Source organism: Triticum urartu, chromosome 5A (genome assembly GCF_056163025.1).
Source record: "Triticum urartu cultivar PI428250 chromosome 5A, HENAU_Tu73, whole genome shotgun sequence".
NCBI classification, from domain to species: domain Eukaryota; kingdom Viridiplantae; phylum Streptophyta; class Magnoliopsida; order Poales; family Poaceae; genus Triticum; species Triticum urartu.
In genome coordinates, this window is record NC_141877.1 from 223,806,828 (window position 1) to 223,878,916 (window position 72,089).

Below are 72,089 nucleotides of genomic sequence, written 5' to 3' on the forward strand. Positions count from 1 at the left end.
ATAGGAACAGCACAAGGACTAAGGGATTCGCGTATATAACCTTTGTCGAGCAGTTCTTGTACTTGACGCATAATCTCCTTCGTTTCCTCTGGATTGGTACGGTATGGTGCACGGTTGGGTAGCGAAGCACCGGGAATTAAGTCAATTTGATGCTCAATCCCTCGAATAGGTGGTAATCCCGGTGGCACGTCTTGTGGAAAGACGTCAGCGAACTCCTGCAAAATGTTAGTGACAGCAGGGGGCAAAGAGGAAGACACGTCCTCGAATGAAAATAATGCCTCTTTGCACACAAAAGCATAGCAAACAGATTTGCTAAAATCTAGCTCATCAATATCAGATTTGGTGGCAAGTAAACATGCACTTTTCAATTTAATTTCAGAAACAACAGTAGATGGTTTATTATTAGGCTTCATTTGGTGCTCAAATTCTTTTGCCACAATCTGATTTTCACTCTTATTTGTCTCCTGTTTTGCTTTATTAGCTCTATTAATATCATCTTTCAAAATGGAATCAGGAGTCATAGGAAGCAAAGTAATATTTTTATCATTATGAACAAGAGTATACTGATTGTTTCTACCATGGTGTACAGATTTTTTATCAAATTGCCATGGTCTACCAAGTAATAAGGAACATGCTTGCATAGGTACCACATCACAATCAACATAATCAGCATATGTAGAGATACTAAAATGCACACGAACAATACATGTTACCTTAACCTTGCCGCTGTTGTTGAACCATTGGATGTAGTAAGGATGTGGATGTGGTCTTGTGGTGAGAGATAGCTTCTCCACCATCTCCATGCTAGCCAAGTTATTGCAGCTCCCTCCATCTATGATCACGTGAACAGAACGTTCCTTCACAACTCCCTTTGCATGGAACAAATTATGCCTCTGATTTTGCTCAGCTTGTGTAACCTGCACACTCAAAACACGTTGAGCAACTAAACATTCATACCTTTCAGCATCTTCAGGAGCCATGTATTGCGTCTCATGATCAGAATTGTCTCCACTGTGTTCTTCACGTGTAATAAGAGCCAAAGTCTCCTCATCATAGTCACTAGCGGACTCATACCCACCATCCTCAGTAACAATCATCACACGCTTAGATAGGCATTCTCTCGCATAATGACCTCCACCCTTGCAACGTCGACAAATAATATCATGTGTTTGCCCTGTTGATGCCATGGATGAAGAAGAGCTCTTTGCAGGCCCAGAAGGTGTGCTCTTGGCAGATAGTGGTGATTGTGCCTACTTTATTGTATCACGGTTGGAGGTGGCAGCCGACGGAGGCGCCGGTGTAGCAGAACGTGTGGAAGTAGATGATGCACGTGGTGTCCATGATGAAGGTCGACCTGCAGAAAAGTTAGTCCGCGCCAATGCCTGTCGATTCTGCACTTCACGTTCAGCTTTACAAGCAAGATGGAATAAATGAGTGATATTAGTATACTCCTTATACTCTAGAATCGTCTGAATCTCTCTATTTAATCCACCCATAAAACGTGCAAGCATAGCTTCATTCTCCTCAACAATACCACATCTAATCATGCCAGTTTGTAATTCCTGGTAATATTCTTCTACAGAATTTTTTCCCTGTCTTAAGCGCTGCAATTTTTGAAGTAATTCACGTTGATAATATGGTGGAACCCAACGAATACGCATAGCAGTTTTCAAAGCAGCCCAAGTAGCCGGAATAGGATATAATCTACAATGCTTAGACCACCAAACACATGCAAAACTAGTGAATGCACAAACAGCAGCAGGAACACGTCTCTCCTCGGGATATTGTAAACATGTAAATCGTTGTTCAGTTTCTAACTCCCAAGTAAGATATATATCAGGAACATATCTACCCTCAAATGGTGCAATATTCAATTTTAGTTTAGGGAGATGGTCATGATCTCGTACCTGAGGGTGAGCCCTACCATTGCCATATTTGCATGTGGACGACCTAGTGGTTGCTGTGCTGGTGGTGGCACGTAGTTCTGATTTTGATCAACCTCATCCTCATAATCTCCCACATAATCATCCTCCTCCACATCAGCAGTAGAAGCCACAGAAGTATCAACAGCAGCACCAGCAGTTTGGCCCGACTGAAGAGGGACACGGCTCGCTCGGCGGAGGGCTGTTTCCCGACGTGGAGGTAGTCGATTTTGGCCTAAAAACTGTCCGGGGGTCTCCAAACTGCCTAAAAACTGCCTAAGAACTCGGATTGGTGGTGGATATATGGTTGTGGTATATGGTAGCGGTGGTGGTATATGGTAGCGGTGGTGGTATATGGATACAGATTGGTGGTGGTATATGGATACGGATTGGTGGTGGTATATGGATATGGATTCAGAGCGGTGGCGGATAAGCAAAAGTGGTAGATGGGCGATGATGATGGTGCGGAGGCAGCGTGACAACTTATGACCAGAACTCGAAACTCTAAAAGACTAGACTCTAAGACCAGCAACTTGACACGACGATGCAACCGCAAATTCAACAAAGCAAAAACCCTAAAAAGATTATGCAAAGGCTCAGATTGGTTCGGATATGATGAACTAACCCTAATTTTTTTCTGGCTTTTTCGTGGACTCTAGGTATGAAGAACAGACTCGATCTAATCTATGAAAAACTGTAAAATCTCACCGAGCAACCTGGAAATATGATACCACTTGATAGAGGCTAAGGTGTCCCGATGTTTCGATGAGATGGTGGCTATCATTTTCTGTGGGAGTCGACCTTGACGATCCGACTACGAACGTGCGAGACGTCGCGCCTTAGCAATCGCTAAACCAACTTCCGAGGGTTATTGACCACGCCGGAGCACGATCAACCTGACCACGAGGGTCTGTTTCCTGCGAGCAAACGAAGAACAAGCAAGAAACTGAGATTGCAATCGGGATATTGCGAATATAAGATGAAAGCTTTATTGATCAAGGTGGGGTTCTGTGACGTCTTGGTCTGGTCGTTGGACACAAACGAAGTACGCGAAGTTGCAGCTATGGCGAACTTTTAATCTAAACAAAACCCAAAGTCTAAACGACGCCCTAAGGGCTGTATATATGGAGGAAGAGGGGGAAATTTCGTGGCCCTTGAGGGTGGGGTCCGAAACCAACCCTAACTCTTGTTTCCCCACACATATGGACTCTAAAAATAGCCTATACTTAAGTATTTCGAAATTACATGGGCCTGGCCCATTAATAAGGTGGCGCAGCACCTAGAATAGCCTATGGACGAATATTATGAAGTGGCATCTTGTATATTTCGTCCAAGGCTTCATGCACTCCTTATGGCGGCTTCAAAGTCCTGAAATCATCACTTGTAACTCCGTTCTTGATCCTCTTGCGCATGCCATCAACTCCATGCGTGTTCTTGCTCCAATGTTCATCCTTCTCCAAGCTAGGCCCTTCATTTGTAAGCAAAACAAATGTATCCAATTTAGGCAGCATCATAATCTCATGAACATTAGAATCATTACCAAGAAACGAAAGTACCTGGTAATTTAATTGGCGTGCGCGAGCTCTAGTAATTGGTCCAGTATATGTAACAGTAGGGGCTGTGGGTGTAACAATGGTATTGATGTCCTTCCTCACCCAAATAAGGCTTCAAATCTGCAATGTTAAAAGTGGGACTAACCCCAAAATCTATAGGTAGCTCAAGTTTATATGCATTATCATTTATTTTCTCTAACACCTTAAAAGGACCATCAGCACGTGGCATTAGCTTTGATTTGCGCAGATTAGGAAATCTATCTTTACGCAAATGTAACCAAACAAGATCTCCAGGCGCAAACACAACATGTTTTCTACCCTTATCTCCAGCAAGTTTATATTTAGCATTCATACGCTCAATGTTTTCCTTAGTTAACTCATGCATTTTTACAATCAATTCAGAACGTTCTTTAGCATCAAAATTAAGCTTCTCTGAAGATGGAAGAGGCAACAAATCAATTGGTGCACGAGGTAGGAAACCATACACAATTTCAAAAGGGCACATCTTAGTAGTAAAATGCAATGAACGATTATAAGCAAATTCAATATGAGGCAAGCATTCTTCCCACATTTTCTTGTTATTCTTCAAAACAGCCCTAAGCATAGTAGACAATGTTCTATTGACTACTTTAGTTTGTCCATCAGTTTGGGGGTGACAAGTAGTACTAAAAAGCAGCTTAGTCCCCAACTTAGCCCATAAACATCTCCAAAAGTGGCTAAGAAATTTAGTATCACGATCTGAAACAATAGTATTTGGCACACCATGTAAGCGAATAATTTCACGAAAGAACAAATCAGCAACATTAACAGCATCATCGCTTTTATGACATGGTATAAAGTGTGCCATTTTCGAGAACCTATCCACGACAACAAATATGCTATCCCTCCCCTTCTTTGTTCGAGGTAAACCTAAAACAAAGTCCATAGATATATCCTCCCAAGGAACACTAGGTACATGCAAAGGCATATATAAACCATGAGGATTGAGTCGTGACTTAGCTCTTTGACATGTAGTGCAGCGAGCAACAAAACGTTCAACATCCCGTCTCATCTTTGGCCAAAAGAAATGTGTAGCAAGTATATCCTCCGTCTTCTTGACGCCAAAGTGTCCCATTAATCCTCCTCCATGCGCCTCCTGCAACAACAAAAGACGAACGGAGCTAGCTGGAATGCATAGCTTGTTAGCACGAAACACAAATCCATCGTTAAGAACGAACTTGTTCCAAGTTCTCCCTTCCTTACAATTCTGCAATACATCTTTAAATTCAGCATCATGAACATATTGATCTTTGATGGTCTCCAAACCAAATATTTTAAAGTCAAGTTGTGAAAGTATAGTATAACGACGAGACAAGGCATCAGCAATAACATTTTCTTTACCCTTCTTGTGTTTAATGACATAAGGGAAAGTCTCAATGAATTCAACCCATTTAGCATGTCTACGGTTCAGTTTTGCTTGACTTTTAATGTGTTTCAAAAATTCATGATCGGAATGTATAACAAATTCCTTGGGCCATAAATAATGTTGCCATGTTTCTAAGGTCCGAACAAGAGCATATAATTCTTTATCATAAGTAGAATAGTTCAGACTAGGCCCACTCAATTTTTCAGAAAAGTATGCAACAGGTTTTCCATCTTGTAATAACACACCTCCTAATCCAATTCCACTAGCATCACATTCAAGCTCAAAAGTCTTATTGAAATTAGGAAGTTGGAGTAAAGGAGCATGTGTCAACTTATCTTTCAATACCGTGAAAGCTTCTTCCTGTGCGGTACCCCAAACAAAAGGCACATCCTTCTTTGTAAGCTCGTTGAGAGATGCAGCAATGGTGCTGAAATCTCTCACAAAACGCCTATAGAAACCAGCGAGGCCATGGAAACTCCTCACTTGTGTGACCGTTTTGGGCTGCGGCCAACTCTCAATAGCTTCAATCTTGGCTTTATCAACTTCAATTCCCTGTGGAGTAACAACATAGCCAAGAAAAGATACTCGGTCGGTGCAAAAGGTGCACTTTCCAAGGTTTCCAAACAAACGTGCATCACGTAGAGCAATAAAAACAGCACGTAAATGTTCCTCCAAAGATTTGCTATAAATCAATATGTCATCAAAGTAAACTACCACCAATCGTCCAATGAAAGCACGTAAAACTTCGTTCATTAACCTCATGAAAGTACTAGGTGCATTAGTTAACCCAAAAGGCATGACTAACCACTCATATAATCCAAACTTAGTTTTAAATGCTGTTTTCTATTCATCACCCAATTTCATACGAATTTGATGGTATCCACTATGCAAATCAACTTTGGAGAATATTGTAGAGCCACTCAATTCATCAAGCATATCATCTAGCCTAGGACTAGGATGACGATAACGAATAGTAATATTATTAATGCCTCTACAATCAATCAACGCACATACGCGACGTACCATGCTTTTTCGGCACTAAAATGATAGGAACAGCACAAGGACTAAGGGATTCGCGTATATAACCTTTGTCGAGCAGTTCTTGTACTTGACGCATAATCTCCTTCGTTTCCTCTGGATTGGTACGGTATGGTGCACGGTTGGGTAGCGAAGCACCGGGAATTAAGTCAATTTGATGCTCAATCCCTCGAATAGGTGGTAATCCCGGTGGCACGTCTTGTGGAAAGACGTCAGCGAACTCCTGCAAAATGTTAGTGACAGCAGGGGGCAAAGAGGAAGACACGTCCTCGAATGAAAATAATGCCTCTTTGCACACAAAAGCATAGCAAACAGATTTGCTAAAATCTAGCTCATCAATATCAGATTTGGTGGCAAGTAAACATGCACTTTTCAATTTAATTTCAGAAACAACAGTAGATGGTTTATTATTAGGCTTCATTTGGTGCTCAAATTCTTTTGCCACAATCTGATTTTCACTCTTATTTGTCTCCTGTTTTGCTTTATTAGCTCTATTAATATCATCTTTCAAAATGGAATCAGGAGTCATAGGAAGCAAAGTAATATTTTTATCATTATGAACAAGAGTATACTGATTGTTTCTACCATGGTGTACAGATTTTTTATCAAATTGCCATGGTCTACCAAGTAATAAGGAACATGCTTGCATAGGTACCACATCACAATCAACATAATCAGCATATGTAGAGATACTAAAATGCACACGAACAATACATGTTACCTTAACCTTGCCGCTGTTGTTGAACCATTGGATGTAGTAAGGATGTGGATGTGGTCTTGTGGTGAGAGATAGCTTCTCCACCATCTCCATGCTAGCCAAGTTATTGCAGCTCCCTCCATCTATGATCACGTGAACAGAACGTTCCTTCACAACTCCCTTTGCATGGAACAAATTATGCCTCTGATTTTGCTCAGCTTGTGTAACCTGCACACTCAAAACACGTTGAGCAACTAAACATTCATACCTTTCAGCATCTTCAGGAGCCATGTATTGCGTCTCATGATCAGAATTGTCTCCACTGTGTTCTTCACGTGTAATAAGAGCCAAAGTCTCCTCATCATAGTCACTAGCGGACTCATACCCACCATCCTCAGTAACAATCATCACACGCTTAGATAGGCATTCTCTCGCATAATGACCTCCACCCTTGCAACGTCGACAAATAATATCATGTGTTTGCCCTGTTGATGCCATGGATGAAGAAGAGCTCTTTGCAGGCCCAGAAGGTGTGCTCTTGGCAGATAGTGGTGATTGTGCCTACTTTATTGTATCACGGTTGGAGGTGGCAGCCGACGGAGGCGCCGGTGTAGCAGAACGTGTGGAAGTAGATGATGCACGTGGTGTCCATGATGAAGGTCGACCTGCAGAAAAGTTAGTCCGCGCCAATGCCTGTCGATTCTGCACTTCACGTTCAGCTTTACAAGCAAGATGGAATAAACGAGTGATATTAGTATACTCCTTATACTCTAGAATCGTCTGAATCTCTCTATTTAATCCACCCATAAAACGTGCAAGCATAGCTTCATTCTCCTCAACAATACCACATCTAATCATGCCAGTTTGTAATTCCTGGTAATATTCTTCTACAGAATTTTTTCCCTGTCTTAAGCGCTGCAATTTTTGAAGTAATTCACGTTGATAATATGGTGGAACCCAACGAATACGCATAGCAGTTTTCAAAGCAGCCCAAGTAGCCGGAATAGGATATAATCTACAATGCTTAGACCACCAAACACATGCAAAACTAGTGAATGCACAAACAGCAGCAGGAACACGTCTCTCCTCGGGATATTGTAAACATGTAAATCGTTGTTCAGTTTCTAACTCCCAAGTAAGATATATATCAGGAACATATCTACCCTCAAATGGTGCAATATTCAATTTTAGTTTAGGGAGATGGTCATGATCTCGTACCTGAGGGTGAGCCCTACCATTGCCATATTTGCATGTGGACGACCTGGTGGTTGCTGTGCTGGTGGTGGCACGTAGTTCTGATTTTGATCAACCTCATCCTCATAATCTCCCACATAATCATCCTCCTCCACATCAGCAGTAGAAGCCACAGAAGTATCAACAGCAGCACCAGCAGTTTGGCCCGACTGAAGAGGGACACGGCTCGCTCGGCGGAGGGCTGTTTCCCGACGTGGAGGTAGTCGATTTTGGCCTAAAAACTGTCCGGGGGTCTCCAAACTGCCTAAAAACTGCCTAAGAACTCGGATTGGTGGTGGATATATGGTTGTGGTATATGGTAGCGGTGGTGGTATATGGTAGCGGTGGTGGTATATGGATACAGATTGGTGGTGGTATATGGATACGGATTGGTGGTGGTATATGGATATGGATTCAGAGCGGTGGCGGATAAGCAAAAGTGGTAGATGGGCGATGATGATGGTGCGGAGGCAGCGTGACAACTTATGACCAGAACTCGAAACTCTAAAAGACTAGACTCTAAGACCAGCAACTTGACACGACGATGCAACCGCAAATTCAACAAAGCAAAAACCCTAAAAAGATTATGCAAAGGCTCAGATTGGTTCGGATATGATGAACTAACCCTAATTTTTTTCTGGCTTTTTCGTGGACTCTAGGTATGAAGAACAGACTCGATCTAATCTATGAAAAACTGTAAAATCTCACCGAGCAACCTGGAAATATGATACCACTTGATAGAGGCTAAGGTGTCCCGATGTTTCGATGAGATGGTGGCTATCATTTTCTGTGGGAGTCGACCTTGACGATCCGACTACGAACGTGCGAGACGTCGCGCCTTAGCAATCGCTAAACCAACTTCCGAGGGTTATTGACCACGCCGGAGCACGATCAACCTGACCACGAGGGTCTGTTTCCTGCGAGCAAACGAAGAACAAGCAAGAAACTGAGATTGCAATCGGGATATTGCGAATATAAGATGAAAGCTTTATTGATCAAGGTGGGGTTCTGTGACGTCTTGGTCTGGTCGTTGGACACAAACGAAGTACGCGAAGTTGCAGCTATGGCGAACTTTTAATCTAAACAAAACCCAAAGTCTAAACGACGCCCTAAGGGCTGTATATATGGAGGAAGAGGGGGGAATTTCGTGGCCCTTGAGGGTGGGGTCCGAAACCAACCCTAACTCTTGTTTCCCCACACATATGGACTCTAAAAATAGCCTATACTTAAGTATTTCGAAATTACATGGGCCTGGCCCATTAATAAGGTGGTGCAGCACCTAGAATAGCCTATGGACGAATATTATGAAGTGGCATCTTGTATATTTCGTCCAAGGCTTCATGCACTCCTTATGGCGGCTTCAAAGTCCTGAAATCATCACTTGTAACTCCGTTCTTGATCCTCTTGCGCATGCCATCAACTCCATGCGTGTTCTTGCTCCAATGTTCATCCTTCTCCAAGCTAGGCCCTTCATTTGTAAGCAAAACAAATGTATCCAATTTAGGCAGCATCATAATCTCATGAACATTAGAATCATTACCAAGAAACGAAAGTACCTGGTAATTTAATTGGCGTGCGCGAGCTCTAGTAATTGGTCCAGTATATGTAACAGTTGGGGCTGTGGGTGTAACAATGGTATTGATGTCCTCATCAACACGTAGGTGGTGTGGAGGCATAAGTCGGAGAGCGCCGCGCCGCCCTTCAGCTTCTTGTCCTCCACCGCCGCTCTGGAAAGGAAGCGGATAAGATACACTGAGGGGAAGGAGCACTGCGGGTTGAATATTCCAAATGACAGGGGTTTTATGCAAAAATGAATAATTATTTTTAGCAGATTTTTGGGCCACTGCCCAGCGGATGGACGGACGGGCTGAGGCCCAAGTGGCAACGCTTCAGCCATGTGAGACGATCTTAGGGCAAGGCCCAGGTAGTAGTGCGGACGACAGATCATGTACGTACGAAAATTTGGGGACGTGGTTCCCCGAATTAGTACCACCTCACATATATGTTTTTAATTTAAACCGAAAGCGTAAATTCACAGAAAGAAAGCGTATTGTGACGGTGAACCCACGGAGTCAATCCGTGCTTTATTATTAGGGATAGACTAGCACAAGTGCCCGTGCGTTGCAACGGGAGCTGTGTTTTGATTTTTGGTTAAAAAACGTATTTGAGCTAAATTTTGCCCATTTTCGCCTGGGATGGAAAATACCGAAACCTTTCGGCCAAAAATATATATATATATATATATATATTGATGAAATTTCGGCCACATTGCTTCGCGAGTCTCCCTTCCCCCAACTTATAGTTCATGGGCCTGTAATGCTCCTAGTATTAATTGATATTTCAAACGGCAAGCACAATCAAAAATCTAAGATCTTAAAGAAATACCTCATTAACTAATATACAAATACAACATAAAAATGTCAAATATTTTAGCCGCATTTTTATTTTCTTTCCCTCCAAAGCAACATTCGTAAAAATATTCAAACGACAATCAAACTTCCTTCTTATTTAAGTAGCCTTACACAATCCTTCCTTTTTAAGGATCTGACCTGTTTGAATCCTTCCTTATTTCTTGATCACACAATCCTCCTTCCTTTTAACTATTATTATTTTGGCTAAATTTTGGCCATTTTGGCCTGTGGCGAAAAGTACCTTTCGACTGAAAAATATATATATTTGTCAAATTTGGGCCACACCGCTCGCGGGTCTCCCTTCCACACAACTTATAATTCATGGACATGTAATGCTCCCGTGCGTTGCAACGGGAGAAAACCAAAAAATAATGGGATACAGAGCCGGCTTTGTGGTTGGGTTTAGTGCTTTTATGGAAGGCCACCATCAAGATGGGCCGTTGCTATGGAGGAGCTTAACTTGGGCAAGCAGAGATTACAATTGAGAAGGGCAGCCCTGAGGGAGGTCAATGGCACGGTTGCAAGCAGTGGCAACAAAGTTGTTCAGCTATCATCAACACAACAACGTGCTCAAAATTTTCAAGACTACTATTTTTATACCGAGTGAATTTATATGTATCGTAGTCAGGAATAATAAAGTTTAAGAATATATATAATACTGACAAAATAACAAACATACAACGTCCAAAAGATACATTGGTACCTAACAAAGTGACGATCATCATGATAATCAAAATAACAAACATATTGTTTCTCATACAGGTTACTGATCTATTAAGATGATCGTACCACAGAGAAAGAAATCTGTGTACCGGATCATCTTGAGATGCAAACAATATATGCTAGCACCTGTTAGAGACACCTGATTATCCATTTTCCTAGTATCGATACTTCATTCGTTTCTATTCGATGCCGATAGTCACAAAACAGTTTCTTCCTGTGGTTAACTGCTTAAAAAGCAATATCGTTCCATCTCATTAGTTGAAGCTTATTAACGACTCCTAGTATGAGAGACCGAATATCAAACTGGGCAGGAGTTGTATAAACATCTACTTTAGAAGATCATGTGCATATACATACCTGAAGACGTGAACTCATGCCCCTGGTTGTTGGCTTGAAAGATCGTCACTTTCCTACAATCACCAAATAGGATTAACCGGTGTCCATGATGGTCGGCTAGGTTTGTACGTATGAGTTTTTCATGTGTACGTATGAGCCGGGGATGACAAGGGAGACGATGGCGCCGCCACTGCTACTCCTGCAGCTTGTCGATGACCTGGAGCAGGAAGGGGCGGAACCTGGTGAGGTTCACCTTCACGTCCTGCTTCATGATGGTCTCGGTGAGCGCCTGCCATCCCTGCTTGTGCAGCGCCTTGGGGTCGTTGAACACCAGGTGCTCCCTCGGGTACTTGTCCTTGAGGCTCGTCTCCTCGACTCTTCCTCGTCGACATAGTACTCCACGTACCGGAGCTGTATGTCCCGCGCCGGCTGCCCGTAGAAGTTGGTGGCCATCCAGTCCATGTTCCCTCACGGCACGATCTGCAACACCACCGCCTGCGTCGGCTGGAAGATCTGGTTCGTCAGCCCGGCCACGTGCACCGCCAACAGCACGTCCACCGTGTTCACCAACGCCGCGAACACCGCCACGTGCGCCCCCACCGCCGCCACCTCCTCCAGGTTCAGCAGCTTCCGCGTGCCCCCGCGGGAGATGACCAACATCTGCGGCCGCATCCCCAGGGCCTTGGTCGTGGGTTTGAAACTCACGTGAAGTATTTTTTACATCGTTTTTTTTTATTTTGACCAGGCCCCATCACGCGGTTGACAAGAACGATCAACACGGCCCAGTCGAGCGAGCCGGAGGGACAAAACAGCGACTTATATGAATTGACCTACGCGATCAATGAACAGTTTTTTAGTACCACCTCGCGTACATGTTTTAAATTTAAAGTGAAAGCGTAAACTTACGGGAAGAAACGTATTGTGACGGTGAACCCACGGAGTCAGTCCGTGCTTTATTATTAGGAAAAGAGGAGAGACTAGCACAAAAGAGCCCGTGCGTTGCAACGGGTGGAAACAAAAAACCACAATCCCCTAACCCAATAACCATGACTCCGGCGCGTGGAGCTCGTCGTCGGCAAGTTAGCCGTCGCTCACGATAGTGAATCCGATGATGGAGTCCCTAGAGCAGAGAGGCAGAGGCTGTGCGGCACGGGCAGGCGACCTCGTCTTTGCAGAGGCGCGTGCAGTCCTGCCCAGGGTGGTGGGTTGTTGTGGTGGTCGAGGAGGACGCGTGTAGTTGTTGGGTCAGTGCCGGCGGCTTGGAGGAGGAGGCAGGCAGCGGCAGGTGCGGATGGGATGCGGCCTACTTAGGCGTGAAGGTGTAGGCGGCCTCGTAGGGGACGATGGAGGGGACACGGGTGCTGCCGTAGAGCGTGGCAACCATGGCGGGCGGGCGCCATCCGTGCATGCGAAGGAGAAGAAGGTGCCATGAATCGAAGAGGCTCGCGTCGGACACTACCACCCCCACCTGGCCATGGTGTGAGTGTGCGTTTGAGACACCCGGTGAGGCATATGCTGTCGTTTGCAGCAGTGCCTAGTCATCGCGTACCTGGTTCTTGAGGTGAACCGCACGTGAGGCAGCTTTTTCTCGGCGCGTCGTACGCGAGCCGGCGAGTAGGAGGCAACACGTAACTGCAGGGCAGCCGCAACTGTTCATGTGCGAACAATAGGATGGTGGCGGTGGAGAGCTGGACGCGCGGCTATGTTCAACCGACCAACGACGGGCGCATTGACGTGCGGTGGATTCGCCACTGCAGGCTGCAGCCATGGATGGTCCTCCGCTCCTCCTCTGACTATGATCACAACCGGATCCTCCTCCAAACTTGAGCTCCATCTTGCCCGTCACGGCGCAATCATCCACGACACCAACCATGAAAGCTCCCTTTGCTGGCTTCGGCCTCGGCGCCGGGCCGCAGCGGTTCAGGGTGCCTGCCATTCAAGCCCCCTCTTCCCCAACGCCCCGTAACCCCTATCGTGTCTTCCCGTAGGTTTCTAACGTGTCGGCCGTCTATACTTTCCAACAAAATCTGAAGGTGCAAGGGCTATCGCCTACAACTTGGTGAAGAAGCCGGACTCGAACACGCTAGCGATCCTAAAGAAGGAACGCTCCTCCGTTTTTTATCAAAAACTGACTGGATCAGAAACAAAAATCAGAAGATCGTAAGGCCGCGAACAGGATAACGACGTATGAAACTTTTTTTGGACGGGCCCAAGTGGATGAGAACGTTTTCCTTTCTCGCGTTGTACTCAAGCTGGCCCAACGACCCAACCAGCAGACCGAAGTTAATAGGAACGCATCGAACGTGATGCTTTCAAACGAAACGGGATGGCGACGTATGGAACTTTTTTTGGACGGGCCCAAGTGGATGCGAACGTTTTCCTTTCTCGCGTTGTACTCAAGCTGGCCCAACAGCCCAACCAGCAGACCGAAGTTAATAGGAACACAACGAACGTGATGCTTTCGAACGAAACGGTTTTAGTACCACCTCGCGTATATGTTTTAAATTCAAACTGAAAGCGTAAAATTACGGGAAGAAGCGTATTGTGACGGTGAACCCACGGAGTCAATCCGTACTTTATTATTAGGGAAAGATAGCAAAAAGGCCCGTGCGTTGCAACGGGTGAAAATCAATATCAGACGCCCTTGTCGTTTCGCAGCTTATCCTCTCCCCGCCTTTGTCCACGATAGTTGTGATGTCTACATTATTGCAATGCACCAAAATGTGATCAATCCCGAGACGATGTGTCGATCCATCACATGTCGATCCATCACATAACACACTATCTATGTAGGCTAGCATTAGCCGACAAACTCAGGTGGAATTAGTTTTCATACATGGATATTGGTACTAATAGCTAACGACCAACAGATGAAAAGGTTAAAAATATCACTCTAAGGCCGGCACCAACAAGAGTGTTTAAAATCTTGAGCAAATTAACATGCACAATCATACGGCCCAAGCAGCTACACTGTGTATTCTTTTTTCAGTGTCCGACTCTAGGCTATGTGTCGATGCCAGAAAAGTAGCCAGGACGATGCAAAAACTGCCAGGATTTTATTCCTAGCGCATGTATTGTACGAGCCCTAACCACGTTTCAAGTGGGAAAAATACTTTTAATTTTTTGGAAAAACTGAGATGGCTTTTCTAAACTTTTCTTGATCTTGTATATCCATATGGCAGGGAGCCTCCCAAAGCTCACAAGCAAAAGAGTAATTGCGGCAAGGAAACATAATTTTGTTCCGTAGTGGACATCTTGTTGTGAAGATGAAGTTCCTCGATCTGCATGTGTTTGTTTCATTGGAAATTGAGCGTAATAAAAATAAATTTGCTCGTAATCTAGCTAATATTAATTGCTAGGTAGCACCGCTAGTTGGTAGCACCGGTTTGAACATGTATATCTAAATTTGTATTAACGCAATATAACACTATTACATTTATCCCACAAATAAATATGTTTATTGGCAATTGGTGTAGGCAAGCAGCTGGTCGACACAACCGATAATGAAACCAATAGAAACAATGATGACTTGAAGAGGACGTTAGGGAAGTGGAAAAATAAAATAAAAAGCGCATAGCCACGAGTAGATAGAGCGCTTTTTCTCTCCTTCATTTCTTTTTCCTTTCTCTTTCCATCCCTTTCCTTACTCCTTATTTCTGTGACATTGCTTCTATTTTTTTCTTTTTATTTTTCATGTAATTAGCCTCATCTCATCCTTCTCAGCGCGCCCTTTTCCCTTCTTTACTATTACTATATATCGATTTTCTCTTCTTCCTTAATTCGTTCCCTTATTCTCAAGGCGGCTTGCTAATTTTAGATCATAGACATATATAAATTAGTCGAATAGGTTGTAAAGGAGCGATGTGGTACTATTTAGTAACGAATCAAATCCTTGTTTTGCACGCAATCAGGAGTTGGCTCAGTTGGGCATGGCCTTTGGGAGAAAGTAGGCAGGTCGGGAGTTCGACCTCTCGTATTGGCGTTCAGGGTTTAGGGTTATTTTTTAGGTTGTTTCTCTAACGATCTGCTGATGGAGTGGAGCAAGACGAGCCAAGGCCCAATAAGACTTCGTGGCCCAGGCGGGACGCATACCACACATAGCGCTCATCAATCGTTTTTTCAGGAATACAATGTGCAAAAAATTAGTATAGCACCACCTCACGTATATGTTTTAAATTCAAATTGAAAATGTAAATTCATAGGAAGAAAGCGTATTGTGACGGTGAACCCACGGAGTCAATCCGTGCTTTATTATTAGGGATAAATTATTATTATTACTAGCAAACATGCTCGTGCGTTGCAACGGAAAAAAACAAACACCACAAATTCTAACTCAACCAATTGAGCATAGCGTAAGACCTCACCTCCATGCCCCCAACCAAATAAACATGAGCAAGACGAGCCAAGGCCCAATAAGACTTCGTGGCCCAGGCGGGACGCATACCACACATAGCGCTCATCAATCGTTTTTTCAGGAACATAATGTGCAAAAAATTAGTATAGCACCACCTCGCGTATATGTTTTAAATTCAAATTGAAAATGTAAATTCATAGGAAGAAAGCGTATTGTGATGGTGAACCCACGGAGTCAATCCGTGCTTTATTATTAGGGATAAATTATTATTATTACTAGCAAACATGCTCGTGCGTTGCAACGGGAAAAAACAAACACCACAAATTCTAACTCAACCAATTGAGCATAGCGTAAGACCTCACCTCCATGCCCCCAACCAAATAAACATGAGCAAGACGAGCCAAGGCCCAATGAGACTTCGTGGCCCAGGCGGGACGCATACCACACATAGCGCTCATCAATCGTTTTTTCAGGAACACAATATGCAAAAAATTAGTATAGTACCACCTCGCGTATATGTTTTAAATTCAAATTGAAAATGTAAATTCATAGGAAGAAAGCGTATTGTGACGGTGAACCCACGGAGTCAATCCGTGCTTTATTATTAGGGATAAATTATTATTATTACTAGCAAACATGCTCGTGCGTTGCAACGGGAAAAAACAAACACCACAAATTCTAACTCAACCAATTGAGCATAGCGTAAGACCTCACCTCCATGCCCCCAACCAAATAAACATGAGCAAGACCTCACCCTTAGGTCGGCATTCTCTATTTGAACATGACACTGGAATCAAGTTTCCACTTATCCACTTTTCCACCCTCGTCGTCGATAGCTGCCCTGCCAATTGTTACTAAGCAAGGTTGGCCAGGCCCAAGAAATGGATGGTTTAGCATCCTTCGTGTTCGGCTAAACTAAGAACGTTGGGCAAAGAATTATTATCATTCGGCTAATATAGTAGGGAAAATCGAGTAGTTCGTGTTGGACACACCATGAAATTTGAGTCCGACTCCTCATGTGTTGTGACTGGTGGCACTGGGATGAGCGAGGCTAGCTTCTACGTGACGATGTCTAGCAGAGGAGCATGTCAATGACCGGCATCTGTTGGTCGACTCGGTCATACCAAAGACGCAATGGAGAAAAAAACATCCAATAAAGTCGTGGACATAACTTTTTTCTTAAAGTTTGAACATGTATTCATTCCCGGCATTACACTGGCGCTTTCAATATTATTATTCAGTCTTAGCAATCTGTCTAAATAGCAGCCACCACGTATAGGCATGGGTGGCTCCTAGTTTAGGAATCTGTTTAATTAGCCCACCACTTAAATAGAAGATTAGCCTCTACGTACGGATATCATGGAAATTTGGCACAATTTTCCCTCAATTCTCGTTCCTTTAGGAATCTGTTTAATTAGCCCATCACTTACGGATATCATGGAAATTTGGCACAATTTTCCCTCAATTCTCGTTCCTTTAGGAATCTGTTTAATTAGCCCATCACTTACGGATATCATGGAAATTTGGCACAATTTTCCCTCAATTCTCGTTCCTTCCTTTATTATTTCTCTCAGTCTATATTATTGACTTTTCCCTCAATTCCCGTTCCTTCCTTTATTATTTCTCTCAGCCTATATTATTGACTTTTCCCTCAATTCCCGTTCCTTCCTTTATTATGTCCTCAATTTTCAATCCTTCCTTGAATTACCTTTTTTATATTTTTGTCCCTAATTTTCCCAACAATTCTCAATCCTTCCTTGACTTACCCTTCCTGTATTTCTCTATTTTTCTGAGAGATGCAGAGTCATTGGGCCAATTTGTGTGCATGCGTTTTCTCATTGCGGCAATATAATCCATCGAGCAGCCAGGTTCCACGTAGGTGCAGTTTTTACACACATATTTTAACTGGGGATATGCGATGTACTAAAGCGATGTGGTACTAAACAGAAACGTTCTCTAGCTCGGTTGACTGCAGCCTTAGAAATTTCCTACAAGGTCGTGAGTTCGATCCGGTAGCGACACAATTTGCCACTGTTTTTTTTGCCTTTCCCGTGTAGGTGGGCCGGCTTCATGAGGCCCAAGCGGGTGCGGGGCGGATGGATGCAGGCCCAAAAAAAACGCACCGTAGGGTGCACGCTCAACGACAGCGCTCAAAAATATCACGTACGCAAGAAGTAAAAAAAATAGAGGATGACGGTGAATCCGGAGACTCAATCCGTGCTTTATTATTAGGGAGACTAGCACAAATGCCCGTGCGTTGCAATGGGAGAAAAGTTGATGTGTATTCGATTATGTGCAAAACACATCAGTTGTTCATAAAAATTGTGCATGCAAAATATCCCTTGTTTTGCAATGGACATTATAAAAAAGTTGAGAGTTTGTGTGGTACTCGATAGTTTACCTCGTCGTGCATAGTCTGCTTCTGCTTCCCTTATCTTCACTTTGGTGTGAAACTGCTGGCATGCAATGCCGATCTTTAAAAAAATAGAAAATGATACAATTTGGATATACATGTGACATTGTCTTATAAAGTTTTCACCTGATTATCAATCAAATATATGCCACTTCCATATATTGCACAAGCAATTGAGGAAATTTATATTACTGGGTTTGGATCAAATCTACTACCTTTGCTTTCCAAGAAAATAACTTCTTCGAAATGCATAATTACGGCTCACATGATGCTCAATGTGAGCAAATCTTTTTATAAATCTATGCAAAACCAAATCACTAAAGTTACTTATCAAGATGTACAATGCAATTTCAAAGCGGGAAATGAAATATAGTTTGTATGGAATGGGCGCTAGCATTATGAACTTATAATCATGGAAACGACTCGGTCATCAGATTATATGTTCATTCCATACCGAACCAGACCGTGCAGATTCTTATTATGAGAAGGGGTCATTTGAGCCTATGAAAACACGATACTATGTTTAAATAGAAATCCCTACGTCGTTACATTCTAGTTAGGATTAGCAATAGGTGTAATGAGGCCTCCTTTTGACATTGGGTACCATATGCAACTCTTTGGGCTTCTATTGAATCAACAAATTGAAAACAATTTTTTGGTTTTTATGAAACTGGGTTCCTTCTATGTCTTGCATATTCCATAACCGGGGTCCAGCTATCTGCGTATTTGTCTCTTAGTGAACAAATGGAACTGATATAGCACCATCATTTTTAGGCCCTGATTACCCGCGCACATTATTGGTAGAAGTGTTTTAGCAAAAGAGCCCGTTTGTTGCAACGGGCATAAAATAAATTTCAAAATTCGCGTGATATTGGAAAGTACTAAGCTATATCTCTCTATCCGTTATATATATTCTTCCTCGTCTTATCATGAATTCATTTTCATACTTGCCCACTTTGAAGATAAGATGACCGGTTAGACAATAAAGTGTTTACATTGATTGGCGCTCTTTTGTTCATATGGTGTGGTCAGCAATAGGAGCACACCGACCGCGCCAACGCAACCACTTTCCTCGACGCCATCGTCAGGGCTCATGAAGGACCAGGATTGAGGCACCCAGAAGACATATCGTTTCTAATCAATCCCAAGATATATTTCTTGAAGAACCATGATCAGCTAGTCCACAATAGAGCCTCAAATATCATTTTCCTTTAATAAATATTTCTTTCTAATATTTCCGTCACACGTATTTTAATTACTGTAAACACTAATGCATTCATTAACATTAAACCATGGTTCTTCAGTGTTAAAAAAACAATGGTCCTACAAAAAAATACTCCCTCCATTTCACAATGTAGTGCTTCCTCTATCCACGTGCCTCAACTTTGACCGTAAATTTAACTACCAAGACCGATTGCGGCGGGAGCAAAAATTATATCAGTGAAGTCGTATTCGAAAGAAGTTTTCAATTATATAATTTTTTCTCCCGCCGCAGTTGGTCTCGTTGGTTGAATTTATGGTTAAAGTTGGACCTCGGAAAGCGCGGGCGCACTATATTTTGGAATGGAGGGAGTAGCAGCCAACTAATAGTACTCCTCGATCCAAAAAAAAAGAGAAGAAATTGTAGAGCGACACCAACAGCTTCTAATCGGTGCGGCCATCTTTGATTAAAAAAAGCAGCATCTAATCTAGCCCAGCCCAGCGAGCAGTGCGTCCTTATCTCCTCGCTCCACAAGCTCGCCATCGCTCGGCCTTTTATCTGTCCAGCGCCGCCTACGACCTGGCTCCACCTCGGCCTCGCCGCCCACGCCCTCATCCTCAATCTCCCCTCCCTTGCTCGTCGTCTCCCAGCGGGGGACCGGCGAGGTGAGTGTGCTCCGTCGTCGCGCCTCTCTCCCACTCCCTTTGATCTTGTCTTTCTGATCCCCCCTCTCCCCTCTCTCTCTCTTCTCCGCGCCCTGCCAGAGCGCTCCATGGATGTCTGCAGAACCGTCCTACTCCACCAGTCCCGCCTCATGCCGTTGTTGTACTTCTGAGTTTTGACCCTCGCTGCTGGTCCCCTCATGCCGCTGTTGGTTTTTATTTTTTTCTTTCCTGATTTCCGATTCCTCTTCTTCAGGGCCGTTGGTTGATTCCTTTTTCCCTTCCTTCGTTCCCTTCCCGATTTCATGGCTGCTTGTTGATTATCTTGGTCGTAGGTATATAAACTGGCGAGATTAGATGTAAGGGAGCAATGTGGGATTATTTTGACCGTAGAAAGGACCCTCTTCTATCGCAAGTGTGGGCTAGCACAAATTGATGGCGGCGCAAGTGAAGGGCCGGGAAGTTGCGCAGGGATGGGCCAGGCCAAAGCAGCCCCAATGCAGTGAGCGTGGACGTGCTACATAGGGAGGCAAAAACGAACCGTTCCTTTAGTACCACATCGAGCGTAACGTACAGGGCGAACCATACGGACGAGCGTTTGACGGTGAGACCAAAAACGGACGAAATTACAAGGGCCTTTTTGCAAAACGTGCGTGACGGTGAACCCAGAGACTCAATCCGTGCTTTATTATTAGGGAGAGACTAGTAAACATGCCCGTGCGTTGCAACGGGAGAAAATTAATAACATCACAACCCATCACTGCACACACAATCTGCTTCATCCACTTGAACACGGTAATCAATCCGTCTCGTAGTTAGCCTTCTTCCCGCCGTTGTTGACATTCACCTAGTCGCAACGTGTTTGAACGTGGTTAACCTCAAGGCGATGAGCTCACCCACCACACTGTCATTAAACCACACCAGCACAAGAGAACATTTTTTATAACTTTAAAACCTAATCTTGTCGAGCTAGACCGTGAGGGCTGCCTTCCACGAATTGCTTCCTAATGTTCGTGATTGTTACATACTGAAAATTTTCTCACAACCAATATTTGTTAATTTGGTAAAATTTGTATAATATCAACCTTCAAATTTGGAGTATAGTAAATGAAAAAAAGATGAAACATAATTGTTTGCAACAGAAATCTAAATTGTTAACAAATCACCTAATGATATACACATTTCCATCTATAACTCTTCAATACATATTACTACAAAAAAGATCATCTGCCCATTACGAACAAACTGAGATTTATCAGGAAACCACTCAGGAGTGTAGTACAATTTGTTCACATTGACAACATACTCTCCGATTTGCTCTTGAGAATTAAGAACGATACCGATACAAAACTTATTTTTTACATCCACATGAAGCCAATGGTAGTGATACAAATAAAAAAGCAGCTAATCAATCGGCGTAACTACCGCTCGCCAAAGTACGACTCGCACCGAAGCAGCCTCACCTTTCTTGGATATGGCATCAAGTTCATGATCGATTCCTACGAACTTCACGACAAACCCCAAAACTGCATAGATGTTTCTTTCGTGAAATAATCGATAGATGAAATCATGAGAAGATGCGTTACTAAACTGAACAAATAAATAAAGACGATTTTAAACTTGTGCATTGCAATGGGATAAAATGATGGGATGCAGAACCGGCTCTATCATATGGTTGAGTGTTCGGGGTGCAGAAGCAGCTCCGCCTAGGGTTGAATGTTCTTAGGGGAGGGTAGTAGCAGCAGATCATTTGAGCTAGTTGAGACCAGTGCGTGTGTGTTTTTACATTTTCTTGATAGTATATTTGTATTTTCAATAGTAACTTATTGGTATTTCTGGTGCAAGCAATAAATAAGCAGTTGCAAGCACACCAAATACATACATTAATCCACTACTCAATACATACTGGATCACAATGCTAAAGTCTGTTTCTTCTTACAGAGTTTACATCTTTTTTAGATGATACAAAGCACAGCACGTGCTCTCAGGCGAGAGCATAGAGCATTAGTATTGGTGTGCATATGACACAATTACACGACAAGGCAACGGACTTAAGCATTAGTAGTGGTGTGGATACTACACAATCACAAAATGTAGTACTGCAAGCCAGCGCACATGTATGTTTACTGATAGAATGCCAAACATATGCATCTCCGTCGGGCATTTGTGCTAGTAATGAGAGAAAAAGGGAAACTGAATTAGCGTACTATTAACATTTAAGCACTGAAAAAAGAGGGAAAATAGATGCGTGTGTATAAAAAAGAGGGAAAACTGAGACACCAGTAGCCACCTCATTGATGACCCTAATTATACCTGAGAAACCATTTATCCATCACATCTCCAGAATCTACAAAGGACCCTCGTGCAGGAGCAAGGGAATCAAGCTCATCGAAGAAAATTACTCATGGGTGTGCTGATCTAGCCTGAAATGGATAGTGAAAACTGAAAACCCGAGTATATGTGCATATTTCATGGCAATTACAAACATGGCTTGTGCAGATGGATATACCTTCTTAAAGATGTCCCTGATATTCCTCTCTGACTCTCCAACATACATGTTTATCAGTTCTGGACCTTTTACGCTAAGAAAGTTTAATGAGCACTCAGTTGCTACTGCTTTTGCAAGTAATGTCTGAAAATTCTAAAGAAAACATCCTAGTAAAGTAATTTAATGAGGAAACATTGGTTCAGCAAGAAGGAAAGAGCACAAAGAGCTGTGAAAGTTCACATCAAAGTAATTTGATCTCACAAGAGAAGTTGAACAAGCTAGCTAAGCATAGTGGCAAGCTCATGAATGTATCGCCCCATCTGCCTGCATGAGATGGGCTGCAGAAAATGCATTGATTGTATCATGGAATTGGAGCTACATCAACATACTGAAGATGTAAAGATAACTGAAAATATATATCAACCTATCATGAGTGTGAGAGAAGTGAAAAACAAGGAATTGGTGGTAAAAATCACCACCGTTATAATTGTCATTTATGATCTTACTAAAAAAAGTACCAGGGTGAGCAATCAAAAAGAAAAATCATGCATACTAATAGGAAAATTGCAGAGCCATCATTAAACCTATATTTTTACGAATGTGAATAAAAATGGGAAGAACAGTACCAATATTTTTTGCTGAAATTAATGAATGGATTGTCCCAATTTAACTTGGAGGACGAAACTTGCCAAGTTTGGATGCCCCAAAATTGTACAGAAACTAAATCAATAAAATGGTCGTGCTAAAAGACATCATCTTTGAGAACCCCTTTATTCAAGGCAACCTACTGGGTGTGCTTGAATTGGACTAGGTGATGGGCAGCAGCAACGTTTGCAGCCCCATAATTGCTCACCTCATGGTTACTCACCTCCATGCAAGAACCAAGAACCAACACTTCTGTACATACTAATTACTCGATACATATCCTATAACAAGTTAATGTTATGTCATTATAAAACTTGATAGAGTCTAGTAATACTTGGATGGAAAAATAAATGCTCTACAAGCATACAGCTGAAGCAGAATACCTTATCAGACATGACTCTCTTTCTATTTCGCAGGTAAGTTGTGACAGCAATACAGTAGCCAAAAGTCAAACCCAATCAAGGTAATAATAAGTATGCTCCCCTCAGAAATATAACCTAAGCTCCTAAAGAAAAAGAAGAAACAATGGTCAGTCTCATGCAAGAAATTCTAAAGAAAAAGATGAGACATACTTTCTCGACCTTTGGAAACAAAGATGCAGAAAAAGGAGGGACATACAAAGCTTATACATGTGGAAGTGCCATCAGATATCTAGCTGGATTCCCTACTCGTCAGATCCAGTGTAGTGCAACGATGTCATTTGGGGGAGTATATCCGATGTTTAATCAACAGCTGACACTGAGCTTAATTTGGTTGAGCAGGAGTGTTTGCACTGCAGCCTTGTTTTCAATCTCTTCTCATACTACCATTCCCCTTCCAAAACTAACCATCCTATCAACAGTACTGCTAATGTTGCAATCCTTTTTATCCGAGCCAACTGCAGTTGAACCTTGGGCAGAGTCATGTGTGTGGCCGCCCTAATTGAGCATCAAAGCTGAGTCCAGCATCTGTCGAGTGCCACAGCCGCCTCCTTCTCAGCACCGTAGCGGCTGTGCCTCAGGTACCATCCCTTGTTGCGTCCGGCCATGATGATGCGCCTCTCGCTCTGTCCGTCACATGGCCGTTGCCGAACACAACAGCACCATTGGGAGGTTCAACACACTGGGAGGATTCTAACAACCCCACGATCCAACCTTCTCAGCTCCATGCCCTTCGCTCATCAAATTCAATAGACCTACGCGATCTGAAGACGACGGTGTCCTCTAGTGCAGCTGCTCTTGAGTCCGACTGCGTCGTCCTTCTCAAGGCCTTCGACTGGCGTCCGTGGATTTTCCGTCATCTCCACTGTCCCTGACCTCTACCTCCCAGACCTCATCGGTGCCGTTGGGGCGGTGGCACTTGCCCACGACTGGGGCTTCTTCCACCTCGTCTTGGGGATGTGGAGCTCCAGCGGCGACTATTGAGCCTGCCAGGTCGACGACGGCGGTCACCTCCAGCGGCACCAGATCAACGCGTCTCGGGATGGCTGCGCCTTGAGGAGAGAGGAGTGGCATGGCACCACAATGCCTGCAACCGCCGCTCAGGAGGGGAGGATCGAGCGAATTGAGACGGACGAAAAAAATTGGGTGGAGGAGAAGGGGGCAAGAGCAGAGGAGGGAAGGGGAGGAGAAGAGGGGCGGATCGAACCCTAGCTCGCAGCACCGGATCGAGCGTCGCCGGATCGGTCGCCTCCTGGGATCGGGAGGTGAGGGGAGCCCGTGCTTCTGTGTGCTTGAGGACTACAGGTTGGATATTGGATACTACAGGGGGAGTTTTGGAAACAGCCTAAATGAAACGTTTTTATCACTTAATAAGAATAGGGAGATATTAATAAGAAAGGACCGTGGGTTCAATAAAAGACAAAAGGACTTTTTTTGCAAAAAGCCTATGACGGTGAACCCGGAGACTCAATCCGTACTTTATTATTACTAGTACAAATGCCCGTGCGTTGCACCGGGCAAAAAAATGAGGCACAACCTGCTTAAGATTGCCAATATGATGTTAATATGCCGGCAGTTTATTGTGCCTCTGTTGCGATCCTCTTTCCAACCAACATAAATCAGTATTGTAGAACACTGATTTTGATGTATAAAGGGGATGCTGCAACTAGATAAATAAATCATATACTCCCTCCATCCGGACATAAGTGATGTTGTTTTAGTTCAATTTTGAATTAAAACAGCGTCACTTATTTCCGGAAAGAGGGAGCAATAATTAATGGTCTGTACATTATTGCACCTTGAATCGAATGGAACAGAGGTGCATTATGGTATTTAAGGTTATTTTCATCCTTGTACTCATAAACCAGAGTCTGCAATCTTATGTACTGAAAGGAGAATCAAAAGAGGAGAACAACGTATTTCGAGAGCTCTTAGATCCTTGATGACAAATTCTTATTGTTTCTGATAAACTTGTGTTCTCCAATTTTAGTCCAATACTCTGAACTATCTCATCATACAGTTTTGATAAACAATACAAAGTGTTTTCGCTTTCGAATATGCTTGGAGATGAAAACTGTTTGTTGCTATTTATAAAGAATGTTAGTTGGTTATGTACTGCTAAAGTGGTAGCGCATAATACCTCAACCACAAGAATTTTAGTTGGTTTTGTACATATGCCCGTGCGTTGCAAAGGGAGATGAAAAAAATATTTTGGAATGGATCTACGCTCAAACACGTACTATTATCATACTGAGGCTCATTGATCCGAACTCATAAGGAAGAGCCTAACAAAATGAATTGGAAAGTTCATGTCAGAAGGACATTGTGATGGCCGCATCAAACATTGATCGAGATGCATGTGCTTCATTGAAGAACGAATGTCAGTTTTCATGAAGCAAGCCAGATCATGGAGATATGCACGCGTCATAGCTCGGGGGCTGACTGCTTTTGGACTGGGCGAACGAACTGGTGTCGGTTGAGGTCACGACCATCGCCTTTACCATCTGTTTTTTTGGATCTTTTGCGACCTTGAGGCGGATGAATATGGTAGCTGAGGCAGTAGAGATAATCTTATATCGTGCATGATAAAGTTGTTGCTAAGCTCGTCCTTGTCGAGGTAGAAGGTGAGGTTATATAATTTATACTTAATGTCCACCTCACGGTCACTGTCATGTGCGAGCCAGGGCGATGGTCGCAAAGTAGGCCTTCTATCCGTGCCAGTCGCCACCTTCGACTATGCAATTTTTATGGTGTCCCAAGGAAGAATGCTTCGTCAATCAGTATGTTTCTCGAGTCGTCTACAATGACACGTGAGCATGTGGTTCGGAGATAAAAAGATTAAGGCAATTTGAAGTATTTATTGACCTTTGACAAATTAGTTATATTATAAATAAAAAATGATCTAACAATTCGTCTCTCTTTTGCTTGGAGATGTTTTTGATTCCCATAGTGTAGAGTTGTACGATACATCAATCATGATAGAAAATAGAAACTGAAAGGCAAACTCTGTCGAAAAAAATGGACGGCTGTTTGTTTGGATAACTCACAACAAAATGAAGAAGTCACATGCATGTTTATCTCTCACAGAGCACGCGGCACAACCTGGCGTTGCCTCGATTGCCTCGCCTGCAAGCTTTCAACACATGTCCCTACTCCCTACTACGTGTTGCATAGTACACCATCTCATGACGGCGGATTCACACAAACTCCATATCTCCACAACACAATACAGCATGACCGCACGGACATGCCAGTGACAAGCGAAAGGAGGACACATGCATGCGCATGGAAAAGAGCGGCCGACACCGAGGAGTGACGTCGCGCCAGCCAGCCGCGGTGGCGTCCCACGGAAGGTCCTGCACCAGCGAGGTGACCGCCTGATGTACAGGCTCGGGACGATGACGCTGATGGGGTTCGGCATGCATTATCGGTGTCATCGGCTATCTAGTGCTCTATCAGAATCCAGAAGGCAAGGCCCAGCACTACGGCCACAGAGGTCGCGGACGTGGACATCGGACACGGCAGCGACCCAGTGGAGGTCGCGAGGTGGCCGACTGCCGCACAGGGCTGGGACGATGGCGTTGATGGGGTTCGGCATCATCGTCGTCATTGGCTATTTGGTGATGTACAAGAAGGCGCGAGGCCCAGCCGCCAGCCCTGTGCCATGGAGGTTGCCAAGGTCGCTGTCGGGCACGGCGACCCTGCCGTCGGCCTCCTGGCCGTCTACCTGAAAGGGCCTTGCTACCAAGTGCCCTCCTGTAACCGCACGCGCTCCTACCATGATTAGATGATCCAATCTATGTCTCAGGTTTTCGTATGGACGCAAGTAGTATGATGTAATTCTGAATTTCCTTGCAGGGACCTTATACAACCCCAGCTTCCCGCCTCCCGATGGCACACCCTCGCCTTCTTCGCCGACAAGGTTAGGCATGTTCTCCTCCAGCACTCTGGTCACGGGCAGGACAACGATATGAGGGTGTAGACCCCAAAGCTTGTCCGTTGGAGAACCAAGTGCCAATATTGGCTGGGGCGATGAGTCCATCCTGCTACTGCACAGTATTCTTGCCTGCACTCTCCCACGGCGGCGCCCTGCTCACGCCCGCCCTCAGGAATTTTGCAACGGCATCAGAGGTAAGCAAAATGAAAACACCTTCCTCCGCGTGTTAATTGGTCTCTGGCGAGTCATTGTCGCCACCGATGATGATTTCTTGTGAAGTGGGATGCAAAATTAAGCAGGCGAATATGTATATCATGGTGCAGGAGGAGGGCTCGTCACCCGTTGATGCTGGCGGTCGGCCAACTCTGTGCCTCCATGCTCATCGCCGAGCTCCACGATATATTCTCGTGTGCCTATTCATGTTAGGTCGCCGAGACGGTACGCTGGAATGAGCGGCTTGGTGTGTCTAGTGCTCGCCGTCTGGCAGCACGACATGATGTGTCATGGGTCGATGGAAGTCAATCCCACCCAGATCGATGGCATAGGCTTACGGGCTTGGAAGAAGTAGAAGAGGAGGCTTTGGTTGCGGCTGTATTTATTGGAGGAGGGTTGTGCGTGGCTGGTTGTGTTTGTGTCCTTCACGGCAAGTCATGGCAGCGTATTATATTGGGACTTTCTACAGGTGTGGCTTCGAGCGCATGATCGATAATATAAGGTATATACGGACGAACGATGCTTGCTTCTTTCTCTTCGGTACCCTTGTTGATCCGGTTTTGCCTAGGCTGGGTTTGGTGGGCTGAGGACAGACGGATCAGGAGAAGTCCAACTGACTTAAAACAATAGTGACCTACGGAAATTTTGACGGCGGATGAACCTACAGATGGTATGGTTCCCTGAATTAGTACCACCTCGCATATATGTTTTAAATCAAACTGAAAGCGTAAATTCGTGGGAAGAAGCGTATTGTGACGGTGAACCCACGGAGTCAATCCGTGCTTTATTATTAGGGAGAGGGAGACTAGTACAAATGCCCGTGCGTTGCACCGGGCGAAATATTAAATATAACTTGCTGCACGTACCATTATGCAACACTTTTTATATCCAATTTTTACAAACATCGGAAATAAGGTTATGCTGAGTATTTCTTTTTGGACAATGAAATTTGGACGTACCCTAACCATGTTCGACATGACCTATTTCACCTCTCCGATGAAACAGTAGTTGTGTATGAAAGTCTTTCAATCAATAATATTTATTGTTGTACAGAAAACATGAATATTTTTAAATTTGAGAAGGTGTTTTTTTTAAAAGAAAGTGATAATGTTTTTAGAATGGAATCATTTTTATGGTCACAAACATGTTTTGGAATATTATATTTCATTTATAATTTATTATGCACTGTTTTTTGGGCTTGGCCCATTGAAATACTTTTATTTACACACACACACAGAGACAACACGCACGAACTCAATCTTTATTCCCGTTCCCTATTCTCCTTCCCCACTGCTGGAGAGCGCCGCCGCCTCCCTTGTCCCCGTCATTCTCGGAGGACAATGGTAGAAAATATAGCGCTTCCGATAGCCGTACCGTCATGTCTTCTGACTGCGTCTCCGGGACCTTGGGCGGCTCCTGCTTCCTCCCTGTTCCTTCCCATCCCACCTCCAGCAGGCTCCAACCATGGCGGTTGGTGGACGAGCAGCCGCCGTCTGGAAGCTTGTCCTTCACGTTCAACTTGGCAACCCCTCCTTTCTTATGCTCCAACCTTGGTTAGTTGTGGCAGTAGTAGTATAGTTAGCAGATTCAGATTTGCTTTGGTAGCTAGTCTTTGACACTTTATGATTAGTTACTAAACAATGTGTATGGCCCAAATGGTAGCATGTAGTCAGCATGAGAAAGATCTCTATTGCTCGATAGTGTACTGCTTACATGTTCAAGCATCTTAATCCTAACAAAACAGAGCATCACAATTGCTTCAGGAATATGCAACGCTATACTCTGAGGCCACCTTCAGAGAACAAATCAGAAGATCTTGCAGCATGTCGAGTCAACTCACGTACAACATTAATAGGTATTTTATATCCACTATGAATTACTCTCTCTCGTGTGTGTGTGTGTGTGTGTGTTTCTTCTCTAGATACCAAGAATCATTTTTCGTGATTTACATTTACACACAAACATCCAATCTTACCGACACACATGTCACTCGCATGCCTAGCTGCCTGACATGTTTTTGTGACAGATTGCTTGGCAGTTGCTAATCTATCCATGACGATGAACTCACATAAGTTTTAGCATGGCAAAAAAACGAGATGGTAGCATTTGGTTTTGCCAGGGTAGGGAAAAGGAGCTGGTGGAGATAGCTTAGCCTTGCATGCAAGAATAACATGTCGAAAGCTGGGAGGAGATCATGTGCGGATTGTGCTTGTCTGTGGACGGAGCGTCGAGCTCGAGTTTGACGAGAGGCGGCATAGCTCGGACAAATGCCTTCATGAGTAAAAAAAATGTAAAAACTTCAAATATTTGCAGTCATGCATGAGAACAAAATTGTGCTAATTCACGAAGCTCATGGTCTGAACCTTAAGAGGCATTATTCTCTTGTCTTGTCAGCGTGCTACATAACCATAGTCAAAGCTCGAAAGTTGTTGAACCGTTATATGCCTGGATGCAAATTTTAAGATAGATTATTGCTTATTTCATGGGCTCATGCAAGCATAGTATCATTAGCAATCTGGAGAGAGAAAAGCAACATTAGCAATGAAATGATCACATGAGACTGCATGCTTGATTTAAGTTGCAGAATAGCAGAGCACACATACTCTTGTTTTAACATATATATGGCCCCATAACTGAGTGCAAAAATGGTAGGATAGTGCGCATATTCATTTATTAGTTGCTTAATCTGACAAGAAAGTAGATGACAGTAAGCAGAAAAAATCTAAAATATATGGTAACTGAAATAGGCCTATTTTAATGGTCTGCATTAAGAGATTATGAAAAATGCATATGCATGTCAATCCATCAAAGCTTCCACCCAAGCAGTCGAGCCTCTGGATGTCTGCTTTTTGGTGCAGTGGAAGTTGCTCGCTCACCTGAAGGCTCCTGGTCTCCTGGAGGTGATTGACTGGAACGGCAGCTGCCAGAACCGGAGCACGACAGGTCAGAAACACAAGGCCAACACTGTAGGTCGCAGTCGCAGTCACAATTGCCGACGTCGGCTTCGATGTCTCACCCTCATCGTAATCCTGGTCGTCCCCTGCTTAGCCATTCCCGATGCCCGTCCTCATGAACTCCCATTGGCAGAGCGTGCACCAAGCACCATGGCCTCTCCTCCTCCCAAGCATCTATGTTGGAGATCCTCCTCCACCTCGCTGCACCAGACCTCTCTATATATGCAATACCAGTACAACAAAACATCAAAATTAGCAACGGGGGCATAGCAAACACATCTGACACCCCACAAATCCTCGACAATTATCAACATAAACATACAGATACCCCGCTACCCACCCTGAGCTGGTCACACCAATTTTTGGATAAATGGATGGTTTGCTCTACATTACATATTTCAGTCAGAAGTATAGCACATCAAATATCATGAGTGATCCAAGTTGTTCACTTGCACTTGCAGGCTAAGAGCTTTGAGATTTTAGTTGGCAGGTAAACAGGGAATTGTCTCCTAAAGTTCATATATGCTACTATAAAATAGTTTCAATAGAGGTTCTGAATTTTACATATGCCCGTGCGTTGCAAGGGGAGAAACAGATCCTCGCACGCCTCAAGAAACTCATCCATTTTGGCCAGAAACTGTAATCAATTGCAATATGGATCGCCGTCTACAAAGACTGACAATTAGAACAGACTTCAAGAAAAAAATCATTGGAACAAATACCAATGGAAACCCTGGGACAGAAAAATACGGGTTTGAGAGAGTCTAGAAAATATTAATTAATTGGATAATAAAAAACAAACATGATACCCTTGAGGGATACTTATGGATGGGAGGAGCAGGGCAACATGTTTTTGGAAAACATACTAAAACAATGAAACTGAATTAGTGTAAAAAAACTTGTGAAACCAAATGATAACTTAATGCGAAGAAGGGTCTATCAATACTCCAAAAAGAAAGGGAATATTATATCTCTTGTTTTAACTATGCATTAAGGCACACCCCCACGCATGTCCTGAAAGAGCAACTTCATGTTAGCATATCATGAGTAAGAATGATCATGTAGAACACAAATACTCAAAGAAGTAGTAGGAAAACATTAATTGTTTACACTAATAAATGGCACAATTTTCTTGGACACTGGTAGCTGCTGCCGGCAAGCTTGAGGTGGCCTGACAAAGATCCTAATCTGTATGCGTGCTCTCTACTATTTCGAAATCAGTTGAAAAAATTACCAACAATATCAAACAAAACATGGTGAGACTAATAAGTACGTACCAGGAAAGCAACGACACCGTATGGGCAGCAATTTTTGGCACCACTGCTGCAAGCAGTGCCCTTCAGGCCATGCTAGGAAATAACCTATCTGATCTCTAGTTGTTGTATATAGGAGGCCATCAATCAGAAGTACATACTTAAGAATGCATGTCCTAGAAGATGCATTATTATGAGTTTATTAGGGCTCATGCATCTGTCTAGCGCTATGGCCGTCCTAGCTGTGCAAAACGGAATCTTCCGAGGAACTTGGACACCATGTTAGTAATCGAAGTCACAGCCATAATCGCCCATGTAACGTTAATCATAGCTTGACATTGCAACGGACCTGATCGTCTTTCCTCTCTGTATTCCTCAAGTATGGTATTGACGACGGCCGCTATTAGACGCCGGCTCGCGCGGTCGCGCCACATAGTTACAATCTCCTGCTGCACCAGAAATGGTGCCTTCCTGACGTGCCTCACAGTCTCTGCAACTGATCATGGCCTCTTGTTGTCTACCCCTCCGCCCTCTCCTCCCCAACCTCCTTATTGTCGACTCGTCGTTGCCTTCCATGGAAGCTCCAGTTATTCAACTCCACGACCGCGGCATGCAACACATGCACCAACAACTCTCATCGCGACACCGTTAGAATATGACCAACGACGCGCCCGCACCCCACATAAAGCTAGCCTGCTCTTGTCAGATTGTTCATGTCGCTGATGTCACCGCTGCCGCCGCTGCCGTGCAGCTTGTTCCTGTCGCCACCGTTGGTTCAACTACGATCAATACGGCACAGATTTAGCTCCCGTCTTCGGCAAAGCTGCCGGTAGCTTTAGGGTTCCATGCCCATAACGGTTAGAACGCCACCGACGACAACGACGACGACGCGGTGCGCACCCCACATAGAGGAAGCCCCCTGCTCCCGTGAGATTGTTCCTGTCGCTGAATTGAATTGGGGCTTCGGTCGAGGACTCGAGGGAGTCGAGAAGCCTTTATATGTGCCTTCATCGGCCTGTGGGCCAAAGGAGTCCCCGCCGATCCCCGCATGGGCGCGTGCGTGCTCGAAGAGAGTTTGTGTCGGAGGAGGCGACCGGCGCAGGAAGGATTCAAAAAGAGGAAGGACTTGTTCGAATAGGAAGGAGATCGGGACACCTGGCAACATACCTCTTCGGTGGGCTAAGGCCCAAGTAACAGCCATGGAGATCGAGTCAGACAACTCAGGCGCAGGTAGCCTGCCTAATCGGGCGATAGGGTGAACGATTAATGAATCGTGCATGAAAACAATCAAAACATAAAAACGTATGGAGCCCTCACCTTATCTCGTGCGTCGCGGCTGGAAAATAAGACGGCGTGCTCCAGGGGCTGGCAATTATTCTTGTATTTCCTTGTGCTAGCTTCGTGCGCGCGCTACGGCCCAATCTTGAAATTTTATACGAAGTGATATATATAGATAGATTAGTACCACCTTGGATTTTGGAAAAAATATGGACGTATTGAAAAAAAAACCGAAAGCGTAAACTCACGGGAAGAAGCTGTAACGCCCTGGATGCGGCTATATCTCCCACGTGTCGAGGCAAGACTTAGAGACATAACCGCATTGAAAGCAATGTCGCAAGTTAGACAATCTTCACAATATCCCAAGTAATATAGATAATAAAAGGGGAGATAACATAGTTGGCTTACACTCGCCACGTCAATCAAGTACATAAATAACATTACATCATTCAAACACTCATGGCCCGACTACGACGCCAAAATAAAAGATAACCCAACATGCGACACGGTCCCGATCACCCCAACTGGGCACCACTACTGATCATCAGGAAAAGAAACATAGTATCGTTGAGAGTCCTCGTCGAACTCCCACTTGAGCTCAAGCGCGCCATCTGGAGCGGAATCATCAGGCCCTGCATCTGGTGTAATAGTAAACTGTGAGCCACAGGGACTCAGCAATCTCGCACCCTCGCGATCAAGACTATTTAAGCTAATAGGTAAGGCAAGGTAAATATGTGGAGCTGCAGCAAGTGACTAGCATATATAGTGGCTAACCTGTTCGCAAAAGAGAGCGAGAAGAGGAGGCAAGGCATGAGCGAGAAACTAGAGAGCAACCTGCGCAAGCATTACTCAAACACCGTGTCCACTTCCCGGACTCCGCCGTGATGAGGCCATCACGGTAACTCACACAGTTGATTCATTTTAATTAAATTAAGGTTCAAGTTATCTACAACCGGACATTAACAAATTCTCATCTGCCCATAACCGCGGGCACGGCTTTCGAAAGTTCAAATCCCTGCAGGGGAGTCCCAACTTAGCCCATGACAAGCTCTCACGGTCAACGAAGGAATATACCTCCTCCCGAGACGTTCCGATCAGACTCGGTATCTCGGATCTTCAAGACACTTCGACAGGTTAAAACAAATCCAGCAACACCGCCCGAATGTGCCGACAAATCCTGATAGGAGCTGCACATATCTCTTTCTCAGGACACACTCAGATTGTCCTAGGTATGGGTTGGCCAGCCCAGAGTTACCCCTGGTGGCCACCGGCAGCTGACAGGTGGACCAACACTCAAAGGAGCACTGGCCCGGGGGGTTTAAAATAAGATGACCCTCGGGCTCCGGAAACCCAAGGGAAAAAGAGGCTAGGTGGCAAATGGTAAAACCAAGGTTGGGCATTGCTGGAAAAGCTTTAATCAAGGCGAACTATCAAGGGGTTCCCATTATCACCCAACCGCGTAAGGAACGCAAAATCCGGGAACATAACACCGATATGACGGAAACTAGGGGGGCAAGAGTGGAACAAAACACTAGGCGAGAGGCCGAGCCTTCCACCCTTTACCAAGTATATAGATGCATTATGATAACAAGGCAAAATAATGATATCCCAACAAGTAAATAAATGTTCCAACAAGGAACGGTCTCCAATCTTCACCTGCAACTAGCAACGCTATAAGAGGGGCTGAGCAAAGCGGTAACATAGCCAATCAACGGTTTGCTAGGACATGGTGGGTTAGAGGTTTGACATGGTAATTTGGGAGGCATGATAAGCAAGTGGTAGGCATCGTAGCATAGGCATAGCAAAAGAGCGAGCATCTAGCAAAGCAAAGATAGTAGTGATTTCGAGGGTATGATCATCTTGCCTGCAAAGTTGTCAGAGTTGACTGGATCCTCGAAAGCAAACTCAACGGGCTCCTTGTTAGCAAACTCGTCTCCCGGCTCTACCCAAACAAGACAAACAAGCAAACGGAACACAATCAACCACGTGCAAGGCTCAAATAACATGATGCAAGGATGGTATGCTATGCGGGATGCGATGTGGGATGCATATGCAAGAATATGACAAGGGATGCATGAACCTGGTCTCAAATTGGAAATCCAAGTGTGCCACTGGAAAGATGAGATGAAATCGCTTGAAAACGATATAAAGAACGCCGGAATCGGAGTTACGGTTTGGAAATGGCAAGCAATTCAAATATGGCCACGTTCTGCGATTTACAACAAGTAGTCATCTAAATGCAACAAGATGAACATGCTACAACACCCAAACATGACAACAAAATACATGGCAGGGATGTATTCATGAAGCTTAATAAAAGTCTAGCACTGAGCTACGGCCAATTCATCCATTAACAGGTTCAAACAAGTATGGCAAAAATGCATTTGGTAAATAGATTTCAGACTTAGTGAAATTAACACTTGTCTGGAATTTCAGATCAGATAGCACTCTTCGGAGCATGAAAACTATATGCTACAGGAGCTGAACATGGCAAAGTAAAGCATGACATGGAGCTACTCAAAGAGCTTTACAAAAGTCTCTTATTGACCTTGAGCCAAAAGAGATCAGAAAATACATTTGCAAGCATGTGAACATGGCAAAAACATAATCAGTTCTCAGACTTAGTGAAAACTGGAGCATGCTGAAACAGATATCAAGTAGGCATGTTTACGAGATTGATGCACTCACCACAGAGCAATTCATGACAAACTAAGCATACATCCATCAAAAATACACAAAATTCAAGCTAGACATGGCAAGAACAATAACATAGCATGCACGGATCAACTACAACATCCTCGGCAAAATCGCTAACAAGTAGACAATCTGCCCAGATTCATGAAATGACAAAAGTAGAGCTTGATTGACTCAAGCTAGGGTGCTCCATAATTGCAAACAAAGACATGGATGGATAGAGCACTACAAGATTAACAAAACATCCTTACTGGTCATCCTCAAAAGAGGCACGGATCACTAGGAAACAACATGAACATATGGCACATTGAGATAAACAGCTCAAGGACTTAGTGGAAATACTAAGTCCCTGAAATCAGCATTAACGAATGCCCCACTTTGCAAGCTTGTGCTAGTCACCACACACATCACAAAAATACATGGATTACACCTCTGGATAGATGGCAAAACATATAACAAAACTCATGAAGAACTTAGGGGCATATCATGCACACAATAATCATGGCAAAAATGACAAATATCTAAATGGAGCAGCAGATCTGACAATTATCTCAAGTAGCACTTTTCTAACAGAATTTCGGGCATCAAGATGAACTCAAATGAAAATGGTGCAATGGAATGAAATGATGTACTCTCTGAGACAAACATTTTGATATGCTATATGCCCAAAACGGAATTACGGATGCAAAGTTATAGCACGATGAACATAGCAATATGAACTAGGGTTTCGGGAGAAAGTCAACCCTAGACGAGATCCGGATCCAGATCTGGGGCACGGGAATCGAGGTCACCGGAACAGTACACCGGAGCTTCGCCGGGGAGGAGGACGACGCCGGAGGGGGGTCGCTGGAGTGGCGCGGACGCCGAGGAGGTCGCCGGACGGCAGCGGGTGGCGCGGCGCCGGACTTGGTAGGCGGCGGAGCCGGGGTCGGGCGCCCTTGCGCCGGTGGTTGGGGCGGCGCTCGCCGGGCGCGGGGACGAAGGGCGCGGGGCGCGCGGGGAACCGCGGGCCGGGGAGGGCCTCCCGCGGGCTCGCCGGGCCGGCGGTGGAGGAAGGCGGCGGCGACACGTGGCGCTGCGTGGTTGGCGGCGGCGGATCGGGCGGACGTGTCCGGCCCGATTCGGACACGTCCGGTGGCGAGGGGATCTTTTTTTAGGGTTTCGAAGAGGGGATCCGGGATTTGGAATGAGGGGTCTATATATAGGCATAGAGGGAGCTAGGAGAGTCCAAATGAGGTGCGGTTTTCGGCCACGCGATCATGATCGAACACTCTAGAGGATGGAGAGGGTTTTGATGCATTTTGGGCCAAAATGGAGGGGTGTTGGGCTAAACACACACGAGGCCTTCTCGGTCCCTCGGTTAACCGTTGGAGCATCAAACGAAGTCCAAATGGTACGAAACTTGACAGGCGGTCTACCGGTAGTAAACCAAGGCCGCTTGGCAAGTCTCGGTCCAATCCGAAAATGTTTAATCCCCACACACGAAAGAAATGTAGAAATGACCGCCGGAGGAGAACGAAGCGCCGAATGCAAAACGGACAACGGGGAAAAATGCTCGGATGCATGAGATGAACACGTATGCAAATGCAATGCACATGATGACATGATATGAGATGCATGACAATGATAATAACACACGGAGACAAAGACCCAAACCCGAGAAAATAAAATAACTTAACGCCGGAAACGGCAAGAGTTGGAGTACATATTGGGTAAGTTACATCCGGGGTGTTACAACACTCCACCACTACGAAAGGATCTCGTCCCGAGATCTAGGACTGAAAGAACGCCGGGTACTCAGAACGGAGGTGATCCTCGCGTTCCCAGGTAGCTTCACGGTCGGAATGGTGTGACCACTTGACTTTGAGGAATTTGATTGACTTGTTGCGAGTCTTGCGTTCAGTCTCTTCAATAATAGCAACGGGGTGCTCACGATATGAGAGATCTTCTTGAAGCTCAATGTCCTCGAAGTTGATGGTGCGGTCAGGAGTCTTGAAGCACTTTCGGAGCTGAGAGACATGGAACACGTCATGAACATTTGCAAAGTTTGAAGGAAGCTCGAGTTGATAGGCGAGGTCGCCTCTCTTGCTGACAATCTTGAAAGGTCCCACGTATCTGGGGGCAAGCTTCCCTTTGATACCAAAGCGACGAGTACCTTTCATAGGAGAGACGCGGAGGTAAACATTATCTCCGATCTCGAAAGCCAAATCACGGTGCTTACTGCCATAGTAGCTCTTCTGGCGGGATTGGGCTGCTTTGAGGTTATCTCGAATGACTTTGCACATTTCCTCTGCCTCTGTGATTAAGCCATTTCCCAAAAGCTGACGTTCACCGGTTTCGGACCAGTTAAGAGGGGTACGGCACTTCCTGCCATACAGAATTTCAAATGGGGCCTTGCCCGAACTTGCTTGAAAACTGTTGTTGTAGGAGAATTCAGCATATGGAAGACAATCCTCCCACTTCATACCGAAGGAAATCACACAAGCCCTGAGCATATCTTCAAGAATCTGGTTGACACGCTCGACTTGACCGCTAGTTTGAGGATGGAAAGCTATGCTGAAGCGGATGTTGGTGCCCATGGCCTTCTGAAAAGAATCCCAAAACTTGGAGGTAAAGATGCTGCCACGGTCTGAAGAGATCACTTGTGGAATACCGTGCAGAGAGACAATTCGAGAGGTATAGAGTTCCGCCAATTGAGCTGCAGTGATTGACTCTTTGATAGGCAGGAAGTGAGCCACTTTAGTGAGTTTGTCGATGACAACTAATATAGCATCATTGCCACGCTTGGACTTTGGAAACCCCGTCACGAAGTCCATTTCAATGTGGTCAAACTTCCATTCTAGAATGACAAGAGGTTGGAGGAGACCAGCTGGCCTTTGGTGTTCTGCCTTCCTCTTCTGCAGACATCACACTCATTCACGAATTGAGCAATCTCGCGCTTCATTCGAATCCACCAATAAGCCTGTTTGAGGTCCTGATACATCTTCGTGCTCCCAGTGTGGATGGAGAGAAGAGAATTGTGAGCCTCGTTCATGATCACTTTACGAAGGTCACCTTTGGGCACAATAATACGATCCTCGAAGAAGAGAGTATCCTTGTCATCAAGGCGGTAACACTTGTACTTGGGTTGACTCTTGGCAATCCCAATCTTCACCTTTCTCACCATAGCATCAAGAAGCTGGGCTTGGCGAATCTGGTCTTCCAAGGTAGGAGACACTTGAAGGTTGGCGAGGAAACCTTGAGGAACAACTTGCAGATTAAGTTTGCAGAAAGCTTCACAAAGCTCGGGTTGATAAGACTTGAGAATCAGACTGTTGCAATAAGCCTTCCTGCTCAATGCGTCAGCAATCACATTGGCCTTGCCTGGAGTATACTCGATACTCGGATTATACTCTTGAATCATTTCGACCCATCGAGTTTGCCTGAGGTTGAGATTAGGCTGAGTGAAAATGTACTTGAGACTCTTGTGATCAGTGAAGATGTCCACTTTTCTTTCCAGTAAGAGATGTCTCCAAATCAAAAGAGCATGCACAACTGCCGCCAACTCGAGGTCGTGAGTGGGGTAGTTCTTCTCGTTGGGCTTCAACTGGCGAGAGGTATAAGCCACAACTTTCTTCTCTTGCATCAACACTGCGCCAAGACCTTGGAGAGAGGCATCGCAAAAGACCTTGTACGGCTTGGATTCATCAGGCGGAGTCAGAACTGGAGCAGTGATCAATTTATCTTTCAAAGTGTTGAAAGCAATGTCACACTCCAGAGACCAAACATACTTGACGTGCTTCTGGAGAAGATTTGAGAGAGGCTTCATGATCTTGGAAAAGTTTTCAACGAATCTTCGGCAATAGCTTGCGAGACCGAGAAAGCTACGGAGTTGCTTCATGTTCTGAGGAGGTTCCCAATTCACAATTGCAGACACCTTCTCAGGATTCACCGCAATGCCCTTGGCAGAGATGATATGACCAAGATAAAGAACCTCATCGAGCCAAAATTCGCACTTGGAGAACTTGGCGTAGAACTGGTGTTCCCTCAGCTTATCGAGTACCAAACGCAAGTGCTTGGCATGATCTTCCTTGTTCTTCGAGAAAACCAGAATGTCGTCGAGATAGACCAAAACGAAGTCATTGGTGTAGGCGTTGAAGATGAAGTTCATCATGCGAGAGAAAGTCGGAGGAGCGTTGACGAGGCCAAAAGACATGACAGTGTATTCATATGAACCATAGCTTGTCCTGAAGGCCGTCTTGGGAATATCTTGCTCACGGATTCGAATATGATGATAACCCATACGGAGATCAAGCTTGGAGAATACTTGAGCACCTTTGAGTTGTTCGAACAGCTCATTGATGTTGGGAAGTGGGTATTTGTTCTTGATGGTCTTCTTGTTCAATGGACGATCAACACAAAGTCGGTCCGTTCCATCTTTCTTCTTCACAAAAAGAACACCACAACCCCACGGAGAAGAATTAGGCCAGATGAGACCCATTCTCTCTTGAATATCGAGTTGCTTCTTCAGCTCCTTCAACTCTTCAGGTCCGAGCTTGTAAGGACGCTTGCCCACTGGTTCCGTGCCAGGCTCAAGATCAATGATGAATTCAACTGGCCGGTGCGGAGGCATTCCTGGGAGCTCTTCTGGAAAGACGTCTTGATATTCGCAAACGACTGGAATTTGCGAGATAGCATCCAGTTCACCCTTCTCATTGAGAGAAAACAGACGGATGGTATTATCCCGAGCGGCAAAGACAATTACATCCTCAGACGAATGAGTCAATTGAATCTGCCTGGCTGCACAATCAAGCTGAGCCTTGTGCTTAGAAAGCCAATCCATTCCGAGAATAAGATCAATATCCGAGTTACCAAGAACCGTTGGAGAAGCCAGAAACTTGTAGTCACCCAAGGTGATAGAACATCCGGAACGATGGAGTTAGCATGCATGCGCTTACCGGGAGAGACAACTGCTAACGGACTAGGCAAAACTTGCGAAACCAATTCATGCCTAGATGTAAACGGTCCCGAGATGAAACAATGCGATGCACCCGTGTCAAAAAGAACTCTTGCAGGAATATCGTTAACAGGAAGGTTACCCATGATGACATCTGACGAGTCCTATGCCTGAGCTGCATTCAGCAAGTTGACCTTGGCGTGCTTGGGGTTATGCTTGACCACAGCTGTACTTGCCGATCTCACAGGAGGAGGAGGAGGAGGAGGGAAGACGCCTCTGATTCAAGCATTTGTTGGCATAGTGACCCTTCTGGTGGCACTTGTTACACGTGACCTCTGAAAGCGGACGGTGGTACGGAGCACTTGATCTTGGAGCTTGAGATGAAGTCTTGTTCTGAAAGCCAAGGTTGGGTGGGTGGGAAGATCCACTACCACCTTTGCTCTTCTGCTGATACGACTGACGAAACGGAGGAGGAGGAAGCCAATACTTCTGCTGCTTGGCCACTTGAGTAGAGGAAGAAGGAGTAACATCTCTGACTCGCTTCTTGGAAGCATCACACCTCAACTGAGCAGCCTCTTACTTCAATGCCATGTTGTAGAACTCATCGTATCTCAAGGGCTCAAAGAGAACAAGAGCTAGCTGAATTTCTTCTCTGAGACCACCCCTGAACTGGTATATCATGCTCTTCTCATCAGGGACATCCTGCTTGGCAAAGCGGGCGAGCTTTTGAAACAACTTGTTGTAGTCATAGACAGACAAAGAGCCTTGCTTCAGGTTGCGGAATTCCTCACGCTTGCTTTCAACCACGCTTTGAGAAATATGATGAGCTCGGAAATCTCAACGGAATTCATCCCAAGTGATAACACGTCCACCTCTGGAGTCCTTGTACTGCTGGAACCATTCTGCAGCTTGATCTTTGAGTTGGAAGGAAGCGAACTTGACAAAGTCCTCAGGCCTGACGTTACTGCAATCAAAATGCTTGCACAGATCCACTAGCCAATCGTCAGCATCGGTTGCCTCAACATAATTGCTGAAAGTCTTTGGCCCGTTAGCAAGGAACTGGTTGAGTGTAGCAAAGTGATTCTGATTGTTGCCTTGGTTCCCTTGGTTGCCTTGATTGCGCTCTTGAAGAATTTGCATGATCAACTGTGTGTTTGCATTGGTTGCGGCCATCACAGCTTGCCATGCCTCCGGAGGAGGTGGAGGTGGTGGCGGATCCTGATTCTGATTCTGATTGGTGCTCTTAGCGGGAGCCATCCTGAAGAGGTTGACCACCGTTAGCACATAGACAAATAAAATGAAGCTGAATCCAACGGAATGAAAATTGCAACATAAAGTCTTCTTCACATCCGAACAAAATGAACGAATGCATTCCTCTTGAAATGGTCACATATCCATAAATTGAGAAGCCACTTAGAATTTAGGTAGAGAAATAAATCAACAAGGTATGGATCAAGAACGAATACTCGGTAAGAAATCCCAATCTCAAAGCGAATATCCGTGGAAGAAGAACTAGAGCTATAAGAATTCCCACCTATGAAACTACCGAACCTTTCCGGTTATGCAATCAGGTGTCCTGGATACAGGGGAAGCATAATATCTCACCCAAATCTAGCAAATCCTACATCCAGCTGTATCCATCCTTCAACACATAACCGAGAAAAAAACTTCGGAAACCATCTACCTCAACCTTCGAAAAACATCCGTTATACAAGTTATGGTGATACTCCCGAACTCCCGCCCCAGTACTGGGTGGCGTCGAGGTTATCTCACCAACGAACTGCATAAAAGAGATTTTCGATGTCGGTGTACTAAACTCAAGTATTCCAGAATTGCAACGATAAAATTATGACGACAACACCTCAGAGCTCAACTCCCCGGGACACTTCCACAAAACCCCTGACAGGAGGCACCAAGATAATGTTCTCGTCACAAAACCATCAGAACGATTCCAAGATACCCGCGTGATCCTAAATTTTTTTTAGTGAAATTTGAGAAGAGAAGAGTCAAAACTCTACGTCAGGATGCCTTACCAGAGCGATGAGGAGACTGGGGAGTAAAAAGAATTCCTAAGCTCTCCGATATATAATTCCTAAATGATTCAAAACATTTTTTCTAGACACAACTCGGCTGCTAAAAACAATCAATCAGTGGGGGCTCCTAAGGTCGGGGAAGGCTCTGATACCAACTTGTAACGCCCTCGATGCGGATATATCTCCCACGTGTCGAGGCACGACTTAGAGGCATAACCGCATTGAAAGCAATGTCGCAAGTTAGGCAATCTTCACAACATCCCAAGTAATATAGATAATAAAAGGGAAGATAACATAGTTGGCTTACACTCGCCATATCAATCAAGTACATAAATAACATTACATCATTCAAACACTCATGGCCCGACTACGGCGCCAAAATAAAAGATAAGCCAACATGCGACACGGTCCCGATCACCCCAACTGGGCACCACTACCGATCATCAGGAAAAGAAACATAGTATCGTTGAGAGTCCTCGTCGAACTCCCACTTGAGCTCAAGCGCGTCATCTGGAGCGGAATCATCAGGCCCTGCATCTGGTGTAATAGTAAACTGTGAGCCACAGGGACTCAGCAATCTCGCACCCTCGCGATCAAGACTATTTAAGCTAATAGGTAAGGCAAGGTAAATATGTGGAGCTGCAGCAAGCGACTAGCATATATAGTGGCTAACCTGTTCGCAAAAGAGAGCGAGAAGAGGAGGCAAGGCACGAGCGAGAAACTAGAGAGAAACCTGCGCAAGCATTTCTCCAACACCGTGTCCACTTCCCGGACTCCGCCAAGCAGAGGCCATCACGGTAACTCACACAGTTGATTCATTTTAATTAAATTAAGGTTCGAGTTATCTACAACTGGACATTAACAAATTCTCATCTGCCCATAACCGCGGGCACGACTTTCGGAAGTTCAAATCCCTGCAGGGGAGTCCCAACTTAGCCCATGACAAGCTCTCATGGTCAACAAAGGAATAGACCTCCTCCCGAGACGTTCCGATCAGACTCGGTATCTCGGATCTTCAAGACACTTCGACAGGTTAAATCAAATCCAGCAACACCGCCCGAATGTGCCGACAAATCCTGATAGGAGCTGCACATATCTCTTTCTCAGGACACACTCAGATTGTCCTAGGTACGGGTTGGCCAGCCCAGAGTTACCCCTGGTGGCCACCGGCAGCTGATAGGTGGACCAACACTCAGAGGAGCACTGGCCCGGGGGGTTTAAAATAAGATGACCCTCGGGCTCCGGAAACCCAAGGAAAAAAGAGGCTAGGTGGCAAATGGTAAAACCAAGGTTGGGCATTGCTGGAAAAGCTTTAATCAAGGCGAACTATCAAGGGGTTCCCATTATCACCCAACCGCGTAAGGAACGCAAAATCCGGGAACATAACACCGATATGACGGAAACTAGGGGGGCAAGAGTGGAACAAAACACTAGGTGAGAGGCCGAGCTTTCGACCCTTTACCAAGTATATAGATGCATTAAGATAACAAGGCAAAATAATGATATCCCAACAAGTAAATAAATGTTTCAACAAGGAACGGTCTCCAATCTTCACCTGCAACTAGCAACGGTATAAGAGGGGCTGAGCAAAGCGGTAACATAGCCAATCAACGGTTTGCTAGGACATGGTGGGTTAGAGGTTTGACATGGCAATTTGGGAGGCATGATAAAAAAAGTGGTAGGCATCGTAGCATAGGCATAGCAAAAGAGCGAGCATCTAGCAAAGCAAAGATAGTAGTGATTTCGAGGGTATGATCATCTTGCCTGCAAAGTTGTCAGAGTTGACTGGATCCTCGAAAGCAAACTCAACGGGCTCCTTGTTAGCGAACTCGTCTCCCGGCTCTACCCAAACAAAACAAACAAGCAAACGGAACACAATCAACCACGTGCAAGGCTCAAATAACATGATGCAAGGATGGTATGCTATGCGGGATGCGATGTAGGATGCATATGCAAGAATATGACAAGGGATGCATGAACCTGGTCTCAAATTGGAAATCCAAGTGTGCCACTGGAAAGATGAGATGAAATCGCTTGAAAACGATATAAAGAACGCCGGAATCGGAGTTACGGTTTGGAAATGGCAAGCAATTCAAATATGGCCACGTTCTGCGATTTACAGCAAGTAGTCATCTAAATGCAACAAGATGAACATGCTACAGCACCCAAACATGACAACAAAATACATGGCAGGGATGTATTCATGAAGCTTAACAAAAGTCTAGCACTGAGCTACGGCCAATTCATCCATTAACAGGTTCAAACAAGTATGGCAAAAATGCATTTGGTAAACAGATTTCAGACTTAGTGAAATCAACACTTGTCTGGAATTTCAGATCAGATAGCACTCTTCGGAGCATGAAAACTATATGCTACAGGAGCTGAACATGGCAAAGTAAAGCATGACATGGAGCTACTCAAAGAGCTTTACAAAAGTCTCTTATTGACCTTGAGCCAAAAGAGATCAGAAAATACATTTGCAAGCATGTGAACATGGCAAAAACATAATCAGTTCTCAGACTTAGTGAAAACTGGAGCATGCTGAAACAGATATCAAGTAGGCATGTTTACGAGATTGATGCACTCACCACAGAGCAATTCATGACAAACTAAGCATACATCCATAAAAAATACACAAAATGCAAGCTAGACATGGCAAGAACAATAACATAGCATGCACGGATCAACTACAACATCCTCGGCAAAATCTCTAACAAGTAAACAATCTGCCCAGATTCACGAAATGACAAAAGTAGAGCTCGATTGACTCAAGCTAGGGTGCTCCATAATTGCAAACAAAGACATGGATGGATAGAGCACTACAAGATTAACAAAACATCCTTACTGATCATCCTCAAAAGAGGCACGGATCACTAGGAAACAACATGAACATATGGCACATTGAGATAAACAGCTCAAGGACTTAGTGGAAATACTAAGTCCCTGAAATCAGCATTAACGAATGCCCCACTTTGCAAGCTTGTGCTAGTCACCACACACATAACAAAAATACATGGATTGCACCTCTGGATAGATGGCAAAACATATAACAAAACTCATGAAGAACTTAGGGGCATATCATGCACACAATAATCATGGCAAAAATGACAAATATCTAAATGGAGCAGCAGATCTGACAATTATCTCAAGTAGCACTCTTGTAACAGAATTTCGGGCATCAAGATGAACTCAAATGAAAATGATGCAATGGAATGAAATGATGTACTCTCTGAGACGAACATTTTGATATGCTATATGCCCAAAATGGAGTTACGGATGCAAAGTTATAACACGATGAACATAGCAATACGAACTAGGGTTTCGGGAGAAAGTCAACCCTAGACGAGATCCGGATCCAGATCTGGGGCACGGGAATCGAGGTCGCCGGAACAGTACACCGGAGCTTCGCCGGGGAGGAGGACGACGCCGGAGGGGGGTAGTCGCCGGAGTGGCGCGGACGCCGAGGAGGTCGCCGGACGGCGGCAGGTGGCGCGGCGCCGGACTTGGGAGGCGGCGGAGCCGGGGTCGGGCGCCCTTGCGCCGGTGGTCGGGGCGGCGCTCGCCGGCAGCCGGGGCGGCGGTCGCCGGGCGCGGGGCGCGCGGGGAGCCGCGGGCCGGGGAGGGCCTCCCGCGGGCTCGCCGGGCCGGCGGTGGAGGAAGGCGGCGGCGACACGTGGCACTGCGTGGTTGGCGGCTGCGGATCGGGCGGACGTGTCCGGCGCGATTCAGGCAAGTCCGGCGGCGAGGGGGTCTTTTTTTTAGGGTTTCGAAGAGGGGATCCGGGATTTGAAATGAGGGGTCTATATATAGGCATAGAGGGAGCTAGGAGAGTCCAAATGAGGTGCGGTTTTCGGCCACGCGATCATGATCGAACGCTCTAGAGGATGGAGAGGGTTTTGGTGGGGTTTGGGCCAAAATGGAGGGGTGTTAGGCTGCAACACACACGAGGCCTTCTCGGTCCCTCGGTTAACCGTTGGAGTATCAAACGAAGTCCAAATGGTACGAAACTTGACAGGCGGTCTACCGGTAGTAAACCAAGGCCGCTTGGCAAGTCTCGGTCCAATCCGGAAATGTTTAATCCCCACACATGAAAGAAAGGTAGAAATGACCACCGGAGGAGAACGAAGCGCCGGAATGCAAAACGGACAACGGGGAAAATGCTCGGATGCATGAGATGAACACGTATGCAAATGCAATGCACATGATGACATGATATGAGATGCATGACAACGATAACAACACACGGAGACAAAGACCCGAACCCGAGAAAATAAAATAACTTAACGCCGAAAATGACAAGAGTTGGAGTACATATTGGGTAAGTTACATCCGGGGTGTTACAGAAGCGTATTTGATGTGACGGCGGCCCGATCTTTCGATGAGAGTGGGGATAATTATCGATTTGGTGGATTTTGACCTTGACGATCCGGCTATATCGTACCCGACGATACGCCTCGACAATCGCTAAACCAATCTCCGATGGTTATTGACCTTGCCGTAGGCACGATCAACCTGAACAACAAGGTTCGAGTTCCTGCAAGCAACCGAAGAACCGGCAAGAACAAAGGTGAATTACAACTGAAATTGCGGATAATAAACTGAGCACACGAACTAGATGAAAAGTTGGGGTTCCACTGTGGATCTGACAAGGCGGTAGTCCTACACGTCTCGTAGATGCGAAATTGTAGCGATGGCTAAACAATACAATAAAACCCGAGTCTAAACCCTAATCTAGAATAGCTATTTATTAGTACGGCCGCCACCTTATCTGTTGATCTCGCGAACGCCGTGGCTACTTTGGATACACGGCTGTATATAGGCCAAACATATGGGTCAGCCCATAGTTGTACTACTAGCATATCAATAAAAAAAATCCTTAGGCCCATCACGTTGCTTCTCTTGCTCCATGAAGTAAAAACCAACTTGTGTCGCCCTCGTGCCTTTGTCAAGGTGCACGTAGTATGCATGATGGATGGCTGGTTGTTGTGGTAGAAGCCATGCATGCAACGACTTATGATACTGCCGTTGGTTGACATAAGCATCTCATGGATGTTGAAACTTGAGAACATATGCATGTCTATTGGTGTTGTTTGACTCCCTCGAACATCGCTCAGTTAGTCCTCGCATCTTCACGCAAGGTTTGTGCATGTCTTCTGTAATCCTGTATATAATAAAAGAAAGTGTCGTATTCCTATTCGGAGTAACAAAATAATAATTTACATAATAGTTATTAACAGAAATCACCTGATTATTTTATATGAGGATAATATTTTCGGTTGTATCCATAAAGGCCATGTACACAGACGATATCATAAACATCATGGTTTAATCCCATTAAGAATCTATGCATGGTAGCTTCTTCACATTCTTCGATGCCACAACGAAACAAAGCAATACATAAATTATGATAATAGTCTTCAACGGTGTCATTGCCTTGTGCTAAACGTTGCAATTTTCTAAGCAAATCACTAGCATGGTATGAAGGAACAAATCGGTTTCGCATAACGAGTTTTAAAGCTTTTCAAGTAGTAGGTTTATTACAAATATTTTCCCTGCAATAATTCCTCCACCAAACTGAAGCAAAACCGAAAAAGCTTTTAGTGACATCATTTAGTTTCTTATGCTCAGAAAAATCATGGCTACCAAATATTTCTTCTACCTCAATTTCCCAATCAATATATGAATCAGGGTCATATTTACCCTCGAAATTTGGCAAAGAAGTAACCTGATGATGTGTGTTTCTACCATGATGTAGAGCATGTGACAGTCGTTGTACCTTTTGTGGTGGGTAAGAGTGATTTGTATCAAAATGTGGCAATGCATCTCCCACAATAGACGCAACCCAACCGTTGACCGCTCTAGAATCTGCCACGGTTAGTACCATACAAAAACAAAATCACAAGTGTAATGTTCCTATGGTACTACTCGGAGGTGGTGGGAAAAAATCTCTCAACACTCTAGTAATTAGCAAGCTCTTACCAGTTCTTACCGTGCTGCAGTGGTTGTCGGCCTTTGGCGCCGTCAAAAGTTATCAAACGTTGGATGTAGCGATTGCCAAGTCGACCGAACAAGGTACAATATAGGAAGTGGAGCTTGGTTAAGGTTTCCTCAACTCACAATATCAGTGGCACAATTTAGCAAAAAGTAGTGCAAGTTGAATAATTGCTCAAACTCCTAACTAGTACTGGCAGTCGACTAGTAAGAGATAAAACAATGTAAGCCCAGATACTGAAACAAGTGAATGGAAACCGATGCAAATTTGAGAGCTCTAAATAGCTAAATATAAGTGAGGTACACGTCTGAAAACAAATGATAAATGGTGAAGTGTCAAGTGCGTAGCAACAAAAGGAAAATCCTCAATGGCAAACAGCCCAAAGCAGATACTAGCCGGCCTGAATTTTGCAACGTTTCTTTTCTTTCTTTTTTCTATTTTTTTCTTCTTTTTCCTTTTTTTTTCTTTTTTTTCTTTTTTTTCCTTTTTTTGACAGGCCAATTGCTAGCAGAAATCACAGACACAATTTAAGTCACAAGAGATAAAAAAGATGCAAGGCTACTGGACAAGGTGCAACGAGAGCTAGCTACAAGCACTTGAGTCTGGAGATTAGCGTGGACTAGTACTAATACACAGGCACAGCCTAATGGAAATCGGTGGGCGTGTCGCGCGTGGAGACAGACTGACACGGCTGGATGTCTGATGGTTTGCGTCTTGCTTGGTGTGAAGCCACGCTAAGGACCAGACTGTGTGTGCTGGGATGTCTGGCAGCTCGCGAAACACGATGTGTGTATGGATGCACGTACGCAGGCGCAAGTTGACCTGGTCCGAAGTACTGTTGTGGAGCAGCGCCTGTACGTGTGCAAAACGATGCAAACTTGTTTTTTTTTCTTCCTCTAGATTACCGATGAATTTGCGGCAGAAAATATGGTGGACAAAAACAAGTGCAATCTAGTAGACAATTTTCTTTCGAACTAATCTAAACCAGCACTAATTCTAGGATGTATGCAACCAAAAATTCAACTACGCAAATACGCGATGCAAAAATTGCTAAAGGCTAAAAAGGTAGGTGTAATGAATGAACTAATCTAATTTTTTTTGGTTTTTTCGTGGGTTTATGGGACAGAAAACAACTAATCTAATAAAACTGTAAATCTCTCACCGATGAACCTAAAAACTGATACCAATTGATGTGACGGTGGCCCGATCTTTCGATGAGAGTGGGGATAATTATCGATTTGGTGGATTTTGACCTTGACGATCCGGCTATATCGTACCCGACGATACGCCTCGACAATCGCTAAACCAATCTCCGATGGTTATTGACCTTGCCGTAGGCACGATCAACCTGAACAACGAGGTTCGAGTTCCTGCAAGCAACCGAAGAACCGGCAAGAACAAAGGTGAATTACAACTGAAATTGCGGATAATAAACTGAGCACACGAACTAGATGAAAAGTTGGGGTTCCATTGTGGATCTGACAAGGCGGTAGTCCTACACGTCTCGTAGATGCGAAATTGTAGCGATGGCTAAACAATACAATAAAACCCGAGTCTAAACCCTAATCTAGAATAGCTATTAATTAGTACGGCCGCCACCTTATCTGTTGATCTCGCGAACGCCGTGGCTACTTTGGATACACGGCCGTATAGAGGCCAAACATATGGGTCAGCCCATAGTTGTACTACTAGCATATCAATAAAAAAAATCCTTAGGCCCATCACGTTGCTTCTCTTGCTCCATGAAGTAAAAACCAACTTGTGTCGCCCTCGTGCCTTTGTCAAGGTGCACGTAGTATGCATGATGGATGGCTGGTTGTTGTGGTAGAAGCCATGCATGCAACGACTTATGATACTGCCGTTGGTTGACATAAGCATCTCATGGATGTTGAAACTTGAGAACATATGCATGTCTATTGGTGTTGTTTGACTCCCTCGAACATCGCTCAGTTAGTCCTCGCATCTTCACGCAAGGTCGCATGTCTTCTGTAATCCTGCATATAATAAAAGAAAGTGTCGTATTCCTATTCGGAGTAACAAAATAATAATTTATATAATAATTATTAATAGAAATCACCTGATTATTTTATATGAGGATAATATTTTCGGTTGTATCCATAAAGGCCATGTCCACATCAGTATTGTGACGGTGAACCCACGGAGTCAATCCGTGCTTTATTATTAAGGAGAGATTAGGGAGAGATAGGGAAAAGATAGCAAAATAGGCCCGTGCATTGCAACTAGAGAGAAAAATTCTTGATCATAGAGGCATACAAAGTAACTTCTTTTGATATCGTATAGGGGTGTCACAAAAACCACCCACCTGTCATGACATGATTCGTTATTAAGCGTGTTGTTACTGCCTCCTGCCTGCCACCGGCTAGGCCACCCAATATACACGCACCAACACCAACATCATTAGTGCGACTTCACCGCACTCCTCAAAGACCTTCACCTCAATAAGGGTCGGGAGTAGAGGATGGAGAGAGTGGTTGATAAATCGTTAGGGGATGAATGTAGATTTTGATGCGTGACACCTCGTTGATCATGAGGTCCAACACCAGCTACACCAAGACTTCCAGTGTTTCACCGACGAATTCGTGAAAATATCCTAGGCATAGACTACTATTCCCACCGACGAATTTGTGAAAATGTCAGCATGCCAAACTCCTAACATATTTTGCCCAAATCATCTTAAGAAAAAAGAAGTAACACATTTTTTTTACGTAAGCGCGATAGCTTTTTTATTTCGTTTTGAATGGCAATGCGCACTTGGGCCAAATCGTCCAATTCCCAGCACAGAAGCAGCATACCGGCATAGTTGGGCCAAGTCATCCTAGCCAGGCCCATTCCCGGCCGTATGTAGTAACCTAACCTTGCAAGCGAGCGACGTGACCCCATATCCGTATCGGTCGACTCCTCCTTCCTCCTGCTAGCGCCGCCAGGCACTCCGCTCCGCTTTTCTCTCTGTTTGTTCGCCCGATCCGGTCGACCCTCCTCCTCCCCTCGCCTCCGCACCTGTCCTCACCGGGGGACGGTCCTCCTCCCTCTCGTTTTCTACCCCTGCTCTGCTTGGCGCAATCTCCGCCATTCCGTCCAATCGCATCTAGCTCCCGTTGCTTGGCTTGTTGACAACCAATCTGCAAAAGTATATAAATCGGTGGAATTTGTTGTCCGGGAGGAAGGTGGGACTATTCAATAGTAAATTCCCGTTGGCGTAGTGGGGGCTCTGGTTGTATGGCATCGAGTGCAATAGCAATGCCTATCCATAAATACAATCACTAAGTTCAAATTATTAATGTTCGAAAAGACCTCATGTGTATCCTTTGTTAGGCTTTTTAGTGTGTCCAAAACTTTCAAACCGATGTCCAGATACATTAATATTGGCTGAGCCTGCTCTACCTTCTGAAAATGTGTGTCATACTATCTTCTCTCTTCTACTTTATATCTTTTTTGGGTTGTGCTTATATAAATTAAAATCTCACAAAATAAGCAAGGCATACTTGCAATAGAACTCCTTTTCAACATGGAATTTTACAAATAGAAACATGCAGCTGATAAACACGTGTGGCAGTAGGAGTATTCAATAGCAGCATGAAGGATTTGTAACACTACTCTTTCATGTCAAAAGGACTAGACTGCATGAAAACTTGCTTTCACTTGGGGAAACCAAGCTAAGTAGCAGTCCAGAGAGACAGTATAAGTACCTCGCATCAGATAAACACCATGAGCAACACATGGTTCAAGAAGAATGATATGACACAAGTCTTTAACATCCTAGGATCAGTTTTCTAGTAAAAACAATTCTAATTAAGAGAGCATGCTTCTTAAGACTCTGCTATTTTTCCAAATTGACAGCGTTATATCACGGCTCACACTTGACCTGGATACCAAGGTTGTATGCAGATCATACTATTAGAATATAGCAGATTTTTTTCCTTTTGTCCTGATGAAAGAAGTCTAGAACTTTATCAGATGATTTCTCCTTTCAAATTTATTCCCAGCCAACTTTCCCACTAAATTTAGCGGATTAAGTTGTCAAAATTTAACCAATCCTTAGCACGCAGTAGTGACATGTACCAAGAAATGTTGACCTTGAGCTGAATCCCAAAATTGCCATAGACATCTTCTGCTTAGGAGTTAAGAGTTATAAAATAGAGGTAAATAATTTTCTTCTCTATATAAATTTGCATAGATAGCTGGTCAGGAATACAGAGAGAGAAAATATGTATAAAAAGAAGCAATTAATTCAAGGCAGCACAGTTGCAACCAACAAATAGCTTAGCTTTTAGGTGCATCCAATCGAAAGTGAAATCACGTTTTTATCAACACACAATGCAAAAAATAATGTATAATTAGCTAGATGCCTACTCTAATAATTAGCTAGAGAACATATTCAAGGAGAGAAACATAACAGAAGTGGGCTACGTACAATTGGCAGTAAATTATGATACATGTCTATATACACAATGGTGAGAAATTTCCATTACATTACATGGGCATCAGACATATGGTGATTAATTCCATCACAGGGAGAGAAATAATCAGAGACACGGAGCTACCAATGTACTCGTAGAAAGCCAATGCATCAGGCATTACCGGAACAGGACATGTTAGCTGTGATGATACCTTGACAAATAATTTGTTCCTTATTTCCTAGGGACAGATTAGCTTATGTGCATCCAATCTGCAGGTTAGCTACGGACGAACAGCAGGCGTCACCGCCGGTCAGCGACGCCGTCAATCGCGAGCTCGTGGGATCGCTGAGTGCCAAGTTTAGGGACGGGGTGGCAAGTAGCAGCCACTTGTGGGCGATGGCTCATGGAAGTGCCATGGCAGCGGAAATCAGTTAACCCGTCGAGCCGTCGCGAGGTCTTGCCGCTCGAGGGCCTGATGTAATATATGTGAATTCAGGATCGTGGGACAGCTTGTTAGCTCTTGAGGTCCTGCTAGCCGGACGTGGAGCTGGTACCTCCGGCGGTGGGGTGCATGTTGCAGCACTGGATGACCTTGGTGCATGTTGCGGCGGCGGAGCGTGACACAGTTCTTGACGCACCTGTCCTCGATCATGTGGTGGATGCGACAGCGCTGCCACCTATTGCGTGATCTTGAAGCGCTCGCCGTAGGAGCTGACCAGCATGATCCGTTGACTTTGCTTCCGTCCAAGTTGTTCGCGACCATGATTCTCTTCCATGCCTGATAGCTTGGAACACTCGATTTCGATCGGAAGTTTGGATCGATTTGATGCAAGGCAATCGGTTTCTACAATATTTAAAGGCACGTGGATGGCTAGAAGAGCCGACTTGGATCAGGTCGGGACTCCAGATACTTGGATCGGTCTCTTGTTTGATACGGACACGCGTGGACAGTCAAAATTCTTGTATTGCGGGTAAATTTTTAAAAAGAGAATACCGAGTGGATGTGGAATCCTACTTAAATTCCAGTCAGAAAAGAAAACTCAAATCCGAAACTTGCTTACTTCGGCTTAATCAGATAGTCGAACCAATCCGGGAACTTGGTTATTGAGGGACGTTTTTATGAATGGATGCGACGGTGAGCCCGCGAGTCAATCTGTGCTTTATTATTACTAGTACAAATGCCCGTGTGTTGTATCGGACGAAAAATAAAATATAACCTACTCTATGTGCCATTATGCAATATTTTTTAATCCAATTTTTGCAAACCTCATTAATAAGGTTACACTGAGTATTCTTTTTGTACGATAAAATTTGGACGTACCCTAACAATGTTCGTAATTGCCTGTTTCGGCTCCGCACTTTCATTTTATTTGAAAAATGCAATTTTTTATCAATAAACTTTTTTTATTTAGAAAAACACAGATTTTTTGCTTTGAGAAAGTGTTTTTTAAAATTTCAAAAATATTTTTTAAATGGTATCATTTTTATGGTGATGATTTTTTTTTGAAATACTATATTTCATTTGTAATTTATTTTGCACTATTTTTTGGGCTTGGCCCATTGACATTTGGCCCACGATACTAAGTCCAACCTAAACTGCACCCGCGGCAGGCAACAGTGGCCACACACCAAACCGAATGGGTGTTTGGTTAGGCGCACGAGCAGCCGCCAGCCGAGCACCTTGTCTTCGTGCCACTCCCTCCTTCGATTCCAAATGAATCCCCATTTGCTAACCTAGCTGAAACTGCTGAAGGCAAGGGCGGCAAGCGATTGCAGGTTCGGCTCCGGCGGCCTGCGCTCTCCGGCTCTCCAGCTCTCCCACTATCTCATATCACTCCCCTCCCCTCCGGTCGGATCCCTCGACCTCTCCCTCCCCTCCCCTCCGCCGTCGGCCCTCTCGACCTCTCCTCCACCTCCAGCATCCCCGCCTAGGCACGAAATCCAGAATCCGACCCTCACATCTAGGCTCCGGAATCCGGCCTCCTTGCCGTCACCATCAGTGCCACCATCGTTGCCGACCACACACACGTACAACACACGTGTCCACCAACAAGTATAAACTTGACCGTGCTGAAAGGACTGGATATTTTAAATTATAGTTGAACATAAGAATTTTAGCATTCCTTTCAAAAAAAATACATGTGGGAATGTCTAATGCATATGGTTCATATACAGCTTGTGGGGGTTTCACAAAAGAAATAGAACATTACAAACTGTAGGCTCCTCGTACAGAAAGATCAGATATATTGAAGAGGCCTCTAATGTGAAAATCAATGAGGTTACATCTGCTTCCAACATACTATAGATACAATCAACCAAATAGGACTACCCAACAGATTGGAAACAGGGCAATCATGTAGGGCAATGACCTCACTATCCATGTTGCTGTCGGTGAGCATGACACAATATCCGTTGGAGTCTGTCTCCCTTGCAACACACAATCTCCAGTGGTCCCAAGCTAAGCTAGGCTCGTCCGGATCACAGTTTCGCGGAGGACATTGTTGTATCAACTAATGACTGGATTAGAATTTAGGATACCCGTCTTCCAAACAGAATAATTGGCTTCTCTGTTTTCCATAAAAAAGTAGACACAATCCATCATAGTATAACTGCAACTATTTACACAAGGCCATAAATTTCTTAGATTTTGAATCCAGATTGGACCATAGATTTATTAGCAAAAAAGACAGCATTCGAAGAAACAAATATTGTACCAGAACATGGATTTGTAGAACTTGATACCAAAATAATGGAGAGCAATGGAATTAAATAAAGTATAGTGCAATGGAAATAATAATAAACATAATCAAGAAACTTTTTATTAGCACGGTACTTGTAAAGGTATTATGACCTGTAAGGCCCATGTGGAGAAAGAGTTGTACCTCATATGCACAACTTAACAGGAAGAACCACTAAGCCACTACCAATATTCCAAGACACATATACCATATATATAAGCTACTGTTAGCAAATGCGAAAATATGAAGATTGTTAGCAAATCCATTGAGAGTAGCACTGTTACATATGCAAATCATCATACTAATTAGAAGAGCATACGTTGTGCCTCCTTGGTCACTACATCGAGCCCAGTCTTCTTGGCAGTCGCCTCGGCCTTGGCAGCATGCAGCCCCTGCCCCTGGTGTGTCCACGATGGTTCGGACGATTCTCCAGTCCGTGCTGCCAATCCTTATGAACTGCCAAGTTTCAGTACCAGTGCAAAACAAGAGTAAATATTCACATCAACCTAGTGCAAAGCTAGCTACCTGGCACTTGCATCTGCCATTCAGAAAAATGTGTATGACAAGATGGTTTTATAAGATCTTATTATGCAATTTCCCAATGAAAGTTCTAATGCAGACACATTAATTACACATATCTCATATGATTGTAAAGTATAGATGTGTAACTTATAATCATGGTTACCAAGTTGAAAAGAAGATCTCGCATATGGACTGACATATTCTAAACATAGTATTACAATCTCCATCACAACGGTTCAGAGATGAATGGCAGGCATAGAAAAGTAACTGAAAATTGCTGCAACTCATGTCTGATAAAACTCAAAAGTCAAAACTTTTGACCAACAGAGGTATATATAGGGGAGCCAATATATACATGGATTAGTGTGCAGTGCATGTAGTAATTAAACACATGGCAAAATGCCAATCTAACCCGTGCAGTTTAATCCTAAGCGAGTGTGACATCAATGAGTCATCAAATTACGTTTCAGGGAATAAGAGACGGAGGAGGCACATATATCTAACCATTTTCTCCTGTGCAAAAGAGAGCTGGTCGGCGACGCTCGAGCGAGGTTGGCCCCTAGGGCTTTAGACAGCCGCATGCGAGATCAAGGCGCCCGCACCACAACGTGATTCAGTGGTCCTTAGAGGATGCGACACCACAATTTAGTATTTCATATAAATGTCCTACTAAGTCAAAGTAAGAGAAAACTAATTCAAAGCAAAGACGAAACAAAATTTTGGGACATTGGTAAACATGGTAAAACATGAAGATATATCAGCTATAATCTTTACGTCCACATTGGGACATTGGTAAACAAGGTAAATCATGAAGATATATCAGCTAGAATCTGACCTCCACATTGGAGTAAAAAGTATCGAGAAACAATGTAAAACATGACGAAGATCAGCTAGAAGTTCTACATCCACATCGAGATGCTGACAAAATACTCGTCAACGGAAGTGCAGGGACCTATGTCAAGTATGGTGATTGTGCATAAGTAACACAATCAAGTAAAGAGAAATTGAAACTAAATGCCATATGTTAGTTTAGGATCCTCCAGCCATTAATTTCTGAATTACATTGTATATTTGATGCGGAGCATCCCAAGGCCATCCCCATGGACCTACCTACATCTCCCACGACACCACTTGGACCCATGACAAGAGCCCGTGCGAGAGCCATTGAGAACGAGGTTAACTCTCTCCTTGTTGAACTTCCCTTTTACCCACTTGAGACATGGCTACTACCTCAAACGGAGATGCTTTGTGTGCTTAGGTACCATGTAAGCAACCAAGGAGAAGTCACGATGCAAGAAGGACATCAAGAGCATGAAGAACATCATCCCAGCTCAGAAGTCCCGGAACAACCGCCCATGCACCGCCCAACTTCCGCCTGGGCGGTACAACCGGTCGGCCACCGGTCAACTACCAGTCAAGCTCCTGACATCAAGCGGTGTAAGCCCGTTACAACACCAGTTTATCCTTGCAACAGCCACCAGACCGGTACAACCGCCCCGCGCACCGGTACAACCGTTGAGCGCATCCGGGAACGCCTCCAGGAACCAGTACCTGAACTCCCAGCGGTACAACCGCCCCCATGACCGGTACAACCGCCCTGCCTACGCGCAGCGACAAGGGTTTCACCCCATGTATCCCCCAACTTACCCCCCTCTGACTATATCTACTTATCCCTTAGCTCCGTACTAGGGTTAGCAAAGGATTAGCTCATATTTTGTGTGAGAGCTTTGCTCATCCACTTGGTTACCTTCTCCTCGGAGATTCGAGCCTCCACCGGAGAAGATCCCCCAAGAGGATTCAAGACCCCTCTTTAGGGAAGAACATCAAGACCTCCTCTCGGAGAAGAACCGGCTACCCTTTGTATCGTACCTAGTTGTCCGTGGACGGTGTATCATTCTTTGTACCCGAGGATCTTGCACATGTGTGACTTGTTCTTGTTAGTTTGAGTGTTCCTCTTGTGTTTCCCCTTGTGTTTCCCCTCTTTGTGTTCCTCGTGTTCTTATCGGGATCCGTTCCTTTCGTGAAAGATCGGCCTATAGGGTTCTACCCTACATCATCTTTTTATCAAGAGCCAGGTTGATCATGATTTCGGAGCCTCCCCGTTGTGTTTCTAGCCTTATTTTGTTGTTTTTCGTCCTAATTCAAAAATTCCCACCAAAAATAGCCCCAATTTTTTTTTTGTGATTTGTTGGTGTGTTGATGTTTTGTTGGATCTGATCCATGGATTTGCTTGGTTTCAAGTGGATCTAGCATCTCCCCATTTCTCTCCATCTTCCATCCTTGAAATCGCTCGAATTTTGACAACGAAATCATCCTTTTCCGTCCCAAAAACCCATCCCCGATCCAGATCTTGCGATCTTCCCAACCCCAGCGGTACTACCGCCCCCACGAGCGGAACTACCGCTAAAGCACCAACCGGTACTACCGCCTTCACAAGCGGTACTACCGCCCCACCCAGTTTCAGTTGAAACCGACTGGCATCTTTGCCCACCACTTATACACCATCACCACTTCCGCATACTACCCCCTTTGTGCCCGTTTCACACTCCGACACATGTTGCCACTTCGAGGTTTGAGAATTTGAGTTGCAGTACCGTATCCTTTTATGTTTCGGCTATTTAGGTACAGTTCGACATCGACACCACCGCCGCTCATCTTCACCACAGACGCGTCATCAACAATGACCACCTCGACTACATCGTGGTATTCGTGCCACCATTTTGACACCATACCGGAAGCAAGACCAGTAACCTCATCTTGTTATTGGACATATCACTCTTGCCATTACATTGATAGCCATCATAGCCTTACTCATTTGCGTTGCTTACCCATCGAGACTAGCCATTGAGTATTGCCGGCAACGAGACTTGTGCACATTAGTGATCATACTTCCCATAGCATACACACATCATTATTGCCTATATTGGTATCATCTCTTGTGTCACCAAATTGTCATCGCATACTCACTTGCTATCTTGGTTCGTCAAGCATTGTATGAGAAAAGAGCTCATTCATCAAAGAGCCAAACACGCTTTTAAGCATAGAGGAAAGATAAGCAAAGAGCTTTTAAGCAAGAATCATAGCATCATACAACATTAAGATTGTCATACTCGATCATCTTGGATCATATCATAGCAACACCTTGCATACAAAATATTTGGGATAGAAGTCGTTGCATTTTTGCTAAGTAGGTTGTGCACACGTTCTTGTATCCGCCTATCGTGCAATCATGCTAGCGTCTCTCTAGTGTTGTGCAACAAGAGCATTTTTGTGGATTCCACATTTTGGCTCACCCTTGGTTGCACAACCCCACTTATCTTTTTTGCGCGTGTGTTTCTGTGTACCTTATATGCTTGGTCTACTTGTTACATTGCATCTTGCGAATCTTTTCCAACATTATTGAAGCTCACTTACAATTGCATCAAATTTTGTGCCACCATCCTAACCAAGTTCCACCAAAAGCTTTTACTTGTGTAGGTGTGAGAAACCGACAAGAACTCATACCAATTGTGCTATTTCCTTGTCCTACATTGAAGTGATCCTCGATCCACTTTCAACTTCGGTCAAGGTACATTTGGTACTCGTTCTTCTCTCTCTACCACTCACATTTGTCTTGGAATAATGGATAGGCCAAGTACTTCTACCAACCCACTCTTCATGGAGCAAGACGACGACATGAACTCCTTCGTCACCAAGAGTCACCTCTTTGGTGCACAACGTGCTTTGCATCAAGAGCAACAAGCTATGAGTGAGCGCATCGACAACCTTGCCGCCAACTTGCGACTCTCCGAGCAACGTACAAGGGACTACTTCGACCACAAGCTCGACGATCACAAGCAAGAGAATGACGCAAGGATGGATGAAATTCGTGCTTTGTTGCTCAACCGCTCGTCTTCCACTTCAAGACGGAGCCGTTCAAGACGCCACTCCGACTTCACCCTCTCCGGCTCAAGTACACCGTCTTCAAACACTCTTCGACGTGCCGCGCGCAACGAACATCACGCAAACCTCAATCCTCTACGCGACACCGATTCGCAAGAGCATCGACGATGTCAAACCCAAGAAGCCTTTGCGCTAGCACGAGAACGGCAACGACAATGTCAACATGAAGAGGAAGAACGCGCGCGTCTACACCAAAATGCTCAAGATGCCGAGGCACAACGTCAAGAACAACAACTCCGTGACGCTCAAGCACTTGCGGCGCAACAAGCTCTACGCGATTCGAGTCGAGCCGTTGCCGACCGAAGCCGACAAGCCCGTGAACAAGAGGAAGCATTTCACGAAGAAATTCAAGAACAAAGATTTCAAGCTCGCGTGCATCGGCAAGTTCCTCCTCGAGCTCGACAAGCTCCTCCGCAAGCTCGCCAAGAACAACAAGTCAATCAACATCATGAAGACAATGGAAATCCTCCACGACAAGATCAACACGAGGATAACAACCCTTCGCGCCAAGAGCACCATGAGTTGAACAATCATCTACAACATGGGCGTCATCATCCCCGACCCCAGCACAATGAAGAGCAACGTTATGGCAAGCTCAAGTTCACCATGCCCAAGTTCAACGAAAGCAACAATCCCGAAGAATACCTTTCATGGGCATTGAAAGTTGACAAGATCTTCCGTTTGCACAATTATGAAGAAGAGAAGAAGATCGCGATGGCATCCCTCGAGTTCCAAGACTATGTGCTCATTTGGTGGGAAAAAGTTATCGAGCGCCGAGAGGCACGAGGTGAACCACCCATCACTACTTGGGCGCAAATGAAGGATGTCATGAGAGCATGCTTCGTACCTACCTACTGATGAAGCTATGTACCTAGGGTAGGGTCATGGACTTGTCCCAACTGCCCTACCCAAGGACATCTCTAGAACAAATCACCTTTCAATCGACTTGGAGGTGTTCCACTCGACAGACTCGAAGACACTCGACCAAGAAGCAATCACTCGACCAAGATCCAACCACTCGACGGCCAGGAGACCTAAAGGCACTCCGCACGCTAACGGTCGGTTATTAAGTAGCTTTTATGGTCATCATAACACTTTATTAGGGGCGTTACCAGTAACGCCCGACCTTAATGTATTTTAAACCCTGCACAACTGAGGGCCGGAGGGGCCCGGTGAACTCTATATAAGCCACCCCCCTCCTTAGTGTAAAGGGTTCGCACCCCTATAATTCATACACGCATAATCCAGTCGACCGCCTCCGGGCTCCGAGACGTAGGGCTATTACTTCCTCCGAGAAGGGTCTGAACTCGTAAACCTCGTGTGCTTACAACTGCTCCATAGCTAAGACCTTACCTCTCCATACCTACCCCCCTACATTACTGTCAGACTTAGAACCACGACAGTTGGCGCCCACCGTGGGGCAGGTGTTTTAGCGATTTGTTGGAGGAGTTGCGATCTTTTCTGATCCAAATCATCATGGTTTCTGGCGGAGTTTTGGTGGAGGGCCGCGAGATCCGTCTCGGCGCGCTCACGTTCATCACCGACGACTCCGCTTGGCTTCAGGAGGCTCCGCTCAACGTGGACACACTCCCTGTCCACGGGGCAACGCACTTTCGCGCGTGCGTCCGCGGAGTCCTCTTGCGGAAACCGTCGACCCACTATCGGTCGGCTCCTGTGTTGTCCGCCGGCGCAAGCGCTCCGGTCGGTCAAGACTTCAGCGGTGGGTGAGACACGCGGTGGCACGCCAGTCGGCCACCCCTCAAGTCGCGGCGATCGAGCCCGACGAATACCTCTACGGCCTGTTCGACCTGTCGACTGGCTCCGCAGAGACCGCATCCGAGTGCGACAGCAGTGATCCGGCGGCGGAGGTTCTGATGGTCGATGGACCGCCTAGTCCTCCCGGTTTTCCCCGCTCCGACGGAGGCACAGGTGGAGGCGACCCGTCGCGTCCCCATGAGGAATATCTCCCCGAGCCTCCCACGTCGCTGCAGAGAGAAGAACTTCGTCGCCGGAACATGGATGCACTGCACACTCCTACCGTTGGAGAAACCCCCGAGGCTCGTGCCTTGGAGGACGTGCGCCTGGCAAACTTGGCCGAGCGCACTCGACTGGAGAACCTCCAGCGAGCACTCGACGAGCATGCGCGACAACGGGTTCCAGAATCCAGTCGGCATCAGCTCTTTCCGCCCCCACAGGTATATCGAACTCTGATTCAGAATTTAGCAGCTGCAGCCCGTATAGCAGAGTCGATTCAACCTTCCTAGTCGGAGGCTGGCAGAGGCTTGCTGCAGATCAGAGCGTTACTTCGGGCAGCAGGAGACCAGAATTCCGCTGTTTCTCAGTCGCCGAACAGGATTCATAGCAGATCCGTTGCTGCAGACACAGTCCAGTTGGCTCATAGCCCAAGATCGCCCCGGAGGCGTGAGGGACGTGGGGACCGGCATAATCAGTACGGGAACCGTGAGTAGTATGATCACCAATTCGATCATGACGATCGATGTCGAGTGCCCACCCCTCCCCCGAGGAGCGGGTCATATGTGCCTCGACAGCAGGATGACAGGCGCCCTCCTAGTGTTGGGCGAAGGATTCCAGTCGACCCTAGGGAACCAGGCTTTGATGCGAGATCCATTCTTGTTCAAGGTTTGGTCGACAGGAACAGAGCTCACCGAGAAGGTCACGACAGAGATGCACCTACCAGCAGCAGAGTACATGTTTCGGGGCCAGAGTGCTTTAGTAGATCCATCAGGGCCGCTGTGATTCCTCCCAACTTCAGGTTGGCGACTGGGGTCAGTAAGTTCACTGGTGAGTCCAAGCCCGATACTTGTCTTGAAGACTACCGAGTGGCCGTCCAGATTGGCGGTGGCAATGATGAGGTGGCCATGAAGCACCTGCCTCTCATGTTGGAGGGCTCAGCCAGAGCGTGGCTGAATCAGTTAGCACCCAGAAGCATTTACACTTGGGAAGATCTCGCCCGAGTGTTTGTCACCACATTTGAAGGAACATGCAAGCGACCGGTAGGGCTGACAGAACTGTGGTCTTGCATGCAGAAGCCAAATAAAACTTTGAGGGATTACATCCAGAGATGGATCACGTTACATCACATGGTAGAGAATGTGCCTGACCACCAAGCAGTCTGTGCCTTCAAAGAAGGCGTCAAGTACAGAGAACTGAATCTGAAATTCGGTCGAACCGGAGATATGTCTCTGAATCGGATGATGGAGATTGCCACCAAGTACGCTAATGGTGAAGATGAGGATCGACTCACGAGTGGCAAGCTGAAGTCAGTCGCTCAAGAAAACGGAGGAAATTCCAATCGTAAACAGAAGCGGAAACCCGAGCCAGCTGCTCCTGGGGAAGCCTTGACTGTAACTCAGGGAAAGTTTAAGGGGAAACCCAAAGGACCTTGGAACCCCAAGAAAGTTAAAGACCAAGACGGAAATGATGTGTTGGATTTGCCATGTCACATCCACACCAAGAAAGATGAAGAGGGTAAGTTCATTTACCCGAAACATACCACTCGACAGTGTCGGCTCTTGATCCAGCAGTTCCAGGGCAAGCAGCCCAAAGATAAGGAAAAGGAGTCGGACAAAGTTGAGGACAAGGAAGACAGTGAAGATGGATACCCCCAGGTCAATTCCACCCTAATGATTTTTGCTGATGTTGAAAGCAAAAGTCTACTGAAAGTTATCAACCGTGAGGTGAATATGGTTGCTCCGGCAACACCCAGTTATCTGAAGTGGTCTCAGACTGCCATCACATTCGACCAGTCCGATCACCCAACGCACATTGCCACCCCTGGGAGGCAAGCTTTGGTGGTCGACCCAGTTGTTGAAGGCACTCGACTGACCAAAGTCTTGATGAATGGTGGCAGTGGTTTGAACATACTGTATGCTGAGACGTTGAAAGGGATGGGCATTCCGATGTCCAGACTCAGTACCAGCAACATGAGCTTCCATGGGGTCATTCCTAGGAAGAAGGCTGAGTCACTCGGCCAGATTGCTCTTGATGTGGTTTTTGGTGATTCCAAGAATTACCGCAAAAAAAGTTGACGTTCGAAGTTGTAGATTTCCAGAGTGCTTATCACGCTATTTTGGGCAGGCCAGCTTATGCACGCTTCATGGCCTGACCATGTTATGTGTATCTCAAATTGAAGATGCCTGGTCCCAAAGGTGTGATCACTGTTATGGGCAATCGGAAGAAAGCAGAAGAGTGTTTTCAGAAAGGTTCAAAGATCGCTGATGCTCAGATGGCAGTGGTGGAGCTGCAGGAATACCAGAAGACTGCAGACCCGAGTGATTTATTGCGAGCCAAGAAGCCCGCTACAGAATCAGCTTTTCAGTCGTCTGGCGAAACGAAGCCGGCTCACATCCACCCGACCGATCCCAGTGCTGCTCCGACTCATATCTCAACAACACTCGACTCCAAATAGGAAGAAGCGCTCATCCAGTTCCTCCGTGAGAACTGGGACATTTCGCATGGAAGCCTTCTGACATGCCGGGTGTTCCCAGGGGACTGGCTGAGCACCGCCTACGAGTCGACTCAAAAGTAAAACCTATTAAAGAACATCTTCGACGGTCCGCCGTCCAGAAGAGAAAGGCTATTGGTGAGGAGGTGGCTCGGCTCTTAGCAGCGGAGTTCATCCGAGAGATCTACCACTCTGAGTGGCTCGCCAACGTTGTCATGGTCCCCAAGAAGGACAAGTCACTTCGCATGTGCATTGACTTTAAACATATCAATCAGGCCTGCCCGAAAGATCATTTTCCTCTCCCCCGCATCGACCAGATAGTCGACTCGACTGCGGGATGTGAGCGACTGTCTTTTTTAGACGCCTATTCCGGGTACCATCAGATCCGTCTGTATGGGCCCGACGAGATCAAAACAGTTTTCATCACTCCGGTCGGGTGCTTCTATTATGTTACCATGCCATTCGGCCTCAATAATGCTAGAGCCACATTCATGAGGATGATTCAGAAGTGTTTTCTCACTCAAATCAGTCGAAATGTGGAAGCATACATGGACGATATTGTGGTCAAGTCACGGAAGGGTTCCGACCTGCTGACTGACCTTGTTGAAACCTTTGCCAACCTCAGGAGGTATGATATCAAGCTTAATCCATCAAAGTGCACATTCAGAGTTCCTGGTGGAAAGTTACTCGGTTTCCTCGTTTCCAAACGGGGAATCGACGCCAATCCGGAAAAAGTTGGTACTATACTCCGAATGAAAAGTCCTGTGCGAGTGCACGACGTCCAGAAGCTTACTGGTTGCTTGGCCGCTTTAAGTCGATTCATCTCTCGTCTCGGTGAAAAGGCATTGCCTCTTTACTACTTGATGAAGAAGTCAGACAAGTTCGAGTGGACTCCTGAAGCTGATGCAGCGTTTGCAGAGCTCAAAGCTCTGCTCTCCACCCAGTCGATGCTTGCTGCCCCAATCAGCAAAGAGCCTTTGCTGCTTTACATCGCAGCCACGGGACAAGTCGTCAGTATGGTACTTACGGTCGAGCGGGAAGAAGAAGGAAAAGCCTTCAAAGTTCAGCACCCAGTATATTATATTTCTAAAGTTTTGACCCCGTCAAAGCAAAGATATCCTCATTATCAGAAGCTTGTATATGGGATTTATATGACCACAAAGAAGGTTGCTCACTACTTCTCTGATCATTCCATTACAGTCGTCAGCGACGCTCCATTGTCAGAGATCCTACACAACAGAGATGCAACTGGTCGAGTGGCAAAATGGGCGATTGAACTCCTTCCTCTAGATATCAAGTTTGAGGCAAAGAAAGCTATCAAGTCCCAGGCAATAGCAGATTTCGTCGCCGAGTGGATTGAACAGCAACTGCCGACTCAGGTTCACTCGGAGCATTGGACCATGTTCTTTGACGGTTCCAAAATGTTGAATGGTTCCGGTGCCGGGGTAGTATTGGTCTCCCCCCGAGGAGATAAGCTCAGATATGCCCTTCAAATCCACTTTGATTCCTCCAATAACGAGGCAGAATATGAAGCACTTTTATATGGGTTGCGCATGGCCATTTCACTCGGCGTCCGTCGCCTCATGGTCTATGGCGACTCAGATTTGGTGGTTAATCAGGTGATGAAGGAGTGGGACGTCAGAAGTCCAGCCATGACTGGTTATTGCAATGCAGTGAGAAAGCTGGAGAAGAAATTCGAGGGGTTAGAACTTCATCACATACCCCGACTGAAAAATCAAGCAGCTGATGATTTGGCAAAAATAGGCTCCAAAAGAGAAGCCATTCCCAGCAATGTGTTTTTGGAACACATCCACACACCATCAGTTCAGGAGGATCCCTTCACTGAAGAGGCCCCGCAGCCAAAAAGTGCCACGGATCCGACTGAAGTTGAAGTTCCATCTGTGGTCGACCTGATCATGGAAGTCTTGGTCATCACTCCCGACTGGACAATACCGTACATCGCGTACATCCTAAGGAAAGAACTCCCAGAGGACGAAGAAGAGGCTCGACAGATCGTCCGTCGATCCAAAGCCTTTACAGTCGTAAAGGGACGGTTGTAAAGAGAAAGCGCGGCTGGAGTCAGTCAGAAGTGTATAACACCAGAAAAAGGTCAGATGATCCTTGATGATATCCACTCGGGGACCTGTGGTCATCATGCGTCCTCTCGGACCATTGTGGCTAAAGCATACTGAGCGGGATTCTACTGGCCAAGAGCGAATGAAATGGCGAAAGAGATAATCGACAAATGTGAAGGATGTCAGTATTACTCCAATATGTCGCACAAGCCCGCGTCAGCCCTGAAAACCATTCCACTCGTCTGGCCCTTCGCTGTTTGGGGGCTAGACATGGTTGGACCACTGAGAACGGGCAGGAGCGGCTTCACTCATGTGCTAGTAGCAGTCGACAAGTTCACCAAATGGATTGAAGCTAAGCCTATCAAGAATCTTGATGCTTGCACTGCTATCAGTTTCATCAGAGAGAGTTGATATTCACATATGGAGTTCCGCACAGCATCATCACTGACAATGGGTCAAACTTCGATTTCGACAAATTCAAGGCCTTTTGCGCCTCTCAGGGCACACGAGTCGACTACGCTTCGGTCGCTCACCCCCAGTCGAATGGACAAGCGGAAAGAGCAAACGGCTTAATTCTCAAAGGACTGAAACCTCGATTGATGCGCGATCTCAAGCACGCAGCAGGTGCATGGGTCGATGAGCTTCCATCAGTTCTTTGGGGATTGAGGACAACCCCGAACCGAGCGACCGGAAGAACCCCATTCTTTCTGGTCTATGGGGCCGAAGCAGTTTTGCCGAGTGACCTGCTTCACAACGCACCCCGAGTCGAGCTCTACTCTGAAGATGAAGCAGAACAAGCCCGGCAGGACGCAGTCGACCTCCTGGAAGAAGAAAGAGAAATGGACATGATCTGATCGACCATCTATCAGCAAGACTTGCGTCGATTCCATGCCAGAAATGTGAAGAGTCGAGCCTTCCAAGAAGGAGACTTGGTCCTCCGAGTGGATCAACATAAACCACATAAACTCGCTCCTACTTGGGAAGGTCCCTTCATAGTCACCAGAGTCCTCCACAATGGAGCGTACCACCTTTATAATGTCGATCGCCAGATTGATGAGCCACGAGCCTAGAATGCGGAGCTGCTCCGCCCCTTTTACACTTGAATTCTCACTCGGATGAGATGTAATAAGAAAAACTTCTGTAGTTTATTTATCAAAGACAAGAGCGTTATAATTTTCCCAGTGATTGTTATTGTTTTTGTTTGCGTGGGAAATCCCCCAGCGGGTGGCTTAGTTGCGAATCCATTTCGCCTAAGTTGGTAAAAATAATTTCCTACCGAGTGGTGAGCCAGCCTTCCACTCGGGGGCTTAGCTGCAGTCCAGTACTCGGGGGCTTAGCTGCAGTCCAGTACTTGCCTAAGTATTTGAAAATCCCACCGAGTGGTGAGCGACCCTCCCACTCGGGGGCTTAGCTGCAATCCAGTACTCGCCTAAGTATTTGAAAATCCTACCGAGTGGTGAGCGACCCTCCCACTCGTGGCTTAGCTGCAGTCCAGTACTCGCCTAAGTATTTGAAAATCCTACCGAGTGGTGAGCCAGCCTCCCACTCGGGGGCTTAGCTGCAGTCCAGTACTCGCCTAAGTATTTGAAAATCCTACCGAGTGGTGAGCGACCCTCCCACTCGGGGGCTTAGCTGCAGTCCAGTACTCGCCTAAGTATTTGAAAATCCTACCGAGTGGTGAGCGACCCTCCCACTCGGGGGCTTAGCTGCAGTCCAGAACTCGCCTAAGTATTTGAAAATCCTACCGAGTGGTGAGCCAGCCTCCCACTCGGGGGCTTAGCTGCAGTCCAGTACTCGCCTAAGTATTTAAAAATCCTACCGAGTGGTGAGCGACCCTCCCACTTGGGGGCTTAGCTGCAGTCCAGTACTCGCCTAAGTATTTAAAATCCTACCGAGTGGTGAGCGACCCTCCCACTTGGGGGCTTAGCTGCAGTCCAGTACTCGCCTAAGTATTCGAAAATCCTACCGAGTGGTGAGCCAGCCTCCCACTCGGGGGCTTAGCTGCAGTCCAGTACTCGCCTAAGTATTCGAAAATCCTACCGAGTGGTGAGCCAGCCTCCCACTCGGGGGCTTAGCTGCAGTCCAGTACTCACCTAAGTATTTGAAAATCCTACCGAGTGGTGAGCGACCCTCCCACTCGGGGGCTTAGCTGCAGTCCAGTACTCGCCTAAGTATTTGAAAATCCTACCCAGTGGTGAGCGACCCTCCCACTTGGGGGCTTAGCTGCAGTCCAGTACTCGCCTAAGTATTCGAAAATCCTACCGAGTGGTGAGCCAGCCTCCCACTCGGGGGCTTAGCTGCAGTCCAGTACTCGCCTAAGTATTTGAAAATCCTACCGAGTGGTGAGCCAGCCTCCCACTTGGGGGCTTAGCTGCAGTCCAGTACTCGCCTAAGTATTTGAAAATCCTATTAAGTGGTGAGCGACCCTCCCACTCGGGGGCTTAGCCGCAGCCCAGTACTCGCCTAAGTATTTGAAAATCCTACCGAGTGGTGAGCCAGCCTCCCACTCGGGGGCTTAGCTGCAGTCCAGTACTCGCCTAAGTATTTGAAATTCCTACCGAGTGGTGAGCCAGCCTCCCACTCGGGGGCTTAGCTGCAGTCCAGTACTCGCCTAAGTATTTGAAAATCCTACCGAGTGGTGAGCGACCCTCCCACTCGGGGGCTTAGCTGCAGTCCAGTACTCGCCTAAGTATTCGAAAATCCTACCGAGTGGTGAGCCAGCCTCCCACTCGGGGGCTTAGCTGCAGGCCAGTACTCGCCTAAGTATTTGAAAATCCTACCGAGTGGTGAGCCAGCCTCCCACTCGGGGGCTTAGCTGCAGTCCAGTACTCACCTAAGTATTTGAAAATCCTACCGAGTGGTGAGCGACCCTCCCACTCGGGGGCTTAGCTGCAGTCCAGTACTCGCCTAAGTATTTGAAAATCCTACCGAGTGGTGAGCGACCCTCCCACTTGGGGGCTTAGCTGCAGTCCAGTACTCGCCTAAGTATTCGAAAATCCTACCGAGTGGTGAGCCAGCCTCCCACTCGGGGGCTTAGCTGCAGTCCAGTACTCGCCTAAGTATTTGAAAATCCTACCGAGTGGTGAGCCAGCCTCCCACTTGGGGGCTTAGCGGCAGTCCAGTACTCGCCTAAGTATTTGAAAATCCTATCGAGTGGTGAGCGACCCTCCCACTCGGGGGCTTAGCCGCAGTCCAGTACTCGCCTAAGTATTTGAAAATCCTACCGAGTGGTGAGTGACCCTCCCACTCGGGGGCTTAGCTGCAGTCCAGTACTCGCCTAAGTATTTGAAATTCCTACCGAGTGGTGAGCCAGCCTCCCACTCGGGGGCTTAGCTGCAGTCCAGTACTCGCCTAAGTATTCGAAAATCCTACCGAGTGGTGAGCCAGCCTCCCACTCGGGGGCTTAGCTGCAGTCTAGTACTCTCCTAAGTATTTGAAAATCCTACCGAGTGGTGAGCGACTCTCCCACCCGGGGGCTTAGCTGCAGTCAAGTACTCGCCTAAGTATTCGAAAATCCTACCGAGTGGTGAGCCAACCTCCCACTCGGGGGCTTAGCTGCAGTCCAGTACTCGCCTAAGTATTTGAAAATCCTACCGAGTGGTGAGCCAGCCTCCCACTCGGGGGCTTAGCTGCAGTCCAGTACTCACCTAAGTATTTGAAAATCGTACCGAGTGGTGAGCGACCCTCCCACTCGGGGGCTTAGCTGCAGTCCAGTACTCGCCTAAGTATTTGAAAAACCTACCGAGTGGTGAGCGACCCTCCCACTTGGGGGCTTAGCTGCAGTCCAGTACTCGCCTAAGTATTCGAAAATCCTACCGAGTGGTGAGCCAGCCTCCCACTCGGGGGCTTAGCTGCAGTCCAGTACTCGCCTAAGTATTTGAAAATCCTACCGAGTGGTGAGCCAGCCTCCCACTCGGGGGCTTAGCTGCAGTCCAGTACTCGCCTAAGTATTTGAAAATCCTATCGAGTGGTGAGCGACCCTCCCACTCGGGGGCTTAGTCGCAGCCCAGTACTCGCCTAAGTATTTGAAAATCCTACCGAGTGGTGAGCCAGCCTCCCACTTGGGGGCTTAGCGGCAGTCCAGTACTCGCCTAAGTATTTGAAAATCCTATCGAGTGGTGAGCGACCCTCCCACTCGGGGGCTTAGCCGCAGTCCAGTACTCGCCTAAGTATTTGAAAATCCTACCGAGTGGTGAGCGACCCTCCCACTCGGGGGCTTAGCTGCAGTCCAGTACTCGCCTAAGTATTTGAAATTCCTACCGAGTGGTGAGCCAGCCTCCCACTCGGGGGCTTAGCTGCAGTCCAGTACTCGCCTAAGTATTCGAAAATCCTACCGAGTGGTGAGCCAGCCTCCCACTCGGGGGCTTAGCTGCAGTCCAGTACTCTCCTAAGTATTTGAAAATCCTACCGAGTGGTGAGCGACCCTCCCACCCGGGGGCTTAGCTGCAGTCAAGTACTCGCCTAAGTATTCGAAAATCCTACCGAGTGGTGAGCCAGCATCCCACTCGGGGGCTTAGCTGCAGTCCAGTACTCGCCTAAGTATTTGAAAATCCTACCGAGTGGTGAGCCAGCCTCCCACTCGGGGGCTTAGCTGCAGTCTAGTACTCGCCTAAGTATTTGAAAATCCTACCGAGTGGTGAGCGACCCTCCCACTCGGGGGCTTAGCTGCAGTCCAGTACTCGCCTAAGTATTTGAAAATCCTACCGAGTGGTGAGCGACCCTCCCACTTGGGGGCTTAGCTGCAGTCCAGTATTCGCCTAAGTATTCGAAAATCCTACCGAGTGGTGAGCCACCCTCCCACTCGGGGGCTTAGCTGCAGTCCAGTACTCGCCTAAGTATTTGAAAATCCTACCGAGTGGTGAGCCAGCCTCCCACTTGGGGGCTTAGCTGCAGTCCAGTACTCGCCTAAGTATTTGAAAATCCTATCGAGTGGTGAGCGACCCTCCCACTCGGGGGCTTAGCCGCAGCCCAGTATTCGCCTAAGTATTTGAAAATCCTACCGAGTGGTGAGCCAGCCTCCCACTCGGGGGCTTAGCTGCAGTCCAGTACTCGCCTAAGTATTTGAAAATCCTACCGAGTGGTGAGCCAGCCTCCCACTTGGGGGCTTAGCTGCAGTCCAGTACTCGCCTAAGTATTTGA

General features: G+C 45.8%; 2 long non-coding RNA genes and 1 pseudogene across 3 annotated transcripts; all 3 read right to left on the reverse strand.

The window, feature by feature from the left end:
- Positions 1-11,482: 11,482 nt before the first annotated feature.
- LOC125555858 (beta-1,2-xylosyltransferease XAX1 pseudogene) lies at positions 11,483-11,990 on the reverse strand (annotated as a pseudogene).
- Positions 11,991-21,139: 9,149 nt separating this feature from the next.
- Positions 21,140-24,839, reverse strand: LOC125508510 (uncharacterized). 2 transcript variants are annotated; one of them, XR_007283556.2, is made up of 6 exons: positions 24,708-24,839; positions 23,700-24,587; positions 23,465-23,586; positions 22,458-23,362; positions 22,262-22,371; positions 21,140-22,117 (listed from the first exon to the last, which is right to left on the reverse strand). It is a non-coding gene; the product is annotated as an uncharacterized LOC125508510 (long non-coding RNA). The 2 variants fall into 2 exon arrangements; XR_007283555.2 differs by having other exon boundaries at positions 23,700-24,829.
- Positions 24,840-28,934: 4,095 nt separating this feature from the next.
- LOC125555857 (uncharacterized) lies at positions 28,935-30,580 on the reverse strand. The gene is made up of 3 exons (XR_007304916.2): positions 30,527-30,580; positions 30,014-30,095; positions 28,935-29,921 (listed from the first exon to the last, which is right to left on the reverse strand). It is a non-coding gene; the product is annotated as an uncharacterized LOC125555857 (long non-coding RNA).
- Positions 30,581-72,089: the final 41,509 nt, after the last annotated feature.